Raw genomic sequence first — 71364 nt, forward strand, 5'->3', positions numbered from 1 at the left:
CCCGTACAAAATACAGCTCGATGTATGATAACAATGATAGTAACAGTTAATCAGCTACTCTATCGTTGCGTATAACAGGACCAAAAGAGAGACATCAGAATCTGATCAGCGATTACCATGTCGTTAACAATAACAAATTCCGGTAATAGCTTTGCGCACTTTTGGCTCCTTTTGAACAGGAACGTGTACGCTGATCGAGTCTCAATCTAAACAAATACTCCGTAACAAGGGTTAGTTCTTCCAATACGAACCGTGTCATAATTATTTATTAATTCGGTGTAACAACTCGAAAAAAAATAGATAGAGAAAAAGTTATGCTTTCACATTTGGAAGAACATTGTTATTTCCTTTTTCTTAATTTCTTTTAGCAAATGAAGACCTTGTCAGAATTTCAGACCCTCTGGCAACAATTAGAGAGAGGACACTTTGTTAAACAGCCATCCCGTTGTTTAGTCTCCAAGAGGTGATTACTGCTGGTCCTGATGCTACTTTGGAAGTGTATTCCATCAAATTGGCGACTGGAGCTGTTCCACTTCTTCTCTTTCATGTGGGCTGCACATTCCTCGTCTCACGCATCAGTGTACTTGCACATCATTACCTGATGTTGTATTGCCACCCAATTCACCAGTAGCAAGCAAATCAGTGACCAAACGCTTTCTATTTTCCAGGCAGGAATGTCGATATAAAGCATGTGAACTTTGCAGGATACAAAGTCAAATTGGAGCACGACAAATACCCCAGTTTCACCATCAGTTTCTCCAGCTCTGCTCCACACTAGTTTCTCCAGCTCCGCTCCACAGATCCACGGTGGATTTAGAGCTGTCAATTGATTTCTTCTACGAATTGAACTACTTCGTGTGAAATTCTTAAAATGTTCATGTATTCCAAACGAAATATAACATAGTGTTACCTAACAAACGGTTGCGCATTAACTGGTTACTATTCCGAACGCCCAGGTTTATTAGTATCTCAGATGTAGTTGAGCTCTCATGGTGTAGATCCACAGATCCACCGGGTGCATGCAGCTTTCAGTTTGCAGGACCAGTACTGATGTACTGTGTTTGGTTCATTGATACTTTAAGTCATGCCTTGTTTTTTTTCTTCTACAAGCTGGTTTTTACATAAGCCTGCTTCTAGTGCATGTACATCAAAACTTACTTCTGGCTTATCAGACTTGAGTAAAGACTGCTTTTGCTTCTTAAAAAACACAGCCAGCAGCTAGCAAAATAGGCTGTTTGTTTCAACTTCCATCTGAGAAGCAAAATCCAACAGAAGCTCAAACAAACCAGACCTCAATCTAGTTCATCCTGGCATATGCAGTAACTTTCAAACAGGGCCTCAGTCTAGTTCATCCTGGCATACGCAGTAACTTTATGGAGCAGCAGACCTGCACAGCTGCATTGCATTATAATCTACTCCTATTTGCCTTTGCCTTGTTGGTGGCCTGCATGCATCATGCATGAAAATGCTGTGAAGTCAAACTAACCAATAAGAATTAGGAATGAGAATCTTGAATTTTTTGCGCACACGTGTCCATTTTTTTCCGCTTTCATGTGTTCACATCACTACATCAGGTTCAGACGGCAGCACTTCATCGGCACTGACAGTGGTCGTACGTGTATGTAGTTCTGAAATGCCATCAAGTGGACAGTAGTGCTAGATTCTGTCGAGCGAGAATTAAGCAATCGATTGATCGAATTTGTCTTGCTTTTCATGATGCCGGTCGAGAAAGAACGCCGGCCGTTCATAGCGCATGTGAGTTTCTCAGGATCGATCGGTGTTAGGATTCATGTCCCTGTCCGTAGTATCAAGTAAAAAAGGATGATCTCCCATTCTCGCAAGTGGCGAGCTAGAAGCGTAATGAACGAAAGCATCAGGTGAAGTATCATAGCATAGCAATCCCATTAAAGGAAATAAAAAGGGGCAAAATGGAGTATGTTAGCAATTAACTGCGAGGAATATATCATTTCAGCATCTATGGTTATACATGACAACTGCAAGAGCAGCCGGCCGGTCATACTACGGTTTGAGGCTTGTTTGGTTTTACCCCTCACCATTGTCATACTCATATATTCCTTTTTGTGTTGGATTTAGTCACTCGGAAATTAATGACAGAGGAGCACAACTTAAAAAGTGAAGTCTCTCTCGTCTATTAAGCTATTTTAGGTTGAGTTGGCTCAGGACCTGTATCCTGACTCCGGTTGGGCCTAAACTAGAGACGCTGGCTTATGGGTATAGTGATTTACACCAGACTGCTGCTGAGCACTTAACATATTGTTTTCCCCGGCCCTCTCATTTGGGCGTCACAGCATTGTCCATCATGCCTGTACTGGGGATGATCGAGGCTGGTGCACAGCGTTGAAACGCAACGCTTATGTAACGGCGTTTCTAATCCATGTCCCTAGTTAATCAGTCAGGTCAAGACACCATCTACGTCCAATAATATAATCACTCCACCTAATTAAACAAGCAGCGCGCGCGATGGAGCAATGATTCGGAGCCGAGAAAACACTACGCTGGAGAAGGGAAAGAAACCGCGCGCCCGCTAGCTCCAGCCACTGTCAGGTCACCGATTCGTTTGTTCCACACACCTTTTCTTTTCTTTTTTTTAACAATAGGATCTATTCTACGACTTTCTTTTAAAGGCAGGGTCGAGTGATACTGCTCCGTACGCATCTGCTTCGTGCATGCACGTGCGAGTGCTCAGACTCGAACACGAGCTACCTCGAGAGCTCGCACCGTACGAGCGTCGTCCTTGCCAACCGAGCGAGCTCCCGGATACCACCTTTCCCTTTCTTCTCTTCTGCTCCCTGCCGATCGAGGCAGGCAGGCCTTCCGGCCGGTAATCATATCACCGCGACGTGACACTACTTTCTCCTCGCGAAGCTAGTTGATAGCCGACGGGCAAGCCAAGTGCCAAGTCGCCAACCGCCGTGCGCATGCACGGGCGCGAAGAAGCTCACATTCGCGCATGCGTGCGACGCATCCCTCGGCCGATCGGCCGCCTGTCGCCGACCGGAAAGGAAACCGAAGGATTGGAAGAAGCGTCTTGGCACAAGCCAACCTGTCGCGATGGACGTGCGGTGCTTGATACGTCCGGCCGTTTGCTCTGGCGTCGGGGCGGACGGGGAGCCCCTGGCTTGGCTCGTGCGAGGAAATGGCCATGGCCATGGCCAGTGCGCGAACAGTGGCGGCGGCGGCGGCGACCCGCGGATCGGTGACATGGCAACTACCGGCCACTGGTTGTTCCTACTTGATTACTGCTGGTAGCTAATTACTAGTGTCAGTAGTAGTAGTGCGGCACTGCTTTAACTCGATCGTCATGCTTTAATTTGGTGCAGAATAAGAGAGACGGCTGACAGGTGACGACCAGTGTTACGACATGGATACACGTATCGCAATTCGATTTAGATTCAGTTGTTCAATTTAGCAAAATAAATTAGATATATAAAATGCAATTCAAAATTTGACACTAAGTATCAGAATCCGACGTAAAGAAAATAGACACAGCATCAAGATTACACTGGTGACTCACACCATTGTGTTCTGATCCGTGTTTGGGACCGACGTGGGGTTTCAGGTTTAAGAGAACCGAACCCATTTTTCGTCTTCTTTCCCCTACGGTGTTCAAAAAATCGTCGAAGCAACCGAAATTTCGTGAAATACCACTAAAGAAAGGACCGATGTACATTGATTCTGGGGTACTTCATTAGTTGACGATGACCCCGCAAGGCACAACAGCATAAATTGTAATCACGATCGATATTAAATTGTTGGTTGCTGCTAGAGTATCTAGAGGAGATGATTAGGTCTAGGAATAAGCATGCAGACATGTAGTCCGGCTAATCACGCGACTGGTGCGAACTTTGTTTCCTAACCAACAGTGACACAAGGACGTAATTGTCTAGTCCGGTTAGCGTGTCCAGTTCCGCGCAAAAATGATACTCCTTTTCTCTCAAAATAGATGATATTTTAGAGTTAAACATAAGTGTTAATGTGAAAGAAATAATCATCTTTACTCTCTTTTAATACTATTTATTAAATAGGAAATAGGATTTGTATTAGGAAAAAATTACTTAATAGAGAGTAAGAATAGAAAATTTGACCTAAAGTTACATCGAAATTGTAGAATATCATATATTTTAAACATTATAGAATATGTTAAAATATCATCTATTTTGAGACGAAAAAACTAAAAGAAAGACTCTCACTGCCTAACGGGTAATAGCATTGTGTCTCATTTAGTTGCATTGTTCCGGCTTCCATAGAAAAGGAGGCCTGAACTACATAGGAATGTGATCTTGGATAGGTTTCGGCTTGAGTAGGAATTAGGATCCTACAACATGTATACCTTGAGAATCCTGATTCTGAAGTTTAAATGTTCCTGATTCTGAAGATTAAAAGTTTTAACTTGTTTTTTGTGAGCTTTTAGACAAGGATACGGAGCTATGTGAGGCGCGCGGGCGAGGGAGAAGGCTGTCGAGGAGGTAATCTCTAAATGTTATTTAGACTTGTGTATAAAAACATTGATTTCAATGATCATTTCATTTGGTTTGGATATTGGAGTAGTGTCGGCGTATGAGATATTAAGTACAAAATTTGTTGGATTTGGGGAATAGCCCTTGAGATAGGAGGTGATGTGCTCCTTGTATAAGTGTGGTTTTGTCATAGAGGCAAAATGCATTAGGGCACACTTGCATTGACTCTGTTTTGGTAAAGTTTCTTGTTATAAGTGTGTCATTTGGTGCAATGATTCTATTTTGGTAAAGTTATGATACTGACATGATGCGCACTATAGGAAGGTCAACCAAGTTCTTCATCCAGTTATTTAAGATCACAATTTATTGGAATAAGATTTCCACCAAAACTGGTAGACAAGGTGCTCAGAAACACGGTATGCCATTTTTTATGACATGTCTTTTCTAACATGTATAGTGATGTGAAATAATCAGTCAATCATCAATCTCTTTTGTCCTATTATGTTAGTGCTTTGCCAATTTTATTCTCTAGTTGATGCTGATGATACTGATTTTCTCAGTGTTTAACTTTAACATTAAGTAATCTTACATCTTGGAAATGCTTTTCTTCCATAGCTATGATGCACCTGGTTATATTTTGTTGATCTTTATTATACCCTGTGTTGTTGATTCCTTCCCTGATACTATTTCAGTGTCCATTGTGACCCTCATGGTATGCACTGCTTAGAGTCATGTAAATTGAGATGCTCACTATTTATCCTTCAATTGGCTTACATCGCCATGCCTTCCACTTTTCCACATACGTATACTACAAATATATACGTATATTGCAAATATATCCAGACATTATAGGTAATCATTATGCATACTATAGTGTTCAGTCAATTATCAAAATATGGGTCACAATTTTAGATGTATTGATAACAGTTCATGCTACTTCCCATGGGCATGTGCTATTCTAATCTAATGATCTGACTTTGATAAGATTAAGACTTTACGTATAAAAATAGGAAATTGGGATTCCATTGCCGTCATTTCATATGTATATTGATGTAGAAACCAAGAGAAGTCAAAAGATGGTGGGGCATTATGTTACCGTAGACACTTTTCAAATTGCACACTCTAATTGTATACAAAGAATTCTTTTTCTTTGTAAAAATAGACTTTTGGAGAATGAAAGCCTTGCAGCTATGTCAGTTTCCATGTAGCATGAGCAATTTTTGTTTTTTTAATTTTCTGATAGCATCTTTATGAACTTTTTTACTAAGTAATTGTGTCATTTACTCTTCTTCATGCAGCTCTCTTGTAGATCATCAGGACAGCCACAAGCGCTGGTATATTCTGAGGAGGATGGTTGTTCGCTTATAGATTCTCTTTTAATGTTCAGTAACAGGTTTGATATATGAAGTTCGTCACCTAGAAAAGAGAAGTGTATGGTGCAGTTGGTACTATATGATGTTACCTTCTAATATTGTAACGTGGAGAATTTGTGTTATATAGAGTCCAGATGAAATATAGTGCTAATCTGAGTTGTTCTAGTGGTTGGAAAGTTGTTTCCATAATCACATCTTTACCATTGCTCTTGGGGATCTCATTTTTTATTTTTTGGCATTTTTGTGTTAGTATAGATGGTTCTAAACTAGAACCGTTTATACTAATAATTTATGCAAACGGTTCTGAAATATTAGAACCGTCTGTACAAACCATAATTACAGATGGCTCCTGTAACGAGCCATCTGTACAAATCTTTTGTATAGATGGTTCAAAACTCGTATGTACAAATCTGATTTATACACTCTTTTTCACAAATAATTCGAAAAAGTGTCCCGTACGGGGTTTCTGAACCGTCTATACAAAGTAGTTTTCCATAGAAAATGAGGCCTCAACTACGTAGGAATGTGATCTTGGATAGGTTTTGGCTTGTTTCTAGGCCAATGGCATCGCAGAGCTTTTCTGCTCCAAGTACAATCCGAATATCTGACGCTCAAGTGAGATAGTTGCAGCCATCTGCACTTAGCTCAGTGAATTCCTTGTTCGTTATCCAGCCATCTTCATATTCAAATGATGCAAGTATTACTACTAGTAAAGTTGCATCGTGTTGCTAAATTGGATCGTTGCAAATTTTCTGATATTTTCTATTCTATTATATGAATATTACTGTATTTAAACATATAACATGGAATTTAAATAGTAACAATAATATTGAAATAAATACTGCATAATTACAAAAATAGATGTAAAATTTAAATTCTCGAGCTACTATTCTCACAATTTTCTGCAAAGTCTATGGGTTTATACATAAAATTCTAGGATTTGCGTAATTTCCAAAAACCACAATATCTAATTAGCAAAATCAGGGCCTTTGAAAAAAAATTCAGATCAACCAGGGATCTAAATGCATAAGATAGGGACTATGCTCAATTACCAAAAAACCCAGGGGCTAAATGCAAAAATCAGAATTTTCTTTTCTTCCACCAAAATTTCCTTCTACTGGGCCGGTCTGCTTACCTTTTTGAGTCGGCTTGGCCCATCCAACCCACTCGCCTCTTCCATTAGAGGGGCGGCTAGGGTTTCTAAATCCTAGCTACCATTCAATCTAGCGGCCAGCGACGCTCATGCTGGAGCGGCGGGCTGCAGGGCCACCGGCGGCGTGTGATGTGCTTCGAGCGACGGCGGCGTGCTGCAGTAATGGTGGTGGCGCATGACGTGCTTCGAGCGATGGTGGCATCACGCTGCCGTACCGGAGGCAGCGGGCGGCACGCTTCAAGCAAGGCAGCTGCAAGCGGCCCGTGGAGGCTTCACGACAGCATCTGGCATGCGTGCGGTGCGGGGCGGCGCTGACGTGGCTGCTTTGAGAGGTGCCGGCCTGAGGGTCGTTAGCTTTTATGCTGACGACGATGCTGCTTCGGGCAGCGATTCAGCGGCGTGGCAACTTCAAGGCGCGGTGGTGGCGGCCGAAGCTACAAGGTCACGAGCTTCATGCTAGCGATGTGATTTTCTTCCGTTTTTTTTTCTTTCTTTCAATCTTGCGGTGGTGGCCTTCGAGCCACCATATATAGGGACGGTTTCCCGCTTCCGGTTGACGGCGAGGCCGTCGGCTTCATGCCGACGTTGTGCCATGCAGCCCATTTTTCCTTTTTTTTTCCCATCTGTGCAGGGGTAGTCGCCGGTTTCTAGGCCGGCGGCAAGGTGGAGGAGGTGTCTGTTAGTTCCAGGCCGACGGCGAGATGGCGAATGCGGGTCCCACCATATCTGCTACTCGATGCTATAGATCTATTTTCTACTGTTCATTGATACGGGCTACTTTCATACGTATGCGTGCTATACGATTCACAGATCTATTTAGTTATGAAAAACAGTTACATCGAGAAAACGTACCGAACGATCTCGTACATTTCAATCCTTATGAGCGATCCGTGTCGCGTAGGGCATATAGGTTAGGTCATGACCTACCCGCTTGACGACGATGTCGATTCAATGCAGATCGATTGCAGCAAATTCGTTACGTTAGCTTAATCTCCGACAGAGCTTCATGCTGATAACGTGTTGAGAAACTGCTACTACCGAGTGTAGTTCAGTGATTACCCGAGAAAACGATTGCAAAAGAGAGATACAATGTAAGAAAAAAGATTATCTATTTTTTATTCATCTGTGTTTATAATAACGAGCGATGACCTGTATATATATAATGCTAGAAACTCATAAAAAATCTACAGATCTATTTTTTAAAAAATCAAATCTTTAGAAATCGAGACGAATCCAAATTCTATTATAAAAGTCTATCCTAACATATATATATATATATATATATATATATATATATATATATATATATATATATATATATATATATATATATAAGTTTATTACCACATTGATCCAATGTCTCGGATTCAGAAAATTACCAAGACCACCCGCATCACGCCATCGCGCCATGACCCAACCATAAAAGCCCAACGCAGCTCCACCCTCCAGCCCTCCAATCCAGCAGTCGTCCACACCCAGCCCGCAAACGCAGCAATGCCCAACCCCTCCTCGCCGCCGCCCGCCGCCACACGCCTCCGCCGCCGCCGCCGGCAGCAGCTCCTCCCGCCGTCCTCCTCCCCCACTGGTCCCACCTCCACCTCCGGCGCCTCCGCGTCCTCGTCCTCCTCGTCAACCGCCTCCTCCGGCCTCTCCTTCTCGTTCCCGTCCTTCTCGCCGGCGCCCTCGCCATTCCACCACCGCTTCCTCTCCCCGCTGCGCTCCTCCGCGGTGCCCTTCTCCTGGGAGCACCGCCCGGGCATCCCCAAGACCCCCGCGCGCCAGACCCCGCGCGCTAGCAAGCCCGCGGCCAAGACGGCGCCGCTGCCGCTGCCCCTCCCACCCTCCCTCCTCTCCAGCAAGGTCGGCGCCTTCGAGCACCCCTTCTCCAACGCCGCCGACTACCTCATTGTCCCCGAGAGCGCGAAGGCGAGGCGGCGGCGGCGACCTCCGGCGCTCACCGCCACCCTGACCGACTGGCTCGCCGTGCTGAGCCTGTACCGGTCGTGCACGCGGTCCCGCGACTGCCTCGCCTGGACGCCCCCGCCGCGCGCTCCGGCGAAGTCCAGCGGCTGATCGAGTTAGTAGTGTCAACTATGGAGAGGAATTTGCAGCTTGTGCCAAGAAAGTGTCATCCTCTCTTGTTAACCAATAAACCACTTGATGATGTATTAATTGTTCATCATGTGAATTTGATCTAAGCTTTGTTCTTCACTTGATAAATCTTTCATCAATGTGTCCAATAGTTTCCTTCAATCTGATTACTGTGCTAGTACTCAGCATATTCCAACTAACAACATTGATAGCGTGCTTGGTTCGTTTAGTTTTCTTAATTACCGGTGGCGTAGAAGATAGAGCACCGGCACAAGCAACCGGTGCATGCAGATGCAATGGGAGCGTTGGTTGGGTCACGTCGTCGGTCGTCTTGACCACGGAACAAGTTTTAATTTGCTGCCTGCAGGTACAAAGTGTGTCCGGTGCCCCCGCGGGCTAAAAGCGTCTCCATCGAAATAAAGCTCGCTTTTGCCATATACTCCTTTTATTATTTACTAGCAACCACACATATACTTTATTCACGTGAAATTAATCTAGTATATAATAATTTAAAATAAATATAGAAGATAAATAATAAAAGATCAAGTATATTTTTAAAATATATGTAAGATAAATATTAAATATCTAGATATAAAATTTAAATAATAAGATATTAAATATATTGTTTAAAGTAATTTTGTATGGTGATCATTTGATCAACTCAAATGAACAATGAGTATAGATTATTTAAAAAAATATTTATGTCGATAATAATTAAACAACGTCAGAGCCGGTGTGTGTCAAATCACTTCCCGATCTGGGTAGATGCTGGCCAATTGATTTTTTTTTCATGGTTTTCAGCCGTTCGCTAGTACTAATGTCGCACTAATAAATGCCTCTATATGCTTACGCATGCATAATTATGTACTAAACCATCAGAAGGGGCCCGGCAACCATACTGTACTTAGTAGTAACAAAAGATTCTAGTAGGGGCCAAATTAGTTTCATAAAAGTTTGATTCACGTGACGTTTAGCAGACTATCGGTGGGTTTGTTTGAGTTTTTGTTTATGTCTTTTTAAAAAATGGTGTTTTTGGTTTTTTTAAAGCTATTTTTAGATTTTAGTTGTTAGATATAATTTTTTAACTTATCGGTACACTAGTTTTTAGAAAAGCTATTCTTAGCTAACATCTTAGCTTCTAATTCATTTTCTCAGAAGTAGACTTTTAGCTTATCCAAAAATTACTTTTCAGCAAATCTGTTTATTTGAACTTTGAACTTCTAAACTTCTGACAGAAGCAGAAGATAGAAACAGACTGAAACAAATTGGTCCTGTATACCGATCTTAAGGAAAGATGCATCTAATTGACCGACCTCACTAAGCACCTACTAAATTGTAACTATTCTGCAAGGCTCAATCTTGTTTAAATATATATGGATGAGGCGGTAACTAATTTGGGTGAGTGGGATCGACTGGAAGATGACTTGATGGTAAAGCGTCTACGCCTAGGTATCGAGTTCTCAAGGTTGGCACAGGCGTTTTCTTTTTTACCTTCGTCGATGTCAAGGTAATTTTCCTTGTTTGACGGCGGAAGTTACTACCTTGGAGTTGACGTGAGTGTCAAACTCATCGACACTGGTTTCCAGAAGTTAGCGACACAACTCTCTCTCACACACACACATGGCGATCGACCCGCTTGATTGCTTGTCGTCACGTCTGCTTGTCTAGTTGTCTCCTTGGCTGCAAGAAATTTTCAATAATGGAGTACAATGTAGTACAACTAATGTGATGCTCTGCTCATGGATAAACAGTACAGTACTATCCAATAATTACCAATTATTGGAGAACCTATTCTTTACAAATTATCAAAGTCAGAGATGCTATCAAATCGCGCCACCCCAAGGTTCAAACACACACGTCATGTCGATCCTAGTAGATTTATAGTATCACTGCCATATACGAGCTGTCGTTTTTCTTCGCTTATTTTAATTTCTAGTAATGGAATTTGTTGGTGTGTCGCTGGAGAATATGGATGGGCCACAGTATTTTGTGCATAGGAAGCAACAGAGGAGGTAGATGAAGTGGATAGAGTTTCCGGTCAAACGACGCAATGTGTTTTTCCCTCTATAACTATAGTATAAAAAAACATTCATTTAATCTAAAGAATAATTCCTCTTGTGCCACCACAAGCTAGAAAAATCCTAACTTATGCCTCTAACAATGTGAGTGTAAGCCCACATACCATTAAAATGACCAGAGCTCAAACCAGAGTACGGATTTATCATAATAGGGAGGTTGCTCCTCGCTAATCACATCAAAGTCAAACGAATCTCAATGGACAGCTCCTCATCGTATGATCACGCATGTAACAACACTTCTATCTTCCACCTTCGGATCCTTTGCCACCTCCTAATTTCTGCCCTTCGAGCTTCCAACCAATCTGCCGCTGCCCCTGCCCTCCTTCTAAGCCCGGCCCTTACCCAGCTCCCTGACCCCTGTAACCTTAACCTCCCTGAACCTTTCCGTTGTAACGAGGATCGAGGCTAGTTGGTTGACCGCCCTAATTACAAGCCGTGAATTCCCAACACGCATGCATACACCGGAGGGCAGAGGGCACACGATCCAGTGAACCTTTCGGGAATCACATGACATGCCCCGGTCCCTCGCTGGACGTGCGTGCGTGCGTTCGTACGTGTCCCGAGCTTGGCTTGCGCGCTCTCCGCCGCAAACAAAACGCTACTACCAGGTCGCGAGCCCGTTCGACGGTCGTACATACGTACCGGCCACGTACGTATATACAGAGAAGGCCGGCCACCGGAACCAGCGTCTTCCCCTAGCTGTTCCCCACAGTCCGGCGTGCGCGCGCCGCCGCTAGCTGGCGTCGTTGCCCGTACTCCGTACAGAGCCGGCGAGATATGACACGGCGCGTCAGGTCGAAAAACGGCAAGTGCCTGGCTGTTTACTCGTCGGCCGCCTGCTATCCTTGGACGTACGCGCTGGCCCGTCGCACAATTTAACTGTGGACCGACGCGATTCCTCGTGCTCAGCTAGCGAACGGCCGTCCACCTTTCGTGCCTACCCCGCGCGCGCTGGGTGCTGGCCCCCGCCACGAACACCCCGGCCCTGTATCTCGAATTGCCGTCGGGCCCGGCCGAGAATTATCGATCGGCGTGCGGCCGGCGCCGACCAAACCGCAGCTCTATATATGGCCCCTACTGGCCGGCTGGGGCCTCGCAGCATGCACGTCCGGCGAGGGACTTGCACTCCCACCAACCACGAGCTAGCATTCGGCAGCCGGCCGGCCGAACAGGCGCGCAGGCGGAGATATATGATCCGGCCGTGCGTGCGAGCTCACAGCAGGTCAGGTCCGTCGGTGCGCGCGGCGCTTCGACGTCACATCGTACGTGCTGCTGCGGCGCGGCATGCGGCTGCCTGCCCCCAGCTAAAAGTTGCGGCGCCATTTATCAGCTCGCGTCCGGTGCCCGAAGCGTCGGCAGCAGCGAGTGCCGATCCTGCACGTGCCATGGGCGCGCGGCACATGCATGATGAGCCGGGCGGTCAGTAGTACGTGTGTGGTTGCATGGTACTAGTATGGTACGCCCTGCTCCCTGTCGCCGTTGGTTGTCTGCATGTACCGTACGGTACGGATATATCCCGTAGGATCTGCAGGTTCGTTTTGATCTCGGCTCCACTCTCCCTAACGTCTTCTAACTAACAAACGAAACACATGGGAGCCGTTTCTTACATGCACCGTGATTGGGGGTGCATCCAACGTCTTTGGTTGCGGTCCCACCTCGTGCAGCACTGCATATATAACAGATGTGAGGGGTTTCGGAAGACACGATCTAACTCACGAAGTCAGCCGCCTCTCCTCGTATCTTAACCCTAATCCAATCCTTAGGGTGCTGTCAACGAGGTGAAGACCGCCGCTTCTTCATCTAACTTGTGCTGGTGATCGACTACATCGGCCAAAGCCTCTTCATCACGCCGGCGACCACTTCACCATCATCAGATGGCGTCACCGAACTCAGGTAAACACCTCACGCTTCCGCACTTAGGGTGTTTGATTTAGGGCTAATGTTTCACTTCATTAAGGTTTGCTTAACCTAACAATGGCATCAGAGCCATCTTTAGCCCTAATCAGACCGATTTTAAACCTTAATTAGACTAGATCATGTTCGGTTGATGTCCTTTTTTGATCAAACTGGCCTATTTGTTTTCGGTGTACATCAATTAGTTTTAAATTATGTCCTTTTAAGATCAATTAGGTTCGGCTAATGTTAATTAGGCCCAATTTGATCAAGTTTTAGTACTGTTTTTGTCCATTAAGCATATTTAGTCAATAATTGCTTGTGTTTAAGGCTTAGTTGACGTGTATTAGTCCCAATTAGCATCGGTTTAGACCTACATATTCATGCATTAGTCTCGGATGAGATGTTTTTGTGCACTTTTGTGTTCTTATGTGCTAATTGTTTCGGATTTAGGACCTTAGGCCCCTTTTTGGACCTCGGGTAGCACTTAGAAGGAGGGGAATCGGGGAGATTAAGCAAAACCCTAAGAAATCCCCAATTCCCCCCCAAAATCCGAACCCTAAACCCCAAATTTTCCCTCAATCCCGAACCCTAAGCCCATTTTTTCGGAAATACTAGAGCAATAGAAGTAAAAAGGCGGGGGAAGACTTACGACTCCTTCGCTGTTCATGCCGTCGGAGTTCTCCTCCGGCGGGATCTCCCTCCTGCGCGCGCGGTTCATCCGGGACGGGGGCACCTCCCTTGCCCTCTTCTCTTTCGGGTGGCCGTGGTCGCTGCTTTCTCTCTCTCTCTCTCTCTCTCTCTCTCTCTCTCTCTCTCTCTCTCTCTCTCTCTCTCTCTCTCTCTCTCTCTCGTCCGGCGGCTTCTCGCCGGCGAACTCTCGAGTCGCTGTTTTTCTCTCGCATCGGGCGACATTTTCGGGAGAGAGAGGAAACTGGATTAGGGTTAGGATTTTCGGGCGACGGCATTTTATATCGCGCGTTTTCGCCGGGCAGCCGTCGGATCACGATGAACGGCTGAGATAGTTCGGGCCGACGCGTGCGCGAGGCCGGGCGCGGTGGCTGGGCCGCGCCCCAGGCTGGGCCGCGCCTTCGGCCGGGCCGGTGCGCGCTCGAAAACTCAATTGGGCCGCGCACTGGTTTCTGGGCCAAGCCAGGCCGAGAGGTCTTTTTGGGCCGTTTTCTTTAAAGATTTGGGCTTTTTCATTTATTTGGAATTTTCAGTGATTTCTAACGTTTTTTCTATTTATGCACTGGAATATCTAATGCAAATAGCCCAAAGTTAATGATGATTAATGCATAAAATATTATTGTTAATTCTCTGGTTGAATTGGATCCAACGGGAAGATTTTTCCAGAGAATTTTGCGACCAATTCATATAGGTTCATAATTACTTTTTGACCAAAGTTGACTGTAATTATGGGATATCTTTTCCGTTTTCTGCCCAACGGTGATGCGGATTGGAGTTTTATTTTTGCATGATTTTAATCAGACCAACGTAGGGTTATTTTCATGCAAATTATTTCCTCATGATAAATTTACTAATCAGGCCCAATTCTTCTCTCCAGCTCTTAACGCTTCCTCTATTGCCGCCACTATTGACGGCATAGAGCAACTCACGGGCAATAATTTTCCTGCTTGGAAAGCTAAGGTGACTGTTGTCCTTGGTGTTTTAGACCTGGATTATGCACTCAGGGTTGACGCTCCCACAGCTCCCACCGTTGGCGTGGAAAATTATGATGAACTAAGAAAACTTATGATGCACTTTCTGAGAAGTGGGAGCGGTCCAACCGTATGTCTCTTATGATAATGAGGAACTCAATATCAGATGCTATAAGGGGAGCAATCCCAAATTCAGAAAAAGCTAAGACGTACTTGGCATCTATGGAGGAGCAATTTAAAGGCACCTCCAAGGTTTTATGCCAGTACGCTGATTCAGAAGCTCCTCAACACTAAGTATAATTATGGGTCTAGTGGCATAAGAGAACACATCATGATGATGACAGATATGGCTGCCAAACTCAAGGGCATGGATATGGAAATCTCTGAGAGTTTCCTTGTCCACTTCATTATGACCTCTCTCCCTCATGAGTTTACTCCTTTTAAGATAAATTACAACACTCAGAAAGAGAAGTGGAGCATGAGCGACTTGATCGCAATGTGCGTCCAAGAGGAAGAGAGGGTGAGGGCTGAAAATAAAGATTTTGTGAATCAAATAAGCAGCCCCAAGAATAAAAGAAAATTCCAAGGGGATTTCAAGTCTAAGAAAAAGTTGCATTTCGTCGCTAAACACGACAAGGCAGCACAGAGGGCGCCCAAGACATTTGCTCCTTCTGCTCCTGCCTCTCAAGAATCTAAAGATGACGGATGCCACTTCTGCCACAAGAAGGACCACTACCAAAAGGATTGTGTTGGTTTCCTGAAGTGGCTTGCAAAGAAGGGTAATGATTTCATAACATTCATTGATGAATCACTTTATGCTGATTTTTCCCTTAATTCATGGTGGATTGACTCAGGTGCCACTATGCACGTTACCAACTCCTTACAGGAATTCCTTACCGCGAGAACATTAAGAAAGGGGGAGCGAAGTCTTAGAGTGGACAATGGGAAGGAAGCTCAAGTTGAAGCTATCGGATCCCTTCCATTATTTCTTAATAGTGGCTTCACTCTTAGATTAAATAATGTAGTTTATGTTCCTTCTATGAGGAGGAATCTCATTTCAGTTTCGATGTTAGATGATGATGGTTTTCATTGTAATTTCGGAGACAATAAATGCATTCTTAAATTTAATTCAGAGGATATTGGTCTTGCCATCCGACAAGACAAACTTTATATGCTTCCTCTTAATGAATCCTCTATGACGATGAATGTCTATGATGTAAGCCATAAGAGAAAGAGAAGTACAATTAATGAGACTTCTTCGAAACTGTGGCATTGTCGTTTAGGCCACATTTCGAGGGGGAGAATGGAGCGTCTCATTAAGGAAGAGATTCTCCAACCCTTAAACTTCTCCGGTTCTGACCACTGCATAGATTGCATTAAAGGAAAATACGTTAAGCAAATAAAGAAAGGGGCCACTCAGAGCACAGGATTATTAGAATTAATTCACACGGACATATGTGGTCCTTTTCCTATGACATCAGTTGACAGTTTTGATTCTTTCATTACCTTCACTGATGATTTCTCCCGTTACGGCTATATCTACCCCATTAAAGATCGATCTGAATCTCTCGATAAATTTAAGATATTTAAGGCTGAAGTAGAAAATCAGCACAACCTGAAGATTAAAGTAGTGAGATCGGATCGCGGGGGAGAATATTATGGGAGGCATGCCACATATGGGCAAATCCCTGGTCCTTTTGCCAGATTCCTTCAGGAAAATGGCATAGTAGCCCAATATTCTACACCTGGTGAACCTCAGCAAAACGGGGTAACTGAGCGACGCAACCGCACGCTTATGGACATGGTGCGAAGTATGCTCAGCTATTCTAGTTTACCAGTTGGACTGTGGATGGAGGCACTTAAAACAGCCACACACATTCTTAATCGGGTTCCCAGTAAATCAGTTCCAAAAACACCATATGAATTATGGACTGGGAGAAAACCCTCTTTAAAGTATTTACGTGTGTGGGGCTGTGCAGCTGAAGCTAAAGTCTTTAATCCACACATTGGAAAACTAAATCCTAAGACAGTTAGTTGTCACTTTATCGGGTATCCAGAAAGATCAAAGGGATATCGTTTTTACTGTCCAGATCGGATCACTAAGTTCGTAGAAACAAGACACGCTGTGTTTCTTGAAAACGGGGATATGGAGCCAAGGGAAGTTAATCTTGAAGAAAAACAGGTTTATGTTCCTACTCTACTGATATAAGAGTCACACATCCCTGTGCCTTAGGTGGTTGCACCTTCAGTAGAAACTAACGTTAGTACACCCCCTGTTGAGGTCTCTGAAATTCCTAATGATATACCTAACGATGAGCCTCAGCAGTCCCCTGCAGTACCCAGTCCTTGTCCTGCAGTGCATAATGAACCGATCAGGAGATCACAGCGTGACAGGAGACCTGCCATCTCGAACGATTATGTCGTTTATATGAATGAGGATGTTAATGACATAGGGAAGACAGAAGATCCCAACTCATATAAAGAAGCCATGATGAGTAAGCATTCGTCTGAGTGGCTTAATGCCATGAATGACGAATTAAAATCTATGAGCGATAATGATGTATGGGACCTAGTAGAAATTCCTGACGGAGCCAAAACAGTAGGCTATAAATGGGTCTACAAAACAAAACATGACTCTAATGGGAACATCGAAAGGTTCAAAGCAAGGCTCGTAGCTAAAGACTTCTCGCAAAGAGAAGGAATCGATTATAATGAAACTTTCTCTCCTGTATCAAGTAAAGATTCTTTCAGAATAATTATGGCGCTCACAGCGCATTATGATTTAGAGCTGCATCAGATGGATGTAAAAACGGCATTCCTTAATGGTGACTTGGAAGAAAATGTTTACATGGCTCAGCCAGAAGGTTTTGTCATGAAAGACAACGAACATTTGGGATGTCGCCTTAAGAAATCAATTTATGGTCTAAAACAAGCGTCTAGACAGTGGTATCTCAAGTTCGACAAAGTCATCAGAAATTTTGGTTTTAAAGAAAATGAAGTTGATAACTGCATTTATATAAAGTTTAAAGGGGGAAAATTCACCATCTTAGTTCTTTATGTGGATGACATCTTATTGGCCAACAGTGATAAGGATATGCTATTTGAGACCAAGAGATTTCTTTCCTCTAATTTCGATATGAAGGATCTCGGTGAAGCCTCTTATGTTCTTGGCATTGAAATTCATCGAGATCGGTCCAAAGGAGCATTAGGTTTGTCTCAAAAGGCATACATTGACAGAGTACTAAAGAAATACAATATGCATAAGTGCTCTGTCACGCCTGCTCCTATTGTTAAGGGCGATAAGTTTGGGACATATCAATGTCCAAGGAACCAATATGAAATTGATCAAATGAAGATGGTTCCTTATGCTTCAGCTGTCGGAAGCATTATGTATGCTCAAGTTTGTACACGCCCTGACTTAGCTTTCGTGACGGGGATGCTTGGCAGATATCAATCAAATTCAGGACTGGATCACTGGAAAGCCGTTAAGAAAGTCCTTCGCTATTTGCAAGGCACTAAGAACTACATGCTTATATTTAGAAAATCCAATAACCTTGAAGTCATTGGTTATTCGGATGCAGACTTTGCGGGGTGTGTAGACACTAAGAAATCCACGTCAGGTTATATCTTCACCCTTGCTGGAGGGGCTATCTCGTGGAAAAGCTCTAAGCAGACACTTACAGCATCTTCAACGATGCAAGCTGAGTTTGTGGCATGTTATGAGGCTACCGGGCAGGCTGTATGGCTAAAGAACTTTATCCCGGGACTAAGAGTGCTCGACAGTATTGCAAAACCACTTACATTATACTGCGATAATCAACCCGCAGTTTTCTATACGAGTAACAACAAGTCGAGTGGTGCTGCCAAACACATCGACATTAAGTATCACGTTGTGAAAGATAGAATCCAGGATCAAACAATAAGTGTCAAGCACATAAGCACTAAGTCAATGCTTGCGGATCCACTCACTAAAGGCTTACCACCTCATATTTTTCGTGATCATGTTGCCGGCATGGGGATATTGGAAAGTCTATGATTCTGGATTAAGAGGACCATTAAACAAACCAACTCACATCAAGTATAACGAATTTCCATTTCGAGATGAAATGGTACACTATAGGTATTTGGGTTTCAGTGGCATTTTATTGACCGCTGTAATACTTTGCCTTGGTATGCTGTTTCATTGAGAGTGGGCTTATGATGTTAGCCTTACGATCAAGGGGGAGAATGTTGGTTTTGATCTCGGCTCCACTCTCCCTAACGTCTTCTAACTAATAAACGAAACGCATGGGAGCCATTTCTCACATGCACCGTGATTGGGGGTGCATCCAACGTCTTTGGTTGCGGTCCCACCTCGTGCAGCACTGCATATATAACAGATGTGAGGGGTTTCGGAAGACACGATCTAACTCACGAAGTCAGCCGCCTTTCCTCATATCTTAACCCTAATCCAATCCTTAGGGTGCTGTCGACGAGGTGAAGACCGCCGCTTCTTCATCTAACTCGTGCTGGTGATCGACTACATCGGCCAAAGCCTCTTCATCACGTCGGCGACCACTTCACCATCATCAGATGGCGTCACCGAACTCAGGTAAACACCTCACACTTCCGCACTTAGGGTGTTTGATTTAGGGCTAATGTTTCACTTCATTAAGGTTTGCTTAACCTAACACTGCAGTGTCCGTGTGCCTCCTCTGGCGCAAGGGCCGGACGGGCAGGCACATGGCAGCTCGCAATTATATACGCATGCAGCACAGAGTAGCCGCTGCATCCTGCAGCTCGCAGCCTCGCACATCCAACATCCAGGTTTTCCTTGTTAGCTAGATTTCTATCGGGATCCATGAGTTCTGAGATTTCTGACCGGCCGGAACCAAGCCAGAACCACGGGGCTGGGGGCTCCAGCCCAGCTACTGCTTCATAACCAATAAAAGCCTTTACGAGCCGTATCAATATTTTTTTCTATGAATAAGGAAGAGGAAATAGAAAAGATAGAAGGAATAAAAGAGGAAGAGAAATATGGAAAGAGAGGCTGATACTTAGCTCGTCTATATCCGCCATGGCCAGAACTATTTGCAAACTTGTAGCTATGATTCATCCGAGAGAGAAAAATAGCGTAGGGTACATATGAGTAATATGCAACTGAATCCAGCCCCTACTGTACATATGAGTAATATGCAACTGAATCCAGCCCCTACTGCACATATGAGTCCATCCTGTGTAGTATGGCATCCATAACAAGAGAGAGCAGCAGCAGGAGGTGAGGGCCGAATAGGGCACTTCAGCAGCCCATCATCAAGAATCGTCAATCCAATTTTTTTTGTTTTATATTTTTTGTTTCATATTTTGAAGAATACATACCCGTTTAGAAAAATTGCATGTGTAGTGTTTGGGGATTGTCATTAAAGACCTCCGATGCCCCTGGTCTTGCTAGCCTACAACCTTCAGGTCATGGATCCCCGAAGGCCGTTTAGGTCTTTAGGCTCCAAGGCTCTCCGGATCAAGGTTCACGTTACCGATCGGAACTCGGTTACCGAGCTCTGGCGGTAACCGAAAAAGCGTGATTACCGTGGTAACCACTCGAATTTTCAAAAAAAATTGGATAAAATTCATTTGAGTAAATTTGAAATTTAGAGGAAAAATCGCGATTTCAGCCGATCGGTAACCGGTCGAATTGGACCGGTTACCGAGCGATTTTCTCGATTTATCGAGCGGTTTTCTTTTCCGCATTATCGGTAACGGCTCGGTTTTGTCGGTAACTACTCGGTTTTCTTGATTTATCGAGCGGTTTTCTCGATTTACAGTGAAGTTCAACAAAAAAACCCTAAAATTATCTCAATCTTGTAAAATCAATAACTAATTCATTTGAGCTTCAAATCAAGTGAAACAAATTTTTTTGTTTCCTTGTAACATGATATACATGATAAAAGTATTTATACTCATAAAAAAGTTCAAATTTTTCTGTGAGAAAATGTATTTGTTAAACCAAGTTAAATGCATAGTTTACTCTTTGCTAATCCAAAAATCATGAAACTAATTTTGTTAGTCTTCTTACATGATCCTATGTCTTTTAAAAATACATGAACTCATGATTAGTTATTGTAATATGCAGGATTGTGTAAATGTGTTGTGACTAGATTAATTCATAACTGACCCATCACACCTGAAAAATTAGTGAAACCACTTTTATTAGTTTATTTATACTATGATTTACGTAGGAAAAATAATAGTAGACATGAAAAAGTTAATTACAATGATGTTTCTTAACATATTCACTTTATGCTTGTGAACTTTGTAAAAATCATAGAGAAATTAATAAAACTCTAAATAAAGTGAAATCAATTTTAAAGATCCTCTTAAGATATGTTCTACACAAGGAAAATATATGTTTGCATGTTAAATTTTTCCTTAACATGAGTTAATAACTGAGCCGCACGCTTCAACTTTTTTCATTTTTTTTTCAAACTTCCTCCCTATAGAATATGATGCAAATGACATTATTTTTGAAACAAAATTTCACAAAAGGTCTTAGAATTGTGTCTAGTTTTTAAAGATTTTTTTCTGAATTTTTTTTTATTTTTTTGAATTTTTTGAATTCAAATTTGGTTATCGTTCGGTTTCTGAAACCGAGGAGGACCGAGATGACCGGTTATCGTAATTTTTGCTCGGTTATTGTCGAATTTTTCAAACCCTGCTCTAGATCCCTTATCATCCGAAGGACAGAGCAGCCTCCCTGGAGTTCAGAGGGTGAGCCATCAGGTCTTGGCAAAAGATCAGCTAGGGATCCCGGGCAAACATCCTCCGCCTGCAAGAAAGTAATCGACATTTAATACTCATACAAGTAGAGGCCATTTCGACATCCCAGCGCAAGTGGTGGCCGACCTGACACCTTTAAACAGTGCGGCGCTTTAATACGCGATCAGCCCAGTACATCGTCATTAAGACCATTTGCACCATTGAATTTACCGTAGTAGATAATATCTTCTAGGTAAGAGTAAAAGTATGCTGCCTAGATCCAAGCTATGTGATTCAACCGGCCCTAAGTCCATGTGGTATAGCGATGACTAGTATCGTTATCTCTGTAAGGGTAAACTTGTATACTTACACTCTAATGGCACTATAAGTACAGACTTATGGCTATCAGATCAAAAGGGAGATATATTTCTTATCAATATCAATAACACATTTAGTATTCCTTCCTTTCTACTATTTCTCCAAGCTTGAGTCTTTTCTCTAGAAGAGTCTCTCGCCGCACTTGTTCGTAAAAGAATTTTGCATTAAAAAATAGAGTGTCGTTCGTGAGGATCGAACGTAGAAGTACTAGAGAGGTAGGATATCACCCAAAAGAAGATCAAAGCCGTAGCACAAGCGACCGACTCCCTAGCCACGCATGTACGAAGGTCCACACGACCACTGCAACTAAGCTTGCGATCGCCAACAATAGCCCCCAACTAGCTAGGGGAAATTAGGGCCCTAGGACCATCACCGGCCCGGCCACAACTCTGGTTGTGCCTGACACCAAGGGGCCAGCCGCCCCCAACTTTTTTTTTTTCAAAACAACTAGGAGATCTGTTGATTTTATTAAAGAAGGAAAGAGAAGTTTAGGTGATGAGATAAAACGAGCGGAAGAAAAGACACCTAACAACGCCCCTTCTCCCTAAAAGAGAGGGGTTTCACCTAGTTACACGAATGTGATCACAGACTACAGATAACAACAGAGGGAAAAGAAATTAGATCAAGGAGAAAGCTTCTCGCGTTGATAAACCTCCTTCTTGATTTTAAAGGACACCTGGAGCCCTCCTGATGCCCGCCCGGTATAGAAGCCCCACCGCCCCTTCTTCCTTTCGCGCGCTCGGCGACTGTGCAACACAAGTCTTCTACCTCTCACCCTCCCAACAACTGCCAACTCCTCCCCACAGGGTATTCCCGCGCGGGGCAGGAAATAGTGGCGGTGTGGTGCTCCTTGTGATGGAGCCAATGAAGTTGTCCACTTGAGTGACAGGAGTATGTTGGAGTTGAATCTTGGCCATCAGTGCAGTGTTGCTGGTCTCAGTGTCAGACGCCTGCAGTGGGTCGTGGCATTTATCCTTCGGGGCCAAGGAGCTGGGTTGCGGGTAGATAGGCATGATGTGCGCCGCCACAGCACCCCGCCTATTGAAGCACGAAGGGGAACCAACGGGGGAGCCCGATGGAGATGATGCCGACTGGGGCGACGAAGCCTGGCACGTCAGCTCGGTGGAGACGTTCCATTGTGGTGGTGAGGAGTTTGCCCGGACTCCGGGATGAAGCCAAACCTGCCAGGGCGATTTCGCGGTGAAGGGGTACATGGAGGATTCCAGCGTGTTAGGTGCCGGAGCATGTGTTCCGCAGTCGAGCGTGAAAGGCGTAGTGTCAGCGGCAGGGGCCTTTTCTGTGCGTTGGGGCAAATAGTCACACGGCTATGGGAGCGCTCCCTGCAAGCGGCCTCCGAGCTTATGTTGCAGTTGGTGCGGTGACGGCTGTTGTTTGACAGGCAGCTGGCGGCGGCGCGAGTGGCGGTGCCTACGCTGGGAGCGATCACGCTCGCGCTGGCGCAACGCGTCACCCCTGATCTGGAGGCGCTCTGGAAGAGGCTGCAGAGCCAGGGGATGGAGAGCCTGTCGTTGCAGCCTCTGTCGTCGTCCTCATCCTCGTCATCATCATCGCAACGGTGTTGGTCGTGGCGATGCTCGTAAGCTCCATGGTGTGGGTCGGTGACCTCATTTTTATCGTCGACCACGCCAAGTGCCAGGAGAACGGCGGGGACACCCGCGGCCTGGAAGTGCAGCCCGCCATGGAGGAGGCACCCGTGTAGTCCTCCAGAACATCAAGGTGCACGATGACACGAAAAGGTGAGTCCGTTGCGCGAAATCTCCGGAGGATTGACGCGGTTGGAGCCTGATGAAGGAGTGCCCGTCGCCGTGTCTGTGAGGGTGATGCGTGTTGGGATCTTCGGTCCACACCCACACGTTGAGTGTGGAGGTGTCGACACGATTGATGGAGTCTTCCTCCATGTAGTCATGGAGGGTGCTGAATTTACTAACAATTTTGTCGATGTTTGTCCAGTGATAAAGACTCTTTTTTTGCATATCACGTGTCTACTTCTTTTCTTTCAGTTACACATATTAACTGTTAGATAAGAAATAACGATAGATCAAAATTTTGTAGGAATATTTCGATGAAGAGTTTTAAAGAATTTTCTTTCGCTAAGAGAGACCTGACACCCCAACATGCTGTCACTCTGGTGACCGGCCCGGTATATTTCCGCTGGCTGTGCGTGGACACATGTTGTTAATCGATGGATATTCAACTCGTACGTCTTGCTGAAAGTTAGCAGGCAGAAATTCTATGTTGTTGTGTATGTGACAAGATGAGTGATCCACTTGTCTGCCATTAGGCCAGATCAGCAGAGAGCGAGGATCTTGTACTTGATGAGCTAGCTATATAGATGCTACCAACCTACCACAGTGTACTTTTCTGTGCCGTATCATTTCATTTCTTTAGTTTGTTCGTCGTCAAGAGAGACGGTCGATGGAGGATCAATCCGCCGGTTATTAGTCCACGAATTCCATTGATGCCACACGCATGCACATTGCACATCGAGGGGCTGCCACTGCGCACACATGATTCAAGGAATCAAGGGAACCTAGCTGTTCAGGGCGCACGTGCCTCTTCCTTCTCACACGGACCAAGTCAAACCTGCAGGAATCACCTCATCTTCTCTATCTTAATATTCAAATGTCACATTTTATCATTAATTTTTTCAGCATTATATGAATGCCGAGTAACAATGATGTTTCTTGTTTCATTTCATACCAAATTGCTAATTATTGAACTATGAGTTAATTACAATAGAGAATTACTCCTATATCAATTGATATAAGCAATATCTTTTGCATATAATTGATGTTATCTTGTGTAATTTTTATTTCTGGTGTTATATATATATAATATACATACACAATAAATCTATTATGTGTCTACGCAATGTGGTTGCGCCACCCTCAGTTGCTGCAAGCACATTCATACCACTCCAGTTACGACTAAGAAACTAATCAATTACAATGACACATATAGGTGAATTACGATTATATGATAAAAAGTGTATAATTACGAGAAGTATTGTAATTTACTACTACGTCACCTTCAGTTACGACTAAGAAAATAGTTAGTTACGACAACACGGATAGTTGAGTTACGGTTAAATAACAAAAAAATTATTTACGTCATATTGGCACCCCTTATATCTAATTCCAGGCTTCGATCCTGCGCCTTTCTTTGTGAAAGCATGCACCAGAACATCGTCGAGGAAGAGCTGGGCATGAAACCGTTGCACGTGTGACCTGTAGGTCTGCAGATGCCATGGACGAAGCTTGACCCGCACGTTATTAGGTAGATAGCCCGGCGTTCGACGACAAGGTAACCTTGATGGTTGCATGAGTAGATTATGTAATGATTAATAGCTAGATTTTCTCTCTCTCTTCATTCGTTTCTCTTCGCAAAAATCAGATATGGTCTTATTACAGCTAGCTGACATTAATCGTTGATGATGTCCTAAAATGATCTCCAGAAGAACCAGTAGGTTAAAGTATAACCTATTTTCCCACATGTAAATGATTTACGGCTTTTTTGCACTATAAATTCGTTTTGAAATGATGGAATTTCTGGAGATAAAAAAAAAGAGAGATAGTACAGCAGAAGAACAAACAGGCCACAACTACGAAATTACGCTGTCACCGGCCGTCGCCGCACAGCTACCTCTCTTTCGGCGGGCCACGGCGCCGTCGGGATGTGGGGGTCGCGATGGGGATCGGTGAGCGATGGGGAGAGCCAGCGAGGCAGATGAGATTTTGGACCGGCGGCCACCATTCGCCTCGGTGAACAGTGCAGGGAAGGAGGGAGCAACGAGCCCTCCTGATACGAAGCAAAGAGACAACGCGAAGGACACGACGAGGACGAGAACGCCGACGAGCTCGTCAGGATGATGATGCGCTCGCCGTACCCGACGAGGACGAGGAAACGACGCCGGCGTAGGTCGCCATCGTGACGGGTGGAGGCAGCAATCTCCCCGTGAAATGTTCAGCCCAGCCCAGTAACTAAGCTTACGATTCAACCAAGCAGATATTTTAAGCCCAGCCCAGTAAAATTTTAGGGCCAGTATTTTACACTTATTTTGCAAGTCCCGCAACATATAAATCCTGTGATATGCGATGTCGGCGTGTGCCGATATGGCAGTCCCCCCCCCCCCCCCCCTTCTTCTTCAACCTGATTTTTTTTTTGCCGGGTCCAACGTCGTCTGCTTGGTCCGATTGGAACATCAGCGATTGAAATCGAGCGTGCAATTTTACAATTTTACAGATTTTATTGCCGTCTCAGCAAATCGCTCACCGATGCGATCATCTGTGCGTCATCTCGCCCATTGTTTCTCAACTGAATAGAAACTTAAGGGTGTTGAGCTGCTACATGCATGTGTGCTGCAATACTCCTTACTACTGAGCAGTGAGGCCCTTCCTCTGCAGCTGCCCGGTTTTATGACGCGTTTCTTCGAGAATTCCGACCTGCTCGTCCAGTCCTTCTCCCTTTTCTTCCTCTACTGGTTCTCTGTCTTCTCATAGTTGTCTCTACTGGCGCTGGAGCTCGGCGCCAGGCTGCGGTCCCTCGCCGAGCTGCTGCGGTGCATGGACAACATCTTCGCATCATCTGGTTGCAGCAGCCGCCTACCACGGCCGTAGCAGCGGACGTGTCCACTTACTTAGTACTGGGTGTACTTTCTCCAGTTTTAAATACTTGATATTAAAATCTGATTAAATTTTTAAAATTTTAACTATCAATAGTTTTCAAAATATAGTTATAATATTTAATAAAAATATAATATTATGAAAATATTTTTAAGATAAATCTACACATATGATTTTTATATTTTTAAACTAAATATTTTAGAAGTTATTGACCGTCAAAATTTTAAAATTTTGATCTTATCTTGATCAAAGCATCGAGTACTCCATTAGATACCATCCTTAATTTTTGAGTGAGTTACACTAAACTACAAATATTGTATCATTTGTAACATAAAACTAAAAGTATTATGTCTAGTAACACAAAACTAGAGGTATTGTACACTAATTTCAAAAAATCTAATTTTAATAAGATTCACCAAAAAATAGTCTTATGTTTCTCAAAAAATTCTAGAACTTTTTTATATGTTCCATAATTTATGTGCAACCCATTTTAATTAGATTTGTCAAAAATTCTGTGTAGAATTTAAACTAAAATTATCCAAAAATGCTATTTTATAACTCCTAACGATTATTAAGGCCTCAAAAAAATTCCAAAAATATGGAAGAATTCATTAATATTCTTATTATATGATGAACTAATTTCTAAAAATTATTTACAGCTCTAGCTTATATGGTGAAAAAATGAGTTCCTTTTAGTGCTATGTAGCAATTAGTCTATCATATAACCTAGGTTATACTTATAAAGGAACTCATTTTTTCACCATATAACCTAAGGATAAAAATAATTTTAAAAATTATTCTATCATATAATAAAAATATTAGTGAATTTTATCATATTTTTGGTATTTTATTTGAGACCCTAACAATTATTAGGACTTATAAAAGTAGCATTTTAAGAGAATTTTAGTTTAAATTCTACATTAGTTTTTAGTAAATCCAATTAAAATGTGTTGCACATGGATTATGAAACACGTACAATAAAGAAATATAAGATCATTTTTTTGGTAAATATAATTAAAATAAGATTTTATGTAAAATTAATGCACAATACTTATAGTTTTGTGTTACTAAGAATGATACTTGTAGTTTTATGTTATAAATGACATAATACTTATAGTTTTATACAATTCACTCTTAATTTTTTAAGCACATTCTCAAGCTATACCGAAAACTAGACAGCAATTGCCAATGAGTCGCCAACCCCCTAAGAATAGGTAGACAAACACGTAGGTAGGCTCAACTACACATGCTTGTCCGAATATGAAAAATTAGGTCTAAAATTTATAGTCACTTTTTGGGTACTTAACAGTTTTAAATGAAAAATGTTCAACTATAAAGTTATAGGTATTATCGATAGATATATTTTTTATATAAATATTATCTTTATCTGAGATCATATAAAAAATTATGATTTTTTAAATCGTCTACGAAACATAAGACCATACTGACAAGTCTCTTTTTGGCACACCAAGTACCGATAGATTATTCAATTGCCGACAAAGTACTAGTCGGCATTTGGAATACCGACTAACAGATATACCTGTAATTTCCTATTTTAAATTATATATTTGCAATTTTCTAATAAAATATTATTATTTTAAAAAAATCGTTGCTTAGTCGCACTAGACCACGCTTAATCCTCACTGTGCGCCATGCGATAGATCTCGGGGCCACGCTTAATCCTCACTGTGCGTTATGCTATCGCAAGAGCGCCGCCTTGCCTGTTCAAGAGGGAGGCAAGTTTTAGTACCGTACCGTGGAGCTAGGCAGACGTACAGCTTCTTAAGGGAGCCAGGACACACAGCACACGAGGAAACTCGTGCTGTGCTGTGGAACCGTTTGCGGCATGCACACTTCAACGACTCATATTTGTGTCGTAACTTTTTTTTTTCTCGTTCTCAACGGGACAGCAAACAAGATTACTACGCGTAGCACAGACGAAGGCTGGGGAAACACGAACACATCACCCAACATTTTGCTGCTTCTGCACATACATGTGCGAGCAGAGATTCATATTTGGTTCTTATGCCCTGCGTTAATTGATATGCTGTACGTTTCCTTTCGTACAATGTGATTATCATCACACAACTGCACTTATAGAATAACCTTCAGAATACCCAACAGATCAAAGTAAAAGCTATTCTTATACTAGACCTACTTAACTGATGTACCAAATCACAAGCATGCCCGATTGTGTCAGGACACAAAAAGAAAAACGCACGTCCGCCATGCCAAGAACAACTCTAGTTTCCATCTACAACCTAGCAAAGACGAAACCAACCAATGAAATGGATCAGAAGAGATCGGTGTTTGCTCTTTCCGGATAACAGCTGATGGCTTGATCATTTTGGTTAGATAGATTGGTCATTGGTCTTTGCATTATTGCGTTTGCCGGCCGGTTACTCTGGCTGACAAGGTGATGAAGCCAGACAACCAACTCCAGAATGTAATCCTCAGTTCTTGCCTTGTCGGCATGGTAGAGCGTTTCGATGGGAACTGCTTGGCCTGGTCGTCTCCCAACTCTCTCAGTCCTGAATGACATAGTAAATAAAACGCAACAGGAATGTCAAATCTTAGAAGAATTTTCCCTGGCAAAATGCATGGGTAGAGCATTGGAAAGTAGTCGGCCTTACCCTGCTTTTGCCCATTCGCTAAACCTCAAGAAGCCTCGGGCACTGAAGTAAGCATAAAAGACAGTAGAGACAATTATGATACATAAATCTCAACATAACTGAATTCAATCCTAAAGCATTGGTTTGATGTAAACTAAGTACAGTACCAGGTGGTATTGATGGCCATGGGAACAAGCCATTTCAAAGTTTTCTCCATCGTAGCCCTTATTTGATCAATAGTGAGCTACATAAGAATTCAGGGATCAGAATGTGAAAAGTTTGCTGATGTGGTTCGCTTCTTCTCTAGCTGCATTACCTCCCGAGGCACCGAAGAAGTCCTTAATCTATTTGGTAGAGCCGACCTGACCCTTGGTGGCAGTCCCTGGTAGAGGGCATCTCTTGTACTTGCCGGTACATATCCTGATCGAGAAACCTAAAACAAACAAAGTTCTATTATATCTTGCCTTGCCTTCAAATAGCAGCTAGTGAACATTGCTGAAAATCATTTACACTCTTCTGTATTCAGCCATTCTTATGTTCAGAAGATTTTCTCCTTTGTTTTTGGATAAGATCCATTTATGAAAGCTGTATATACAGGTAATGAACTAGAAGTCCTGAACATAATACCCATAATGATGAGAAGGTGCTGATGGAGAATAATAATTTTTCCACATGATATATGATACAGTGACAAAATCAAGCAAATAACTCAGAATCTTGAGTTGGCTCAACATAAACAATGTGAAGGAACTTACAATGCTGTATATCTGAATGATGATGTTTGCATAGTGTAATGCAAGCCCGGCAGGTCCTAGCCTTTGACAGTTCACCATTGATTTGGCACTCAATGCATCTCCATCTATCAATACATTACGAGGATCAGCTGGCACTATGTTTGACTGGTCCAACAGGAGACATTGGGCCATGGAAGTACCAGACGATCCAAAAGTATTATTGATCTCAACATGTATGTAGTGCACAATGTCTACAAGCTTCTCAACTACCTGTCACGAGAAATTTATGTTACAAACAAAAATAGGACAGGCTGACATAGTATACAAAGTGAATTATACAGTAAAAGCTACTGACTTCTTCCAATGTCTTGGACCAGAGAGATCTTTTCTTCAAGCTCTTCACATAACTCCTTTGGGTCTTCAACTCTAGTCTCACAATTTGAATATTATCTCCTGCAAAGTTATCTGATTATAGTGTCAATTTTTTTGATGAAATAGTGCCAAAATTTCAAAGAACTGCAGCTACATTGACATAATGAGATGGGATTGGGTTCAGATAATGAAGTAACGAAACAAAAATATATTTGCCTCAGCTTCCACAATCCCATTTCTTTCAGTTAATGGACACGGTGCACAATCGTAATTTGTTTAGGTTACGACATGAAACAGGTGACACAAAGGCTCCACAATTTTTCATGAATAGACATACAATGTTATAAATAGCATCATACCTTTCTCAAATCTAACTGAATTCTCCTTCCCCTTTAGCTTCAAACTGTATTCTTGCTCAAATCTATCTAATGCATGCAGCTCGTGGTACAAATCCTAGAAAAAGAAAGCAAAAATTAATTAAAACAAGAAGACAAGAATTCGTCCCTCAAAAGATATCTTTAGAGAACAACACAGTGCTCACAGTTGTACGTTGAACAAGAGTCATCAACTTTTGCACCTCTGCTATTGCTGTTTCTTTCAGTTGCTTCTGAGGTGCATTTTCTGATTCTAATCTAGACACCAAAGTAACAAACGAAATTAAAAAACACTCATGTCCATTTGTATAATTCATTGTTGCATGTCAAAATATGAACAATGCTTACTTGACAAAATAGCGGTCCAGGTTATGCCACTGGGGGTCTTTACAACGGTTGCCAAACCTGACAATCTCTTGGGAAAATATTTTCAACTCCTCCCTGCAAATATTAGCCAGAGTTCACAAAACAATTATAGGTCAAGGGGGGTCAGAAAGTCACCATGGTAACTGACGACAATCATCCAGTCTACCTTTTGTCATTAGCTGCGATTCGCATCAACTCACTCATGTCATCGGAAATCAAACTCTGTACGCCTTCAGAAGGAAGCACCACTTGTTTGAAGTATGTGACAGTTTCTTCCGAGAGAGATTGCATGACACTGGCACCTTTAAGTATTGTGTTGGCAACCTCAAAAGCAAGAATTGATATCTTGCACCCTTTGGTCTTCGCCCTAGAAATAAAGCCACCATCTGGGCTCAAGGTCGTCATCAAGCAGCCTAATGTGTCTAAAATCTCCACTGCTTTGCCAAATCCAGACATGCTGGCTGCCCCAAGCATCGAACCCAGTCTAGGAACCTGCTAAGAAAGGTCAAGGATTTCAGGGGATAACACATTTCACTAATGCAGCAAAGCTAAAATCATGCAACATTGGCCAAGTCATTCGTCTGAATCAGGACACAAATCAGCACAAAACTAATTTGAAACATAGCTTAAGAGTTACAAAAACCGGTAGCCTATCATTAATTCAGCTAACAATAACTGTATACGAAACGAAAATCCATTAACTTTTTGTCTACCACTTGCCTTGCTCGTTCCATTGCTTGGCCTGTCTGTCCTCGACTCAGACAACCCCATTTTGCCAGATAAAGCTGACCCTTCCGATGTTGAAGCGTGCAGCTTACTAGCCTCGGGAAGAAGGAAATCATCATCCATGGAATGGAGCATGCTGGATTTCCAACTCAAATCCTGCTTTTCCATCTCCATGGATTCCTCGACACCCTTAGTCTTCTGTTTATGTTTGTGTGGAAGACTCATCGTGTCACCGAGTTCGCTGAGGCCATCCGCAGCATCCTCGAACCCCGCATCGGCGATGCCAACGAACCTTCTTGATCTCAACACTGTCAAAGGTAATATATATCACCATGAGAAAACAAAAATCTCTAACTACTCCAGCTAGTCCTACCTTGTGACAGTTCAAATTACCAAGAACCGATAAAAAGATATACCGGTACACATACCGTAGCAGCCGTTGCAATCCATCCGCGAGAAGCCTGCTTCCGCAACACAGGCATCAAGGAACGCTCCCGAGAAACCAAGAATCGCCTCCCGGTTACAGAACAAAACATCCGCAGATGCCCCACGCCACCCGACGGCGCACGGTAGGTGCTCGACGGAATGCCCGCCCGAGTCAACGGGGCAGGAAAGATGGCGCCCTCGAGCCAAGGACGGAAGAGAAGTTGCGGGAAAAAGACCAGCCAACCGAACCAACAGAAAAACCCCGCGCACAGGAGACGCGCCAAGAATTAAGAGAAAAAAGATCGGATTTTTGCAAACTTTTCAAGAGCGACGATCCGCAATCGGGTGGGGAGAGGACGGCCTCGGTGCTGGACCTGGAGAAGTGGGATCTAGAGATCTAGAGGGGGGTGGGATCGCTCGCCGCTTGCGGAGGGAGATGGGCAGAAGGGAGGGGAGGCAGTTTCTTCAGGTATTTGTTTGTTCCTTTGCTTGGGCACCAACCGGACACGACAGGCGACAGGCAGGCAGGTAGGCTGTCGATTCGATCCGGATGGCCGAGTCCACGCGCTGACCCTGCATTTTTTTATGCGCGCGCGCGTGCGATCGCCTGGCCTCGAGGTCTTTGCTGTTGCACAGCCAGCTTCGAGTTGCCATTTGCATTTGGTCGCCGGACTTGGCCGGCATGAGGATGATGGTTTCTGGTTGGCCAGCCATTGCTTGTTGCAGATGAATATTGCTCACTTTTCAGCTCACCTGCTGATAACTACAAAGTGGGGGTCACGTTCTTGGCACTTGGCCCACACCTGCTGACTTAAAAATTTGGGTTGGAAGACTCAAGGCCAAGGGTATTAGTACCCAATTCTTGGCCCCAGAATGATCATTTCCATTTCTCATGTCATGTCAGGACACAGGAGTATTGTATTATAGTCTAGTCATCACATCCTCTTTTTCTTCCACTCATACCGGATCTTGCCGAATGATACTGTTGGTGCGTGCATTCTGATCTTCCCCACCTTAGAAAGCAGTGGAAACTAGAAAGAGTGGACACTGACGACCATTGTAAAAATAAATCTGCACTTCAATGTCTATGGCTTGTTGTTTCTGGTCTTGCGTCAGGGAACCCTTGTAAAAATAAGCTCTGCCATTGGGTATGCGGTCCTGGACTGCGGTATGGCTTGCTGTTTCTGGTCTTTCGTTAGCGAATCAGGTCTCTTGCGCACCGGTATAATAAAGTTCGCAATGGACACAAGAGGGGTGTTTCACATGTCATCACAGGTCCGAAGTTCGCGTATCAGTTGACTTCGACAATGTGAAAGGGACTGATCACATATATACATTACTTGGGACCCCATTTAAATAGCTCAAAATAAATCGCGAAACACATATATTTGTACATCTACGATGTCCCTGCAGAGGAGAACGCAGAGAAAAGGTATTTTATCACCGACAAAGTTGGTGATATACCTAGGATAATCACTATTTTGGATTGGATCTGTACATGGTCTTTACGAGTAATCATCCATGAGGTATAAGAACCCTAATATGCCTCCAACTTGGCAATCTATTAACGAGATCTATAAGTGAAGGCGTGGAGGTTGTGGACAAGACTAATTCCACCATCCCAAAATCCTAACCGCCACCTCCATGCAACCTCCTCACCTATTCCTAGCCGGTGCGCGGCACACTGACACATGATGTTCCACCTTTAGACGAATGGATACCGGTGCTGATCAACGATAAGGACGCGAGGAGATGTTCAGTTCGTGTAGAGATCAACTACTTTGTTTACACTGGCACACATAACATTGAACCAACTCTTCTGCTGCTGCGCTACGCGTCTAATGGTAAGCAACGTCCACAAAATTTCATGTCTAAGTCTATTCTCTGGTAGAGAAATGCACGGCAGCATCGTGTCAACATTATGCCTTCAAGGTTGAAATTTCAGTCCAGGGGGTGAACCCTGGGCATAACTGGCTCTAACACAGTCTAGTTTTTAGTTTTCTCATACAAGTTCGGCCTCGGTCCGTCGAAGGCCGCCGTTAACATCCCTGGGATTCTCGTCGACAGTACCATGATTTACAGAATTCTCCTTACAGTTACATTTGCTAGGGCTACCAGCTGAGGGAGGGTCTCTGCACAGGGTGAAGTGATCTTCAGAACTCCTGGTTTGTCAATGAGGTTTTCCATTGCGCAAACCAGCGTGGAAACTTCAGATGTCTGACGTTGCTCGGTCTCGACAACAGGAGTCCCTGCTTGATGGTCCGCTGCTATCACCAACGACTGATCACGACATGAGGGGCACTCCATGCTGTCCACTGTGTCATCTTATCGGCACACTATTCAAACCGGTGCGGTTTCTTGGCATGCGTGAGTAAACTTTGAAGGGTTTAGGGTTCGGCAGCTCAACATTATCATTACCTGAACATCCATACAGGTTCTTCTTCAGCAGAACAGTTCCTGGAATTGAGGCCAGCCTGACCTTACTTAGCTTCTTCTTGTCCGAATCATCTATTTCTCTGAACCCAAATGCCGATGTCCATCTATCCACGAGGTGCGGAATTGCTGAGAGAAGCAGCATCTCCACCTTCAGAGATTTGAGCATCTGTCCAGAAAGAAATCGTCCAGGTGCAAGTTTAGAGGAGCAATGTAACTGCTATGTAGTAGTGAAGAATACAAATAATATCTCTTGCTGTTCGATAAATAATTAAAATGTTCTGAATCTCGTAAATGAGTAATGCACACTTTCCCCTCATAATTACGTGACATCTTTTATCGGTTGTGATCGTCCAAAGACTTCAGATAGACTAAGGAAACGAAATGCTCTAGACAGTAAATCATTCGGCAGATGGTAGACATACAAACATACAGGCCAACACTCAGCTAATTAAAAGGATAAGTGGTGGAATAAGTTTGACATGATACTTTTGCACGACAGTTTTAAGAAAGAATCCAGACAGACAACTAAAATATCAGCATCTACTGCTCTACTTGTGACATACCTCCTCAATGTAATCTATGAGGCGCCTGCACATTCCCTGTTGACGATTCTCTGTACAAGTAGCTATTAGAGGCATCTCTGCAACAATTGTACCATGTAACCTGCATCAACATCTACGTTAACCCCTAATGTTCGCTCCCCGTAGTCTATTAATTTAAGGTTGGATTCTGTACTCATAAAAAGGTCGTTAAAATGTCAGACTTCTTTTCACATGATACCTGATGGATGCGACAGATATGATGCTGTCATCATTTTCCAAGACTACAGTATAGAATCCCTTGTGATCCAAATGTACAAAGTCAGACCTAGCAAAGGAATATAACAGTGCAAATAGAGATATTAGGTGAATACGTAAAATTTCAGAGAACTAAGATAACAAAATCAAGTGACCACACAGTTAGCAACCAAGCATGTCAGTCAACTACTAATTGATCTAGAAGAGAGAGAAGAAAGGCTGTCTCACCTCCAGTTATATACTATAGAGGGAATTATGTCTATCCCTGTCCTCGGATCTAAGATAGGCAAGAAGCATTCTTCCATAATACTCAAAGCAATCATTAATTTCATGTTGCATTCTGCCATGAGAGCTATCTCCGCAGGTGCACAAACCTTCTGATCACCATTGTTACGAAGAATGGTGCAAGAGAGACCATCATCAATGTGGTCAGGCACTCCAATATGAGAACGGAAGCGCGTACAAATCTGACAGTATCAGAACAAGACCAGTCTCATTCAAGTAAACATTTCTGCCATCGTTGACAAATACACTGCAGATCTTGATAGTTAAAGAACAGGTAAAGTTCTTTTGAAACATACCTGCTGGCATCTTCTTCCACAAAACCAGGCACAAGGTCCACCTTCTTCATTGCACAAAACCTTACCAGATACGCATTTTACGTGATCTGGAGGAAATGAATCGGTTAATGAAGAAGCAGGAAACAGGTTGCATTTATCTTTTAACACAGTTGTGTCTACTAGGTCATGTACGGGTACCATCTTGTTCCAGGCTTGGTTATTATAAGGAGTAACTGTATTGCCATAAAAATGAACTACTCAAGTTAAATTATTGTTGCCATATTATATAAGCAGACCATCATAAGTTTTGTGCCTATGTATGCTAAAATTCTAATTCAGCAATGCATGAATACTGTGCTAATAAAAACAAACAATAATGCATGGATAATGATACAATATGGATGGTCTGAGAACAATCTTAGTGACAAGACAGATATTTAAGATGGCAATGAAGATGCAGAGTGCGACATTACATTGGCGTTCACACTGCGAGCATTCTAAAGCTGGTAGGGAAGTTCTGAGCTCCTCTGGATTGGCCACTTCCCCACAAATATCGCAAAGGCAGCTAGAACAGTACCAACTGCCATCTGGAATATCCTGCAGGAAAAATATAATACAGTAGGAATGATTCAGTAGCAGTAATAAAAATCTGCGCCTTACTTTGTTAAAGATGGTAAGGTAGACAATTTGTAGTGATTTTGTTAGTACAGATAATTATGCAAAACTAAATGAGTGCTATATCAATAAAGTGAGATCTTATATGTAAGCTGTGATGGTAATGCAAAATATTAATACCAGAATGCTACAGAAGCTCTGTCATACACAGGATGGAACTAGTACATCTTTGACCCAATCAGTATAATTCAGATCCATTCCAAAGCAAATGTAGTAGTGAGTAGTGACTTGCTTTTTGCAATGGCATTACACTGCGATTAGCCGATTAGCATGGTAATAAGCAAACATGTGTAGGATGAGTAGAAGTGTTATGACATCCTTTGTTTTGCTAGATTACAGCAATGACGTAGCAATTTCTGAAACCAACATTTCAACTGTATGCAGGGATCAAGAGTACATATAATTCGATCCCGACTAGTCATTAGTTATTTTTTATTTTCCCAAACAATACGTCTGGATAATTATATATTTTATTAAAAGAGTGGCATCAGGATAACAAACCTGACAAGGCAAGCAGGCTTGATGGTAACTAGCAGGACAACTGTCACAGCATATCAGTTCACCACCATCGCCACATAATCCACAGGTATCATCGTTTCGATCTGCTTGGAGTGACATAGTATCTTTTGCACGCTCTTTCCTCACCTTATGCTCAATAGACCATGCTTGAAGCTGACAAAGACTGTATGATTTACCCGAACCCAAGAAAAGATTCAGAGATGGAATTTCTAGCTTGAGACCTGCATGACACTTAAATTTGGACATTGTAAATGTGGAGCCACAGCACCGGCAACGAATGCCGTTCTTAGTTATATTTCCATCCTTTAACACAATTTTGCCTCCTGGCCCTCGATATTGAAGAATATTTACTCGAGCAACAATGCCCATTTCAAGTAACTTGTTCAGCACCGTTCTTGATCCTCCAGAAAACTTCTTCCTGTCACCTTTCTCTTCCCTCTCCCAGCGAGAGCTTGGAAGACACCTGAAACCACGTTTCTTTGTGATCCTTCGATTAAACTGATTCCTGTAACGTGCAGTCAGCTTATGTATTACAGCTGTCATCAGAAGATCATCATCATCAAACTTGCATTTGCGAGACCATGCATTCCTTTGCCTTTTGACATCCGTTTTGAATGGTTCTTCCGACACGTACTGCTTTGAAGGTTCACTGCTTTGTTCTCCTTGATCCTTGCCATCCTTATTCTCGGGTAGTAGATTCAAAGGAACCTGCTCAATGATTTCTGTACCTGTCTGTTCTTCTTCATTGACAACTACAGGACCAGTAGGGTTATCAGTTATATTGTCCATATACTGACCCACACAATTACTTAAAGGAGCATCATTCACTTTCTGTTTCTTTCTATTGACATTGTCTTGGATATCTGCAATCTTTTGGGGCCTTTTTTGCCCCCTCTTACTTGAGCCAGATTCTGATATTTTCTTGTATTCAGATGTTGATGCCTCGTTCTCTATGTTCATTTCACCATAGCGTTCTGACATCTTTGACTTTGGTTCCAAATCAGCGGCGTAGATCAACTGCCTTGGAGGCTCTGGGTTCATTACCGTCCAACAAATTGGAGAACCCTCACTGTCAAGGTATAAGAAACCCTGTATCAAGCTTGCCTCATAAACCGATGTGTCAATGTCCACCTGCATGTTAGTGCCCATGGTGTCATGGGAAACATTCAGGAAACTCAACATCTCTTGGCTGCATGTACTGTTGTTCATGAAAGATAGAGTCCCGTCTTGAGGGGACACAAACAGTACTTGTGGTTCTGAGATCACCAATGCACTACCGGTGGCTTCAGATGTTAACCGTCCTGCTGTTGTTGGGTCTTCCAGTCTCATCTTATTAGCTTCCAAGTCTGTACACTTTTCTGATAGGAGGGATAATGCACCAGAGGGTTCATTCCCTGGATCTTTATTTGCCGTTTGGAGCTCACGGACAACCGCAGCATCATAATGTTCATTATCAATTTCATCTTTAATAGCTCCCAAGTATGCATCCTTTTCTGGTGGTAGTGATGCACCAGAAGGTCCATCTCCGGCATCTTTATTTGCCGCTTGGGGCTCGGAGACAACTGCAGCATCATGTTGTTCATTGTTGATATAATCTGTTATGCCAATTAGCATCTCGTCAACCTCCTGAGAAAACAGTATGTTCTCTCCGAGGAGCATCTCATCAAGAGGATTATCTGCAGAATTGTCCACATCGGGAATTGCCGTGGTTTCATAGCCATGACAACTCGGATCTTTTGTTTGAACATTTTCAACCAGGTGACCTGAAGCTGAAGAATAATTGGGTGGGAAGTATAATGGGCCATACTTGTCTTCAGCTTGCAGATCCACTATAGACTTGATGCACGGAAGTTCCTTTTTCCTGCTCAAACAAGTTTGCCTTGAGCTGAGAAGAGCTGTTGCATCATGGAGGCCCATGACTATACGATGAGCTGTGCTTCTTATGCTTCTTTCATTTATTTCTGACATGCACAATGACTGTTGATTGGCTTCATCTTCGCTAGGGTTGTTTGTACCAAAAATAGAAGATTGTTCGTTACACAAAGAATTTCCTTCCTTGTCAGGGTGACCACCAGTTTTAGAGAGAAGCAGAGGCAGAAGACTTTTTTTGCATGACCTGAGATATGTATCGTTGTAGTTACTTGTGTAGTTGACCCCAAGTTGCCTGCTTGCATTCTTGGCACTCAACATCTTACACTCACTGCGACTAAGGAATGTAACGGTGCTGTTCATAGCTTTCAGTGCCACTCCATTTTTCAGAGCTGCAACCTTCTTATCAATGCAAACCACTGCCATGAAAGGATCAAGGAGCTGCCACTGGTGGAGGAAAGACAGAGATTGCTTCGGCCGCTGGACCTCATACTGTAAGCATAGCAGTGTGTTCTTCAAATCATACAGAAAGTCATGCATGTTGAGCCATTCCTTTCCATAGTCATTTGACTCGTTCCCATCAAAGCTGGAGGAATTCATAAGCAACCACTGACCAAAGCATTTCCATGCCCTGGGAAGAGAAAACAGGCGCATTACATTGTCAGGTGCCTCATAGACGTGATCAACCTTACTCTTGTTCCCTCTTTCCTTGCCCTCGATTTTCCATCCGGCATCCATCATCAGAAGATGTGCGTGAAGGCGGAGATGATTCCAAAGCACTCCATGGCCGTATCCATCCCTTCGCCGTCCAACACTGCTAATGTCAACCCTCTCCAAATCCAGAGTGCTGCAAAGTCTTGCTCTCTCGCTCCTGCGAGTCACCACCCTTCGCGTGTACACCCTATCAATGGAAGGAGGTGTCAACTTCACCACAAGCTCAGAAGGGCCGGCATCAATAGAAGGCATTGCTTTGTGCGCCTGCTGATCGGGACTAGAACAGAATGCATGGTAGCTTGATAAGTTGCCAGCAGTGAAGGACTCGACTATGCGACAACGCCCCGTTTTATGATTGGAGGTAGAGGTTGATGGTGTGCTAGATCTTGTCACTGCCTTGCCTGCATCTGCAGTCTGTCCACTGCCATTGACATGATGATCGATTACTCCATCTGTGCTTGTTAGACAGAAGACACCCTCAAAGATCTGTCTTTCTTCCCTGGAACCATCAAATGCGTCTTCTGTCAGCTCCGCGACTCTCTTCCCGAACAGCATTGTCGCGATATCCTCCTCCTTCATGCCTATTTCCACAAACAAGTCTTTCCCATCCATCCTGCTGATTACCAGCCAGCTCGGTTGCTCTGAACAGGCACTTGTTACTCTGCAAGGAAGTAAGCATCACAAATTACAGCGTGGTAGATGCAGCGTTGGTAAAGTATGGTACAACCAAAACTAGAAAAGCAATCATACTGCTTTTAAGGAATAAACATTGGGACATACATCAGTTTACAAGGCTGACTGAAAATTGGAAAAACTAAAGCACAATCAAAGCACATAGATTTGCAATTTCATACTGAACAGTGCAGCGTGAAACCGTTGAAACAATACTAAAGCAAATAAATAGGCACAATCAAAGCTTGACTAGCAAACTCCGACACACATTGAGCCACTATCAATGTCTTGCAACATACCATGCCACTATGCCATCATGACTGGTCATCTGGAAATCCAAAGTTTTGCAATTCCGAAAATAGGAACCCGTACCAAATCTGTCAACCTATGGAAGCATGACCAAAAAAGAAACTTAAGAAGTACTAAACTACAGAACCCAGTAATCATAGCATAGCAGCTGCATTGGTCTCCTCGCAAGGATATCAAAAAAACACTGAAGACAGTAGCACTGAAACCACATAACACCAGAGAGTCGTAGACCCTGAGATAATCTTACTGAACATCAAATCCATTCAATGCTGAGCAGTAACTTTTATCTGAAATTACCTTAACTAACACAGAGGGTCCATTCTACCACTGCGTTTTGGGCGGCAGGGGACATAAACCATGAATGAATCGGGAGGTAAAAATGGATTTCAAAGGCGCAAATCACTACCACTGAGAGCTAAAAAATCCACTGGAACCTACATCCACATGCAGCAAGAACTCGACCCAACATTCCACCGCCCAAAGTTCTTGATGAACATTCCACTGGCCCAGATTCTTAGAGAGAGAAAAGAAACGAAAACATTTCACCCGCCCACTGTTCGCACCAACAGATCAATCCTCCATCTCACGCCCTGTATGAACCACGACACTACAGCGTCTCCCCAATCCAAGAACCCACCCGCATCCACCAACAGAGATCAAGACGAGATTGTCCAGGGAGAATCGCGTTGCCAGGTGAGGATGGAAATGGAATGGAGCACTAACCGAGAAGAGAGAGAAACGGCGTTGCCACCGGCATCCCTCCCCTATCCCCGCCCCATTGGAGGTGTCGCCAGGCAGCCTTTTCTCTGCATCTCACTCACTCACTCACTCGACACCCACACCGCACTCGACAGTAATGGCACTCCCTCTGGCTCTGCTCCGGGGCGCGCGCACAAATCTCTTTTACCTCCTCGCGGAGGGGAGCGGCAGAACCGGGCAGAGCGCGCAGACGGAGGCTGCTGCGTGTCCGTCCGTTACGTGCCTGCGCCCCATGCAGACCCGCGCGGCTCCGGCTCCGACTCGTACCGTCTCGCTGGCAGCCTGGGCCCCGCGCTGAGCCTCAGGGTGCCATGGCTTGATGCGATGGGACTCGCGGGGGTTCCATTAAGCCGTGTACTTGTGTGTCCGCCGGTTGAGCTGGAGATCAGGAGGAGATGGACACTTGGATGCATGCTGGGTTGGGCGCCTGGCTGCTCAATTGGATGGATCATGGATGCGACCAGGGGCGAAACTAGAGCTGAAACAGGGGTGCATCACTTTAGCATCGTGTTGCCCTGTTAAGTCATACGGATATATCGATACTTATATGATAATATAGTATTTTCTAAAAATATACATAGGTAAGGGGATCAACTCATTGCATAGGTCAGGGTGATATGAGGTTACCTAGACATGAAACTATATATTTATTAACTCATTGCATATTTAAGGTTGTAATGGTCCAGCAAGAAGCTCATATATGGTTTTTTTTCAACTCCTAGTACACCTCTATACGTGCAAATTAATGATGTACATGCCAAGATGACACGCCACATCTTGTAAAACATGCAATTTCTATCAATAGTAAACATAAAAGAGGTAATTTACCAAACAAAATTTGACGTCAACAAATTTGAAACATTAAATCTAACTGAACCCTGCAATAATTCATCAAATTGGAACACTGGAGCACAACGTTATTCTCTTTACTTGATTCAATTAAGTGAGATGTAGAACGAAGAAATTGAACGAATTAGGAGACTTGCCCTGGACAGCCTGCTCCATGTTCCCTGCTGGCTGCAACGATGCTCGGCTTGGGTGCTCCAGCGGTCCAACGACCGGGACCGGTGCCTAGCTACAGAATTGAAACATTGTATCTTGCTAAATTAAGAGCGTTGCTTGAAAGAAATAGAGATAATTAGAATTTTGTAAGCAAACAATGGTTGAGAACTTGAGATTTTTGCGTTGCAATCTATGGACAAACCGATGAAGACTGAAGCAGCGGCGGCCCAGGGCCGGTCGAGCCGCGCTAAGTAGCAAGGGCGATGACCCTGGCCGTGGCTAGTCATCCTCCGGACCCTGGTGATGGGTGATGCAGCGCGGACAGCAAGTAGGAGGAGTCGAGCGACAAGTGGGAGCGGCGAGGTGGAGAGCGATAGAGGTGGATCGTGGGGATCAGTAGATGCTCGATTCTGAGATGGCACATGTAGAGTCACAACATCGGACAACATCGGGCCTTGTTGCCTCACGCATCATGCACATCTAGGCATGAGCTGCTTTGTTACGCACAACCCTTTTGGGCTAGGTTGTACGCTAACTGGTTTTTGGGCTACTGAGACTTGGTTTGCTGGCTTCGTAGGTGCATGACCTTAAGCCGAGGGGGTTACACATGTGATGAATATAGAATATTTAGCACTATTTTTTCTTTGGGCCTAGGTGCATCTGCGCCCCCTCGGATCCACTGGGCTCCGGCCCTGGATGGGGGAGTAAGGCTTTGGTGCTTTTCATGTGGGCTGACCGGATCCCATTTCAGCATGCAGTATATTGTCTGTTGTGTGTGTTATGAGTGTGCTCGAAGCATGGTTTCCATTTTAGCAAGTTTTTCTGTCTAACTTTGAGTACTTCTAGCAAATTTTGTTAGGTCTGGTTCGATGCCAAAATTTGGTATATTTTTAATATTACTTTTTTATGCGGCAAAATTTGGTATATTTTTAATATTACTTTTTTTATGCGGCAATTTCAAAAATATTGCACAAATTCAAAAAATTACAAAAATAACCCAACATCGCACATTCATTCAACGAAATCTAGTTTTCGCACAATGAATGTGCAAAAATTAGATTTTCCCTCTTCTGATCGTTGAAAAATTGAATTTTCGCTCATTGAAATATAGAAAATATTTTCTATTATTGTAAGTGCAAAAATTCAAATTTTCCCAGTTCCAGTATGCGAAAATTCTATTTTCGCAGATTGGTTGTGCGGAAATATTTTCGCACAATGAAAACAGAAAATTTTAATTTTTCGCTGATTGGTGAGGCGAAAATATGTTTTTTCGTTGATTTTTAGCTTAGTACGGAAAATACGAAAATTAGTTCGGTGAAAAATATTTGTTGTGCAAATAGTTGTCCAATCGGTATCACAAAGTAGTTCATTTTTTCCTTAATTTTTGGTTCGATGTAATTTTATCTATATTTCTTTATTCAGTTGATGTGGAATTGTGTGAGCAATTTTTCGAATGAAGTACGTTGGGAGGATAAAAAAATCAAAATTTTCAAACAATAGTAGTTGTGAAGCATAATTATCATAGAATCTGGCATAGAGGTTACATACACTTATGAATATTACATGGAACCTGTGGTTTTTCGTTATTGTGTGAATGAACCACAACCATAAAGAGATGATGACAACAAACGTTAGTATGTACAATACGCCTAAAGACTAACCTAATAGTGTGTCATTGCTAAACCTAACATACCTTAGAAAATGAAAATAGACCGGGTTACAATAGATGTTCTACTGAGTGCACCTAAGATACTTGTCTTTCATAAAGGTATCGGGGCCTACCGCCTTAGCGCGACGGGCCCTCTCTCGCTTCATTTCCCTCTCAGTTTCGCGTGCTTCAACCGCGGCACAGTTTCGCGTGCTTCAACCGCGGCACACTCCTTCGCTACCTTCCTCTTGCGCTCCTCCTCCCGACGCTTCAGCCGTAAATCCTCCTGTTGTTACTCATACTCCTGACGTTCGTAAACTTGCCTCCTTCACCGTATGCTCATGTTGACCCACTACTTCTGATCCTCATTTTGCTCCATGTACATCCATCCCATGAAATCACAGATAGGTGGAAGAGACTACAAATAAAACAAGAGGGAAGATGAGTAAAACAGTGCATGAAATCGTATGAAAACTGCCACAGGAGTGATCTATGTCGTTATACCGGTGGGTAGTCATACGGTCCATGTTGAGGCGGGTCGTACTGGTAGTTGGTACACATAAAGAAGTGTCTATCATAGGTGTAGGTGATATCTTGGGACTCATGAAGCCTACAAGGATCGCCACAGAAGCACATTAGCGGTTGGACCCTCTAGGGGATAGAAGTCGTCCAATGTTTCTTAGGTGGGCTTGGTGGAGTTGAGGAAGATATTGCAGTTGAGAGAGGTGAGGAAGGAGTGGTGTACCTGTGGTTCAGGCTGGGGTTATTTATGGTGGCGGGGGTCGGTGCATGGATTGAGTGTATGTGCATGGCCGGGGGCCAGAGCATGTGAATATTGTGTACAAGGACAAATGACCAGGGATTTTCTGTGAAAGCTGGAAAAATTGTGCCACTGATGCTTGACAGAGATTCCCTATGAAAGTTGTTGCTTGGTGTAGTCATGTTATTCTACAAAAGTTCAACAAGGAGTTATTGTTGCCTCTGCATGGAAGACATGGAATCCTACGAAAGCATTAGACGTAGACAAGATGTATTGGTATAATGATAAATCTCGGCCATTTCATGGATGAAAGTAAAGTATATAACATATAAGGTTCATCGTAAGATTCGTTTCTTGTATATAGCTACAGTACATAAGTGTAGCATCTAGGCCCCTAGGTAAGTGGTAAGTGTTTCGGTGATTAATGACAACCATATTACTGTGACTAACAATTTGTTTTGAAGGGAATCAAAAATTCAGTATACAATGACATTTGGTTAATCTTGGTCCCTAAAGTGCTTATATGGACAATCAAAGGACATATGCTTTAAGACTAAGGATCTTCTTGTTCTAAGTGTCACAAAGGAGATGGAGGATACTTAGAGTAGTATAGGTCTCCTTTTCTTTTTGTTTTTTGACCGTACTATAAAGGGGGGCTAAAAGTAGTAGCTTGACTTAGTGAGTCTAGACGTAGATGATGCACACTTGTTAAATTCTAGCACTAGGTAGAGCATACAAGTCCATGGTGAAGCTGTCAAGGAATTAGAGCTCAAAGAGAGTTGAATTGGACAAGCTCACAAAACATTTATTCACCGGATTATCCTCTGATGGATGTCTAATACTCACCGGATAAACACTAATTGAGGCATCCGAATTATATGAAAAATTTCAGAAGTGTTACACCGGAATATCCGGTGATGAAAGTCCGGTGACCACCGGAGCTTTTCCAGCAGAGAAAATTTTCGGAGAAAAATAATTTTGTACCCACCGGATTATCCGGTGAATGCATAATATGAACACCGGACTATTTCTTGCAGAGAGCATTGCTTCGGGCCACAGTGAAAAATTACGTTCACAGGATTATCCGGTGACTTAGCTGGCAGACCACCGGAGAAATGTTGTGAAGAAACTCAGACAAATTGAACTCACCGGATTATCCGGTGCTAGCAAAAATATCACCGGAGTATTCCTTGCAGAAGGTTCTGAAATTCGAAGGGTCGGGTGAGTTGTACTCACCGGATTATCCGGTGTTGACTGTTGTTCACCGGAGTTTATCACCGGACAAATGTTGCCGTGCAACGGCTAGTGACAGCTGGCTCTGGGTTTGAACCCACCGGACTATCCGGTGATCTTAAGGATATAGCCAGAGGATTATCCGGTGATTACAGTAAAATGAGAGTGGTTAGCCAACGGCTAATTTTTGATCTCTAGGCTATAAATACCCACTCAGTTGGTTTCAACAGTCGCTCTTGCGACCCTGTAGCAGCTCATACACTTGGTGTGTCATTTAGAGGCAAGAGAGGGAGCACTTGTGTCCATTTTAAGTTCTTAGTTGAGGATTAAGGACTTCTTTGAATGCTTGGAGAGTAACAAGTGTGCATCTAGCTGTTGTCTAGGCTTGGTCTTTGTCAAGTGAAGCTTGAGGCTTGTTACTCTTGGTGGTTGGCAACACCTAGACGGTCTTGGTGATCGGAGGATTTCTCGGTGAGCTCTTGGAGTAATTGTGGGAGCCCCGGAAAAAAAGGATGTACTTGGTTTGATACCCGCCAATCCGGAGATGAAGAAGGGGTAATCAAGAGGGAGCACTTGAGCCTTGGTGACTCAAGGGGGAGCGACATCCTTGGTGGATGCTCCAACGAGGACTAGGGGGAAATGCCAACTTCTCGAAACCTCGGGAAAAAAATCGGTGTTGTCTTCTCCAACTCTTTACTTTCTTGCATCTTATTTTGAGCTTTGTTATTGCAAGTTCTTCTTAGGAATTGTCTTTCTTAGTTAATTCTTGCGTGGTTAGCTATCTTGTGCTAGTTAAAATTCCTTACTTGCGTTTCTTATAAGTTTTATTTTGTCAAGCAGTAGTTAATTAAAAAAAAATTAATATCCCAATTCACCCCCCCCCCTCTTGGGCTATTCGATCCTTTCAATAAGGCAACATGCACCGACTCTTACTCTATCACTAGATAATGTACGACAAGTTATAATGATATGTAGTACCTCTATCGCTAAATGAAGCATGCCTTATGGAAAGAAAGATTGTCTGGTGTAAGAAAACTTCTACTGAGTTGATGGAAAAGATGAAGGCTTCTCATCTAGATATTCCCAGCGAATCTGTTGCAAGTTGCATCTATAGGGGTAGGGTTTGCTGCACACATACTATTGTGCCAGTCTACGTGCCACAGGCCCGGGCACAGTCGGTAGGCCGTGCACGCATTGTGGAGGAACCTGCATGTTACCGCATGTAGTGAGGTACTTATCCTACCACTCTTTTTGAGCTCTTGCAGCCTCATCTTTGGCTGTTCAACATCCGTGTGTCTCATTACCTCAGCCTCCTCGTAGTCGTGGTTGATGTTCGCGTACCATTCGTACTTGCATCTAGCCTTGTAGTACTGTTAGAAGGAAGCAAGTGAATAATATGAAATTCGTAGAATGGTAGGATGTCATGTACACTTACCTCACATTGATACCGAGCAACCGTGGCAAGCGGGAACGGTTTCTGATGTGCTATTTTATCGCAGTCGCATCATGGATGCGTGCCTCGTGCGTTTCTATCTGTAGCTCCATCTCCCTCTTCTTCTGTTTTGGGTCTTCATTTCTCTTTTGCTCTTCGTCATCACGCATGAGCCTATCAAGGATGTCGCGTCATAGCTCGTAAGGGCCCATCTTGCCCTTCCCCTTGTTGGACCCAGACCCGAGCCCGGAAGCCATGGATGGGATTGTGGTGGAGATGAAGTAGTCGGTCTGTATGCACTAAGCGTATTTTTCATTAGGATTACCCTTATATAGGGTAAGTGGTGGTGACTTGTGTTAGAGATCTCAAGGAATCAAACCATGTGTTGGAATCGAGTCACAGGCGCATAGTTTCTAGTCACGGGCGCGCAATTTCCGAGTGGCTGTGCACGGACCGAGTGACTGGTCATTGCGCATGCCATTAAAACCATGATTTGCGCGCTATAGTTTTAGGCCCGTTGTAGCGTCCAGTACTACAGATTTGATGAATCACGCGCTTTAGCATCTTCTCTTACTGATCCGCTGATTATTGGCAACACAGATTGGTTCATTTTTCATCATGCAAGCACTGTCTGAAGTAATGAAATGGAAAGCTAAACAAAATAAATAGTCATATAACAGTCTGAAAAAATACATTGACTAAGTATACAAATAAAACAGACTATGCCTGACCCCTATCCTGGGTCCTACCTCTGGCACGCTTTGGCTTACGTGTTGACCCTTACCCTGATCTTGCGTCTGGGCAACTAGAGACGGAAGACATGTACGGTCTCTAGTTGCCCAGACGTGAGCGCCGTGAGCTTGATTGGTACACACTGTCCACATACGACCATCCTCGTATATAGATGGTGTGTACCAATCAGGCTTACGGCGCTCGCGTCTAGGCAACTGGAGACCGCACATGTCTTTTGTCTCCTGCTGAGTGGGCGGAGGTGCACTGTAGAACTAGGATAGGCCCATCACTTCGGAGGCCCCTCTGTAGTCAAGCCACAGGTCCCAACTGGAGTGCGGTGAACTTCTGGAAACATGTGTGGTAGTCTCAATACGGAATACACCTGCATTATATCGTGTACAAACAAGTGAGTATTGCCATATATTATGTACTAAGTCAAAGATTATGGAACAAAGAGGCATGAACGAACACAGGCACGACCCAACCAAAGTCTCCTGCCTGGTCAGAGCGCGGAGGCTAAGAACTAGCGTACACATGCGCGACCTAACCAGAGCCTCCTTTCTGGTCATAGCGCTGAGGTTGAGGGGTAGCGTAGAACGGCTCTGGGCTCGAGGTGTAGGTACGTCGTGGGGGCCTCTGTGTGGTACGCGCGTTGACGGGTGACGTACAACGGCATCGGGCTGCTAGCTTGAGACTTTGGTTTTGACCGCATAGCCTTTTAAACATATCTATCAATGTCTTGCTCTTAAATTTCTTGTAGAAATTTGTTCCCATGTGACACATGCAATACATGTTCTGCAGGTCAGGCTATGGGAACGAATCATTTGAATCCCCTTGTAGTGTCTTCATAGCATATAATATCCCAGCATACTGGTATAATGCAAACGTTTGGTCGCTCATGGACAATCCTAACCTTAAGATGCCTAAAAAACTAGAGCCAGCTCAACCTGCTTTCACCCTCCACAAAAGCAAATGCCATAGGAAGTATCTGGTTATTCGCATTAACTCCAATTACAGTGAGAATCTGACCTTCGTACTTTCTATTGAAGAATGTACGATCCACACAAAGCAAAGGAGAATCTGACCTTCGTATGCTGGAAGGACGGCATACACTGACCCAAAGAATAGAAAGCACGTCGGAAAATCCTATGCTGGTTTTCATCGATCTTAGTCTCCTTGAAAGCGGTGTATGTGCCAGGGTTTCTTTTCTTAAGAATATCAAGCACACAAGGTAGGTTGCAATAAGAAGCCTCATAGGTGCCTCACCCCTTTTTTAAGGCTTTCTGCTTCGCACGTCAAGCCTTTTGATATATAATCTCATATTTGAACTGCCATAATATTGCTTATCGGATAAACTAACATTCCATGTCTCACTTTTGAATAATCTCTATGAACAATTTATTTACAACTAGTGTAGTAGTGAGATAGTGGTGCTTTCAACCTACGTTTTGCAATGTACAACCGTGTTGAACCACTTTAAAGGCTACCCAAGGAGTTGAATGCTTCGGCTTGTATGCATGAACATAAATACTGCATCCAACATGCATTGTACCGTAACAGAATAAATATCAGGGTCTAACTGAAAATATCGGGTGAACCATATTATCATCTCCTTCAACCTTGTACTCTCAGGGTTTGGATACTCAAGAATGGTAAACGAAAAATTACTCAAATCAACATCATATGGACTATTTCGGATTTGATCATTTCCATAGAAAATTTTAAGATTTATAGGATTTGACATAACTGCAACATAATAAAAAAATATCAAAACAAATTATTAACTTATTTTTCCGTTAATTACAAATAAAATTCTTCAGAACCTAATTTTTATACCATAATTACATATTCATAACCTAAAATGTAACCACCAATTAATCTTTCTAATCCATAATCTTATATACATAATGAACCAACATAACCTAATTTTTTTCTAATATCTAATTAAAGCTGACATAGATGTATAAAAAGAAATATTATATCTGTGACAAATAAATTTTACTTAAAAACTGTTTACTCTAAGGCTTATAGCACTTCACGTATCCGTGACATGACATAATTTACAATGAACTACAAAAATATTCTTAGACTAAATCAACAATTATATCAACTAAGACTATATCAGTACAAATATTATAAAAAAATACATAATTCAATATGTATAACCTAGAACAAATATCACAAGTTAAAGTGTACATCTACATGATAACAGAACTGAATCTATAATTTCTTTCCCTACTCATTTATCCTAAATTAAATATTGCATCTTACATACATCCAAATTATTTCTAATATAAGTTATTTCTACAAACATCTAAAACTAACATATATTTCTACATACATCTAAATTTATTCTCATACATACATCTAAACTGACATTTATCCTAATATAAATTATTCCTACATATATATAAATTAACAAATATTTATACATACATCTAAAACTAACAAATATCTAATTAAAATTACATAACTAAAAAAACGAAAATAAAAAAACATACTATTTTTTTTACCTCCCACCTTCCTTCTCCTTCCTCTCCCTCACCCTTCTCCCTTCTTCCTCCTCCTTCCTTCTCTTCTTCTTTCTCTTCTTTCCTCTTCTTCTTCTCTCCGAATGCGCACTAGTGAGGGTGAGCGCGACCAACGGACGGAGTTAAAGGCTAGGCACGCGCACAGGTAGTGCGCAATTTTCGTACGACAATCCAGCAAAAATAGCTTTTTGTGATCGGTCCCTGAAAAACTGTTTTGGCTCAATGAAAATGTGAAATCTCCAGTTTTTGCATAACGGTCGTGCGAAAATTTCAAATTTCGCTCTTTCATTAATAGAAAATGTTTTCTATATTTCAATTAGCGAAATTTCAAGTTTTCGCTATTCCAATTTGGAAAAACTAGATTTCGCACAACCATCTCACGACAGTAGGTTATTTTTGTAATTTTTCGAATTTGTGCAATATTATTCGAAACTGCCGTACAAAATAATAAAATTTAAAAAATGGTAAGGTGGCCAACTTATTTCGGCCACGTATTTCATCTTAGAGGTCAAAATTGGCGAAAAACCTGGGCAGCCGAATTGGGTGACTCTGAAATCTGAATGTGTCGTATTTTGGCTCGGCTTCCATGCGACATATTATATGCATACTGAACAGGCCATAGTCTTATACAACGTTGGAAGAAAACGTACTCGGTGTTAGCTCCTTGGCCGACTCAAGTCCAAGCCCCTTGACTACTGCATAAGGAAAATTTCGCAAGCGCCCCTGTCAGCCAATCATAACTTCTGCACGTTCTTCTTTGCTACGTTACTGGAGTTGGAATATTGGGACCTTGTGGATGGATGGATGGATCATGAATGTCGCATACACTCCCTGATCGGTTGGGTGATATGGGTGCTGCTACACTTCCTGAGTTACTGGAGCAAGAAACTAGTGCGTACATGTGAAGCATCGCAGTACCCCGCACCAAGCATTCGGGGGGGGGGGGGGGGGGGGGGCAACGCGGGATCCCACCACTGACCAAAGCAGCAGGGCCGAAAGCAGAAACTCGCAAAAAGCCGCGCGCAGATTCTCGATTCCATCTGCTCCACTCCACGGGTGCCCTCTTTCCGTTCTCGGAGAAGCGGGCGGCGCCCTCCGAGTGCGAGCCGTGCCCCCGGGGTGGCCGACACCCGCGCGTCGACGTCGAGCTCCCGCGCCGATGCGAATACATGGAGCACGGTGGCAAGGCACAAGGGTGCGGCCAAGCTCACGGGGTTCGATCTCCTGTGTCGCAGGCCTAAAAAATAGCCTTTAATAAAAACTACGGGTAAAAGGTCCGGTTCTATATAAAAAAAGCTCCCGCGCCACCGACAAGTGCGGTGCCGTGTTGGGCTGCCTGCCGCTGGTACGTACGTCTACTCGCACTCCAACGTGGGGCACACGCGGACCCGGAACAACGCCTCGGTAACAGAGCTGGAGTGGATAGACTGGCGGCAGCACTGCTCCATTTACCTTTGTTCGTGCCGGCCGGGCCGCGGTAAAACTACTGCCCGATTCGGATAGGGGCTGCCGACGAGTTCCAACTCCAGGCTGCGTGCGCTCGGGTGACGGCCGGGTGGTGGGTGCGCGCACGCCATCGCCGGAATGAGATCTTCTGACTTAGATAACTTCAATAAGCTGCTAACAAGCTGCTAACCGTTGATTTGAGATGGATAGATCAGATTCAATGGAACAGTGCTGTAACCAGTAACAGGGTGAAGTTAGAGGAATCGGATCCGTCGTCGCAAACCTGCAGCGCCATGCATGCGAGCGCGCGGCCACAAAGCGATCGACCTTGGCGTGGTGACAATTCCGCCAGTCTCCTCCAAACACGCGTTCAGTGGAGCCAGGATTTCTAGCTTGTGGGTGTACGTACGGCCTACGACTACGGTAACGCATTCGTGTTCAGGTGCGCCGAGTCGACGGTGCCGTCGAAGCTGGTGGCGCCGCCAGGCGCGCACCACGCAGTGAGGCTGCCCGGTGCGAGGAGGCCAAGGCGCGCATCGGCGACAGCTGCGTCCGCGGTGATCGACCTCGTTGAGGATCGGCGAGCCTGGTGATCACGGCGCGCACACGGCTGGCTAGAGGACCTACATATCGGGGGCGAGCAGGCCGAACCACGTGGTACCGCTGGCCAGCGAGATATACTGCCTATTCCTCCCAGGTGGTCCACGACCCCCATGGCGTCTTCGCTCTCGTGTCAGTGCCGACATCGACGGCCGCCGCCGAGAGGTTCGAGAGTTGCTGCCTCGAGAGCTTGGATGCTCTGTTCAAAGAAAAAAAAAAGCTTGGATGCCTTGGAGACGGAGGACAGGAACATGCATGCGTAGCAATAGCACATACCTTTCTTAACCTTTCTGATTTTAACACAGTCATTTGTTTCTAGCCGTATACTTAAATAAATATGATATCTGGTTGGCGCAGTATAAACCGTACATCAGAGTGGCGCAGCGGAAGCGTGGTGGGCCCATAACCCACAGGTCCCAGGATCGAAACCTGGCTCTGATACACTTGTTTTAGATTTTAGTTTTTTTTTTGGGGGGTGGGGCGGGGGCAGTTTTTTTGGGGGGTTGTAAACATTTTTTTTGTCCCCGCTAATATTGAAAGCACCCATCAAGGTTCATATGAAGTTCACAAAGTAGAAACTAAACTGGTAGTTATCAGCATAATCCACACTGCAAAAGAAAAACACACTAAAAACTATAATTCAGGAAACGGCCATGGATGCACGTATGCAATCTCAAAATATATAGCAGCAAAGTGGCATGTTGTTCACTTCCAACACACCAGGTTGTTCCGTGTTGGGGCATCAGACGATCAGAGCACAGGGCTACGACAAAAACTTTTTTGCAACCAGGTATTGTAGTGCCACAACTTTGCAACAACAAAACGGATCGATAAAGGAAATTTTGCCAAAATGATCAGTAACACACCACTCAGGAACAATTACAACTTTCAAGCACAGGACTGGGACGATGTTGAAGAGATCTTGTAGCTAAGCAGTACAAGCAGGGCTACCGTTACCGTTGCCGCAAAGCTCACAGCAAAAACGCACCGCAGGATCGTGTCAATATTTACTGCTCTACTAGTTGCTACATTCACTTGCTGTTCCTTTCCTACCGGTTTTCCTGCATTGCTCTCACTTGCTACGTTTCTCCTCGCAAGTGTAGACTGACTTGGCTCCTGATGAGCAACATTGGCCTCTCAGCATTTGCACTAGGAATAAGATAGCAACCCAAAAACCATGCAGCACTTCATATCAGCAAACCAACTAGTTTGCAAGCTTGCACGAACGAAGTTAGCAGTAAGTAGTGAGGAGGAAGCTTGCCTGATTATGTGAGCACCCGAACGTCTTCACGTATATCATCTAAAAAAATGATCCACTTCCTCTGACTTTACACGGTTAAAGGCATAGGCGAACAGTATTCTGCGAGGGAAGCTACAGCAATGTGAAGTTAGATAGTGTAGCTCGGGGGTACTGTTCATAGAATTACTGTATTGAACTAACTGTAGCATAGGTACTGTATCACTACTGTATTACTAAATCTTGTTAGTCTATTTTCAATCCAGCTGCTCATAACAAACCAAAGTCACAAGTACTGTGCTCCTCTGACTTTACTTTAAAAAACAGCGCAACAGATATTCAGATCACAGCAACACACGTGGAGCATGTCTAAGTCCAATAGAGCATCTCCAATAAACTAGCCAAATTACATCTTTCATATCTCTATATGGAGGGTCATTAAAAAGATTCCTTCTCTATATCTCTTTTCACTCCAACAGACTATGTTTGTTTCACCATATTCTCATCTAGAATCGACAGACGCAGTAGCCGTCGCCGTACACGATGTGTAAGTACTCGACGGGCTTCACGCTGGGGTGCCTGGGCAGGAAGGCGACGTTGAAGTGACGAGCGCGCGCACCCGGTCCGGCTGCAGCAGGCATAGGAATCAACAAATCTCACGAAATCTAAGGGGATGCGAAGGGGAATCAAGCCGCGTGCCGCTCACATGGGTACCTGCTGGAGGGCGTGGAGGAGGGCGACAAGGTCCCCAACGATGTGGAAGACGGTGTAGGAGGACAGGCACGATAGTGCCCCCATAGCCGCGGAGGTCGGGTGCGACGCAGTGGTAGCCCCACGCCGCCAGGTACCCCATCTGGTGACGCCACGAGTACCACAACTCCGAGAAGCCGTGCACGAACAGCACCACAGAGGCGGTGGTGCTCCGCCTCTCCTCCCAGGCTGACGTCGTTGCCCACTGACTCGCCTCCAAGCATCCCCGCCCACGCGCCGCCGTCGACCGGATCTGGGAGGACAGGGAGGGAAGACAAGATCGACGAGAGGAAAATGGATCGGGAAGTCGGGGCGCTGCAGCTCCGTCCTGGTCTTGGATGGTCACCGTGGTGGCGGGAGTGCACGGGACGAAGCGGTAGTTGAGGATGGCGTGGGGGAGGCACTCGCCAAATGTGGTGTGCGTGAGAACGACGCTAGAGCGTGCGTCAAAATAGGGAGGGTGATAGGAGATGGGTTTTTTTTTGGCTGAACTAGCTAAAAACCAGATATAGTGAGTGATAGCTGTTTTATTGGAGATGCTCTAAGGGGCTGTTTGGTTGTCTCTAGTTTTATGGTCGGGCTCTCCGCATGTAGAATCCTTTGGTTGCTCTTTTTTGTTTGGTTGCATGTACCATCCCCGCAGTCTGGTTTATCCGATGCAAAATCACTGTTATAGTCTGGCTCCTTAGAAACAAATTTCTTTCATATTTCTCCCGAGCCAGACTACGATAATGATGATATTAATGTATAATTAGTGAGTATTAACTTATATTAGTATATTTTAAATTAGATTAAAACTTAATATGATAAATTAAGTACTATAGAGTGTATTTATGTAAAATAAACATCATGATAACACTTGCTTTTTATTTCAATCTCATACAATATATACTCCTACAAGTAACTAAATACAATATTTTCTCAATCAAATTGTTCGCATACAACAATAAAACAAATAGCATTACATGAACACAGTGTGACTTAAATGAGCTTACCTCACTGGATACGAGCAAGACTATCAAACGAGCAACTAAACGGCCCTAAGTGAACTCGACCTGCGCTTGGGCGGCGTCTGCGCGACCCTGGAGGCCTGGACGACCTGCGCTTGGGCTTGACCGCCACAGCAGCGAGGGGAGGCGGAGAGTCCGGCCGGTCCCAGCACGTCCTCGGTGTCCTCCATCTCCGGCGGCGGCGGAATGCGCAGCCAGTGCCACGCGAGGTTGCGAACTGCCGCGGCGCGTGACAACTGGGCTTCAAGTGCTGGGCTGAGATTGCTGGGTCATGGGCTTTGGATGGAGCACAGCGCCGCGCAACCCGAGTTGATTGGGCTGGCGTTGGGTCGTAACCCAAACGTAATTTTGGGCCGGTCTTTCACGTATCCGCGCCGTTCTCCGCAGCGGTTGCTCGCTCCGTCGGCACTCCCGCAGCGCCAGAGAGGTCCCAAGCGCGCGAGAACCCAACCCAAACGACGCGGCGCGGCGCGGCGCGCGTCCACGTGCACCCACGCGTGTCGCTCCTGCCCGTGCCCATGCGTGCCGTGGCATATCTCGTCGTTCCTCCACGTGTAAAAGGCACACCACGGCTTCACCTTCCGGCCTTCTACAAGCATCGGCGGCGGCGGATTTAAGCCGTTAGGCACGGCGGGTCACAGTACACGGTGTACTCTGCTCGTTCGCTAGCTTCTTGTTCCCAGCTGATGCGAACTCATCCGATGCGACAACGCGCCGCCGCCATGATGAACGTCATGGCCATCGGGCTCGTCCTCTCCACCTTGGCCGCCGCGGGCGTCTGGTCGCCCGCGCCGCCACCCTCAGCCCAGCAGCACGGGGACCACGTCGTCCGGGAGGGCCGACGCGTGGTCATCGTCGAGTACGAGCGGGAGCGCCCGCTCTCGCCCGGCGTCAAGGAGGTGCGCGTCCTGTCAGACCATGGCCCCCTCGTCGGCGGCGAGGGCGGCGACAAGGTATTCCACGAGGCCGGAGGCGTGGTCTCTGACGCGGCCGGCAAGGTAGCTGGCGCGGCGGAGGAGGGCGAGGAGAAGATGTCCGATGCCAAGGTGAGCGCCAAGGGCGGTGACCTCGGCGCGGTCAAGCGGTGCAAGGACAGGCTCTGCGGCGCGGGCAGGAAAGTAGAAGAGGGCGCTAAAGACGCGACGTCGCGTGTCGAGCATGGCGCGGAGGACGCGGTCCGAGGCGCCAAGGAGATGATCTCGGATGCCAAGGACAGCGCTGAGAACAAGGCGTACGACGCCGCGTCGCAGGGGAAGGAGACCGTGAAGAGCGCCAGGGACAAGATCTTCGAAGCAGCCGGTAAAGCCAAGGAGAAGGAGTCGGACATCATGCACGGAGCAGCTGAAGCCGCGAAGAGTGCGAAAGATAGGGTGTCTGAGGCGGCCAAGAACGCCAAGGACAGCGCCGAGGATACTGTCAAGAGCGCCAAGGACAGGGTCGCCGACATCGCCGAGAGAGCCGAGGAGTACGCGGAAGACGCCGCCGAGCGCGCGGCGGACAAGGCCGCGGAAGCCGAGGAGGCCGTGAAGGCGAAGGCCGGCGAGGTGACCAAGAACCTGACCGACATCGCGCGTAGGGCGTGGGACGTGGCGTCCGACGCCGCCGCGTACCTCCTCGGTGGGCCAAGGGAGGCCGTGCGCACCGCGACGGCCGTGATGCACCTCCTGGGCTTCGCCACGGCCTATGGCACCTGCGTCTGGGTGACGTTCGTGTCCAGCTACGTGCTCGCTTCGGAGCTGCCAAGGCAGCAGCTCGGCATGCTGCAGAGCAAGCTGTTCCCGTTGTACTTCCGCGCCATGGCCTACGGCGTCGGCCTGGTGCTCGCCGCGCACCTGCTCGGGCGAGAGCGGAGCTCCCTCGCGTCGCGCGCCCAGAGCTTCAACGTGCTCGCCGCGCTCTCCCTGATCCTCGCCAACATGCTGCTTCTGGAGCCAAAGGCCACCAAAGTAAGTTCTTTTCAAAGTTCTTTCGCATGGATGTCTGCAGACACGCGTTCCATAGTCCCTCAAATTGCGCCATCCAATTGTAGGTGATGTTTGAAAGGATGAAAGTGGAGAAGGAAGAAGGCAGGGGACGGGACATGGCGGATATCGACGACCCACCGGCCGGCAGCATTGCGACGACGGCCACCAACACCGCCACTGCCGCCCGCGCAGAAGCGGCAGCAGCACGTACTGCCGTCGACGGCGTGGCGACGACGGGCGACGCGGAGATGTCCAAGAGCAGGATGGCGAGGCTGAACAAGCGGCACAAGAAGCTCAACAGCTACTCGTCCCTGTGCAACGTGCTGTCGCTGATGGCCCTCACCTGGCACCTCGTGCACCTCGCCCGCCGCCTCCAGACGGGCACTGCCTGCTAGGCTGGTCTGCGCTCATCTTTGGCTCCCCCGTGCTCTGCAGCTCTTCGTCGTCTCGTTGTACTTTTCAGTTAGCATTCAGTTTATGCTTCAGATGTCTGCGAGTGACTAGTGATGTTAGTGCTCCAGTTTCAGTTGTTTGGGAAGTTCGTAGACGTATCGTGGGTGTAACTGAGAATCAAGTTTTATATGCGTTTGATGGAAGTCGTGTCGTGTAGGGCGTGTTGTGTGGCGACGCCGTCGCTGGTGTTGCTGTGCAGTCTACGCGGCCGTGTTTAATTTACTTGCTCAGCACACTTTGTAGATCGTAACTCCAGATTACCACTGGGCAGAGGTGCAAACCTAATGCGGTTACACGGCAGCGGAGGGTCGCCTTCTCTGCGAGCTGGGTAGCCATAGACAGACTAAAAAACATGTGCCTGTTCTTCGATTTCGATGCGGTTAGCTAGTTGTGTACGATCAAATGACGAATGATCTGCTTGTTTTAGGTTGTTTATTTTGAGCCCCATGCTCTATTTTAAAGCCTGTTAGGTGCTAGCTGTGAATTAGAGTACATAGCTTTGTTAGCCCGTAAATATTGAAATTGCCTATCTTGTGAATCTCTTTTGCTCTTATTAATAGTGTGTGGCTAGTCTTGCTATAATATTTTGTTACGATAATATTTGATTAAGTTTATTTTATATTGACTCTTTATTTAGGTATTTGATTTTTATAATAATTTGATTTTTTCTAAGACTTGATATGAATCTTTCTTTTTTTTTTTATTTTAACCCTAATTTCAATTATTACTTATTTTATTTTATTTATACTTTTTATTTAGATATTTTGCTTTCCAAACCGTATGGAATCGAACTACTAACTTTTCATAATTTTTAATTTCGGATTTAGCTAGTTCTTTCAAAATTCATAAACTTTTGTTAGTGACCTTTGGAACTTAATCAGTTTATCAAAAAGGAATTTCATCAGTAGCTTTTGGAACTTTTGCAAGCAATTACAGGAGTTTTCGTCATTTTTGGAAATGACTTACGGAACTTTTGTCAATAATAATTAAAAATAATTCAACAAAATACAGGAACTTTCCTCGAGTAATCTCTGGATTTATTCGACCGCTAGCAATTGGACACGTGAAATCAATCTAGAATATAACAATTCAAAGAAATAAAAAAATAGCATAAAAAAGAGATTCGTATACATGAAATTCACAACATGATCATGTAATTTCAGTACTGAGGAGAATAGCGAGTACCTGAATATAAGGGTCGAGAGAACCATATCGTTCAGAGTAGCCGTCTATAGTAACGCTATGAAGAGAATCAAGATAGTGACTAATTTGTGAAGGGATGGAAAGAATTCTTGCATAGTACCTTAGTGTAAAGGTAGTACGATGGAGGTGACATTCGTGGTAGACGGTGATGGAGGCAACGGGTGGGCGGCGATACATCCTTTCCAGAATGCCAACGTTGTAAGTGAAGTGTTGTATGTAACGCACCCTCTGGAGAAACCTGACACGGTGGGCGAAGTACGGGAGGCGGCGCACCCTTTAGAGAAGCCCGACGGTGAATATTTGGATGATAAATATTGAGCGTCTAGGTATGAAGGTAAATAATAGAATATTGAATATATTTTTGAAACGTATGAAAGATAAATATTTGACCTATAGGTATGGAAGATAAATAATAGTAGATTGAATGTATGTTTTGAAAGAGGAATACGATTCAATTTTACACGGTGACTGTTTGATCAACTTGAGTAAATAATAAAGAATGGTGAGATTTGCTAACTGATACATTTTTTAAAGTATAGATACATGAAATTTTTTATAATAACTTAGGATTGATTAGCACTAATGGAATAATATTAATTACGCAACTTGAACAATGACCATCCTCGGTGTAATTACATGACACATACACGTTACATATATTATCAATGTACAAGTGAAATAAAAAACACGATTTTTATTTTTTAAATAAAAAAATATAAATATATTCGTCAGTTTTGAAAAATTGCAAATATACTTATGTCACATGTTGAAAGGACGACACGAGAGTCCGCATGGTAGCTCAGTTTCAACCAGACCCTACTAGCTATATTGGTGGATAGGTGGAGGTCAGAGACGCGCACAATCAATCTCTTATGTAGGGAGATGATGCCTACACTTGAGGATGTCTTGCTCTTGGTTGGCCTATCATGCGCGAGCCAAGTGGTGGGCCCAAGGGACATAGGTTTCTCCTGATGCAACGACATCCTGGCACAACTCGGTGTTGTTGTCCGGAGGGACGACACCCCTCTTATAGGATGATACCCGAGACCGAAACGTACCAACCTATCAAGAGGTTTATACTTCAGTTCGTGGTACGTTACTTATCTGACATTTCTTCACATGTTTAATGGTCCACCTCTACATGCTTAATATTTTTCATTTTATAACTTACAGGCAGATTACAAACCTCTCAGCAAAGTTCACGGCTATGGTTCTCCTGCCACTACATTCGTCACACGCTAAGCACAATGGTGGTAGCTCCTCTGGACCGTCTCACACTTGAGCCGGTGAGCACTATAGCAACAAACTCCTCCAGACCGTCTACAGTTGGGTCGATGAGCACCTTGATCCTAGCTCCTTCAGACCTTCTTACACTGATGCCGTAGAGCTAGGTATCTCTATCAAGAATACATTATGTACTTCGTTCCTTACACATTCGCAATTCGTGCTAACATGTTTTGCTCCGTAAACCACATGCATAGATCGTGGAATATGATGACATACACACGACAACGAAATACCTAGAGCAGGTCATCGGGGAGGGTACCACAGACATTTCGATTGGCTTTGATACCTTCCTCGGCTCGGGTCTTACATAGGATGAGATCAGACCCTCCCAGTTAGGCGGCGCACGTTCTGTAGGCTAGCAGCAAACCCAGGAGGACTAAGCGGCGTCAGCTCCCAATGGCCGGCCTTCATGGATAGTTATCCCGCCCGACCCGCTCACGTACTCAGTGTACCACGTAAGAGCATGAGGTCGTAGGATGCCGAGAACTTATGAGCATAAGGAGTACTTTACGAACTATATTGCATGTATCATATACTATGTACGTATTATTTTACTATATTATTATTCTACACCCAGTTTATTCTTTAGCTTCAGCATCACGACATAAGACACCAAGCAACCGGTCCATCAGTATTGCGTTGTCAAATATATAAAAAACAATCAATTCTAAAAAACAAAATTTCTTTTTTAAAATCAATCCTAATTTTATTGGAAAAAAATTACAACGAGCAACAGGTAACTATGTCTGTCCACGCTGGCACGCGATGCCACCCTTTTTCCTCTTCAACGGATGACATGAGTCTAGATTTATAATTTTTCAAAATAGACGTATATATATATACAATTTTTTCATTTAAAGGAAATATAAAAATAAAAAAATCAGGAAAACATGCCCTAAAAGGTACATGAGAATGAGCCAGCCCACCTACGGATGAAAATGCTGACGAGTGACGAGGCCCAGTTTCCAAGCCGAAGCGGCGCGGTCGGCCAGGTGCGCGGAGATTTGGTAGGGCCGCGCGCGGGTTGTCTATTTAGCCCTCTTGTTTTCTGATGAAAGACCTGGAGTCCCGAATTCCCTATGCATCCATTAAGTGCAGAGCAAGTATAAAATTTGCTAATAGTATAATATAAAAATATTCAAAATTATCAACATAGTATATTTAACAAATAAGTTTGAAATTTACAAAAAAATATAATATAAACAGTTCAAATATGAAATAAAGTCTTACATAGATATAAAAATACAATAATACAATACTTACTCTAAAAGTACTTTATGCTTTCTCATGGCCATAAAAATCTCGATTATAGAATCATCATTTACCTTACAGAAAACATCACGTTCAATAAATATGACTAAAAAATTGTTTAATAACTTGTCGCTAATATTTTTTTCTCAACTTATTCTACCAGACTCAATACTGAAAATACTCTTTCACTACTTATTGTTGCCATCGATAGAATCAATAATAATTACAATCATGATAGCTTCATGCTTCTTGCATTGAGACAATGCGTATAATAGTTGGAGTTCTAAAAGAAGTTCATCCAGAGTGTTGCAAGAAACTCAGTATAACAAACGGGTACAATATGCTACGTTTAACGTAGCTTCAGATCCGAGATCCATATTGGATTTGTAGTTTGTATAATAAAATAAAATTGCTATACATTTTATTTTTTATCTAAAATAAAAATCAGATGACTCAACCAAATATCTTCAATTCACCTACAGTTACAGATCTTGGATTTTTTAAAATTAGATATGACTAGCTTCAAAAAAAATCCAAGATTTGAATCTGTGCCAAACGGTTCCATAGTCTATTTTTCCTTGTATTGTAGCATACAAATGTGCAGAAGAAACATACCAAGCTACCTAAATGCAAACAAGAGCTGCATCAGGACAACAATTGAAACGTTTGGTTGTTACACTATCCGTATCAAGATTCTTCAGATCAAGTTGGCAGTAGTACATCTCCCAACAGAACAGCATGAAAAGCACGAACTCAATTGCAAACTGATTTTCAGCAACAAATGTTCAAAATTTACCCCTACTCTCATCAGTTACGCAATTCCTAATCAGTTCGGTTATCCAAAACTGAATAAACACTACTACCTCCATTTATTTTTACTTGTCATCACCTTTTACTGTAATGAATTTGACCACCCGTTTTTTCTAAAAGGTTTATCAATAATTAAAACTTTTATATTATTAAATTCATCCTGAAACAAATTTTATTAGTACTATGTATTTTCAAATATCTATAAATCTTGGAGGCGCAGACGGGCGGAGCGCGATCGATGTGCGCCGCGCACGGGGTTTGCCGAACGAACCCAACTGGCGCCGGGTTTCGGAAAGTTTGGCCCCCTCTCGCGCCGAGTGGCAGCCGAGACGCCCTAGTTTAACCTGGCTTGAACCCAGCCCGTGATCACTGATCACATGGGCACGGCCGCACGGGAGCCTGCACGGCTGCTACCGCGTTCTGCCGTGCGCCGTCACCCGGCCGCACAAAACCATTCGATCCGAGGCGCGGGGGGACCGAAGGCTGGGACCTGACTTCGGTATCACCGGTGTGTACGCTAACTTGGCAGGCCCGTAAGCTCAACTGAAGCGAAGCTCGATCAAAACCTCAGACTCGGCTGTCTAGCTTGTGCCTAGTCTAAAATAGCATAGATCATAGCCAAAAGCAATTAAGCAACCACCCTAATCGTACAAGAACGACCGGTCTCCTACCATGTAAACTCAAGGCCTAGCTCGTCGCATCATCCGGGACTGCAGAGAGGATCTTGCCGGATCCTGCCCCGCACCGAAAGCCCCAGCTCGTGCCGGCCTAACAGCCATCGTTATCCGCCGGTCCGCCCCCATCCCATCCCAAAACACCAGCATACCCAGCCGGACGAGCGACACAGGAACGCCGAAAAGACAACCCGCATCTCCAGCCCCACGACGGCAGAAAAGGCAGGGAGAGGAGGGACGCGTCGAACAGCGGCAGCACAAGCACAAGTACCTGAACAGGCCACCAACAAAGGCCAGGGCCAGGGGCTAGAGGATGGGCGAGGGGCTGAGGTCCGGCACCACCACCGCCGCAGGGCCGAAACGTGGTCCGCGGCCGGGACGTGGGGCGCAAATGACAACAAAACATCAGGCCAGCGCACCACCCCCTTTCTGGGAAACTTCCACCCACCGATCCCAAACGCACCCGTTCTTGCAGCCACCGGGACAAAGCAGATCATGGCAACATGCCACAAAGAACGATGCAGCTGGTAGCAGCAGGAGTACTATCAACACATGTCATAAAGCAGATCATAGCAAAACCCCAGACCCTTCCCTCGGAGATTTCCATGCACGAATTCAGAAGTGTTAGCGACTAGCGTCCTAGTGCACCACAGAACCACACATGATCTCTACGATCGTTATGCACGTTGTATAGACGCCCGATCGAGTCTCACGCCTAGACTCCATGTTTGTAGTTCCGTTGATTAGTTCATACGGTTACGACTTGTACATGTATAAATCTCTTGAAGATCAATGAATCAATCAATATGAGCTAAATCATATTCCAGTCTTCTACATGGTATTAGTTACCGCGTTCTACTCCTAGATCCGCACTCTATGCTCTTGCAACCTCGTCCTTTCCCTGGCAAGTCCAAGCTCTGCATCCTCATTCTCCATCCCATTTCTCTCGATATTGCTCTGGTTACAATTTCTCTATCCACCATACAACTCGTCAACAGCCGAACTCATGTTCCTATCACCTGGACCTGCAAAAGTCCAACTATTCAGCATGGGATGAATACCCTCTTCATGGTGGCTTTTCGCAAGTTTGGCTTGTGCGATCACATCGATGGCACCACCAACGCTCGCCTCTGGCTCGACGACGCTGATTGGACCTAGAACAACTACAACATCGTTTATGGCTCCACACCACCATCTCTAAGGAGATCTTCGACATTGTCCTACAGCCAAACGACTTAGCTCACGCTATCTGGTTGGCTATCGTCGTCATCTTCCTTGATAACCACATGCAACGTGTCGTTTACGCCTAACAAGAATTACATAGCCTCTTTCAAGACGACATGAGGATCGATCCAAGACTATTGTAACCGTCTCAAAACACTCGCAGACGCGCTGCGTGATGTCAGCTCCCTGGTCTACGATTGTCATCTCGTCATCAATACTCTACGCGGCCTCATCTCCAAGTTTAACCATGCCATTTCTCGCACCCCTGGAAACAAGAGTGGCACTCCGTCCTTTGTGTTCGACCCTACCTCCTTGAGGAGGAAAAGGGGCAAGCACACACTGCTGCCATGGAGGGCGCAACTGCACTATTTGCTGACAAATCGTCTGCTGCGTAGGCCTAAGCCACACCACATGCTCCCTCTAATGGCTACGGTGGAAAGAGGTCGAAGGCGAAGCAGAAAAAGGGCATGGGGGTGGCTCCTCCACCTTCAGCCATGCCTCGCAACCACCAACTTCACCATCCTTCGCTTGGTCCTCTGGAATCAACCCATGGGCTGGCATGTTTCAAGCATGGCCGCTCCCTCCGCATGGGCCTCCTCTCGCCTCGAGCACGGGTGTTCTCGGTCCCTATCCAGACACACCATCACCAAGTGCCTTCCACGCCACTGGTTCCCGATGCCAATTCGACCCTGACCGTGCCAAACTAACCAATTATATTGTGCTCATAAGAGGATTCTGCATTACATCCGCTGCTCCACATCCTTCAATCTGCAACTGCACATACAAATCTTACTGTCTACTCGAATATAGACTAGGCATGCTATCTAGACACGCACCGTTCTATCTCAAGATATTGCATGTCTCAAGATTATCTAGACATGCACTGTTCTACCTCAAGATATTGTATGTCTCATGCAACGATATTCAGACTGTAATGGGATGTTAAAATATCTTTAAGTGATTCCTACTGGGGACTAAAATTACTTCATAAAGAGATTTGCGTCACTTTCAACGCTCCAATGATTTCACTTCATTTTAGAACGAGATTCTCTCTCCTTTCATTTAAAAAGGAGCAGACCTTTCACTTAAAAACGAGCAGATAAATCAGAAAGAAAACAAGATAAAAAAAGAATATAGTTAGAGATAATGTTAGCGATAGTGTCCCTACGATCGTTATGCGCGTAGTATAGACACCCGAGTGACCGAATCTCAGGCGTCGACTCCTTGTTTGTAGCTCCGTTGGTTAGCTCAAACGATTGACTTGTACATGTACAAATCTCCCACACATCAATGAATCAATCAGTGTAAGCCAAATCATATTCCAGTCTTCTACATGAAGCATTAAAACTACTCAACTGAGGTACTTCACGATCATTAGCCACTGATGACTGACACGATTAAAAGGAGACGGCGCAACTGGGATAGAGTAGAATTACGCAGTGGAGGAAATGACAGATATGCCCTCCGTGGCACGGAAGGCAGGAGGTTAAGGACTAATTAGCGTGCGGGAGAGTGGGAGAGCGCCCTCGGCTGGCTGGGTTGCTAGACGCTGATCGGGGAGGGGGAGGAGACGGCGGCGCGGGGCGGGGAGTCATCGGTGTCGTCGTCGTCATCGTCGTTGCCGGCGCCGGCGCCGGAGCCGGGGTTGATTCCAGCGGCTGCGGCTGCGGCGGCGGCGGTGGTGGTGGGGGAGGCGAGGTGGTTCTTGTGGTTGTGCATCCAGACCTTGAGGACCTGGCGCTTGACGCCGATCTCGTGGCAGAAGCGCTCGAGGGCGCCGTCGTCGTTGCGCTGGATGCGCCACCCCTGCTTCTCCGCGAACTCGCGCATCCGCTCCTTCTGCTCGGGGGTGAACTTGGTCCGGAGCCGCTTCCGCCCCCCGAAGCTCCCGCTCCCTCCGCCGAGGCAGTCCTCCTGCCGCGGGGGCGTCTCCGACCCGGCGCGGGCATGCCATGCGCCGGGGGGCACGGCGTGGTACGGCAGCGCGAGGTGCGGCGGAGCCACGGACGGGAGGAACGCCTGCAGTGCGGCGGTGTGGTGGTGGTGCGGCGCCGGCGGGGGTGGCGGGCGGAAGAACGCGGGCGCGCACGACCCCACGGCGGCCGCGGCCGGCGCCGACGCCGCTCGGCGGTGGAAGCTGCGGTGGCACCCGCATGCGGCGCACTTGAGCGAGTCCGGCGAGGCCGGCATGTACTCGCCGCAGCCGTCGAACGCCTGCCCGCCCATGGCCGCCGCGTGGTTGCGCATGCACTCCTTGTACTTGCCGCTGCCGCTCCCATCGCTGCCCCCCTCGTAGGGCACCAGGCTCAGGTGATCCATCATGTCCCAACCAACGATCTCCCCCCGCACACTCCCTCGCAGGCGGCGGCGGCGGTGGCCTCGCCCGCGTGTGCCCGTCCGTGTGCTGCCTTCCTTCCAGGCCTGCGCTCTGCCTGGCTATCGCTTTCGCTTTAACCGTCGCTGCGACCCGGACAGGCAGGAGGGTGGCGAGGTTTTTATCCGCGCGTGGCGTCGCTGTCAGTAGCCTGCCAGGCACGAGTACGGTGATTAACAGCCACGGTTAAACCTGCGACAGTGTGATTAGCGGTCACGCGAGGCGGCGAGGACGACGTCCCGGCGCGCCGCGTTCGGGGAGGGGCGCGAGGGCGGGTAACAGCGGGGCACGTGTCGAGCCGGCACTGGAGGCCGGTAACAGTGACGTCCACCGCGAGGGCCCCGCCACGTGGGTGTGGTGGTGTGCCGTGCGGCGTCAGATGAGGCTGGGCGACGGCCGGACGGCTCCGATGCGATCGGACGGGGCGGTGAGACGGTGAGGTATGGGCTAACTGCCAGGCGGCCTCAGGATCTTCTGCGCCACGCAACGATGAACAGTCGACGAGCTCCCGATCTGCGAGCCGAGCAGCCTGTGACCAAATGCTCTCATGCGTGGATGCTGACCAGCCAGCGAGAGCAAGTTCTGTCACAAGATTGAGAGAAAAGGTTACACAGGATTACAGTGGCAGCATAGTTAATACTCGGCCCAGTCCATTCATAGTGATCACAAGACGCTTACATCTGCCTCAACCGCCCATCCCCACCGTCAACACGCAGTGCAGAGTACTCCTCTGGGCTTAGCGAGGGCGGGGGCAGGCTGAGCGCAGTAAAGGCAAACTGATATTGCCGCACCCGTGACATGGTACGTACACACAGAGAGAGAGAGATGGCCGCTGCCCGGTGCAGTAGTGTAGCACGCGCGCTCCTCCCAGAGTTAGTAATGCACTGAGCATGCGTTTGGATAGGTCTCGTCGTCTCGGTCCAGCCGTAGAGCCTGGCTGGTCGGATCGAAGGACTCTCTCTCTCTCTCTCGGTTGAGTAGGTGGTAGCAAATGCGATGCTTATCTCGCACGTATATTTGCCGCTCACGGGTCATGGATCCTGTCATCCTGATCCCTCTCCGGCTACTGGACGGTGCGCGTGGTGTCAGTGACAGTCGATGGGATCGGGCCGGCAGTTAATGGCTTGCCGATCGATGCCGTTCTCTCCGTCGTCCTTTCCGTTTCCTCAGAGGCTGGGCAAGGGTCGCATTGCTGCGGTACTTAGCTTGGACGACGTACACACCCCAGAATTAGGATGGCGGTTGCAGATCGATCAGATGGCGTGAGACTTCCGCGTGTTCAATCCAGCTGAATCGTCAGATACAATGCACCTGTTCGAAAATGCCTCCAGACAGACAGCAAAGAGAATCGCAGCGATAGTAGTGTCACTGTTAAGTGTTAACAGTGGGCTCGCTCTGGAACAGAGACAAGAGCACGGCAGCGAGCACGCGGGCCATCACGCCGATCAACAGGCGGATGGAGACGACAGAAGGCAGGCAGCCCCTTGCCCTGCTTGCCTGCTGCGGCAGCAGCCCCTGCCTCCCTCTCGCGTCTCGTCGTCTCGGCTCCCGTCTTGTCCTCCTCCCTTTCCGCTGCCGCGCGTCTTTAGCTTTCGGTTTTGTTTGCTTGTTGCGATCAAAAGGCTGCCGCAAGTACCATTTCGCCGGAACCGGCTCATCCGATTTGGCGAGAACATCTCTATCTCTAACGGATACTATTACATATACTTAAAAATTTATCATTTATAATATTATTATAGTAATACTATTATAATATTTCTTATATTTTAATCTCTAACAGTTAACCTATTTTCTAACTTCTATTACTATCATCTTCTTTTCGGCCCTATAATCATACTCTACGAACAGCATTGAGAATCACTATAGTAGTCGGCAAATTTGAAACACGCTCCCTCCGATCGTATCCCTGTAACATGTGATATGCCACATGTTGAAAACAGATACGGAAGACAAGGATCGGTAAAAGGATTGTACAGTACTATAGTAGTCGGCAAATTTGAATCACACTCCCTCCGATCGTATCCCTGTAACACGTGATATGCCACATGTTGAAAACAGATACGGAAGACAAGGATCGGTAAAAGGATTGTTCAGTACTGAGTACAGTCATACGAGAATGAATACCGATCCCGACGAAGATGCCTGAATAATATAGGTGACTTTGCCGTTGCATTATTCTTTAGATGGAAAATGGAGTGGAAAGATTTAGTACTACAGTATCATTACAGTATTTATGTACAAGACATTTAGTACAATATTCTTATAAACAGTATATATCTATAATATTCATATAGTTACTGTTCATACTCTAAAAAAATACTGTCCTACCATTATTCGTCCAACCGTTTTTTCTTTCGGGGACGAAAATCTCATCGTAAAGGAATTTTCGTTTGCTTCAGCGCTCCAACTGTATATTTTTATAGTTTTCATCATGAAGGAATTTCTAAGGTCATTCTATTTAGGACGGATTTTTTTTCTTTCTCTGTGTGATTCTTATCGAAGGAAAACTGTTGAAGATGAGAAAAAAATAAAAAGAATGAGAAAAAAAAATAAAAGAAAAAAATAAAATAAAAAATATATAATTAGAGATGATCGTAACACCGTCGGAGCCGATTCCCATTTCGCCACTGCTCCCGCCAGCGTAATTGCTTCCAACACTGACAGACAGGTCGATAGAACATGAGCCTTTGCCCGGTTGCCCCCTGCTTCCTCCTTTCCCCACGCAAATGGACCTAGTAGCAAGTTGAAGCTGCACTCACTGCACATGTCTTGGAACTTGGGGCGACCATCGAATACATGCGCTCTACTGCCATGTGCTTTCACATCTGCTAACCTCTACTTGCAGGTGTTACCGCACTCCACTAGTTTTAAGTTCATCTTCAAGAGAGTCCTCAAATCTTTCTTTTTCAGTGCTAAAGTGTTTTGTGGTCTACTGTAGCATTGAAAATTCATCTCTAGCAGATTCCCTATCTAGTGCTACAGTGCTGCTACAGTAAAAAAGGATGCTGTAACAGTGATAGGGGATGCTGTAATAGTGTTTTGAGGATGAAAATTTGAGGTAGCTGTTAGAGATGATTTAAACAATATAATCTCTTATTTTTTAAAAGGACAATAGTTTGAGAAAATAAGTGCAGCTGTTTGTAACACATAATCCTCAAAACAAAGCAATAGATAAATGGGATTCCACAGTCAATAACTTTCATGTTACTTATACGTCATACTGTGTCAATGCCATACTATTCTTACATTAGATGGTATATTAGAGATTAAGTAGTTATTCAGAGTCATATCATAAATTTATCTAAAAACATTTGCGATCAAAATTCTTTGGCTTTTAGGTCTACAAGATATCATAACCCAAGAAAGTTCAAAAGGTAGTTTGATGTATAGAAAGTCCGAAAACAAATAGTTTGATGCAATACGGCAAAAACTAAAAAAAAATCTAAAACACAGGGAAGAAAACCGTGAGGCTGAACCTCATGTTTAGTTTTCCTCCAGCATTTATTTGGAATAACCCATCCCATTGGAATTTTGAAGGAGGTTAGGTAGGGTTCCTCCAATTCAAATGGCCTCATATTAAAAGTTTCTTACGTCATCTCTAACGGATACTTGAAAATTTATTTATTAAAATATTATTATAATATCTCTAATACTACTATAATATATCTATTTTTTCTATCTCGAACCGTTACCCTATTTTTTACCTTCTATTACTCTACTTCTTCATTCAAATACACCATCATTCTCTATAAACAGTGTTAATTTGAGAGAGAATACAACAAATTTGAGATATTCTAGTGCTACAGTGCAGCTAGACGCAATATAGCACTGAAAGCCACTTGAGGCAAATGTCGTCTCTGTTGGAGCTAACCTTAAGCAATTTGCATATCTAGTGTCGTTTGTTTGTCTTGCACGTCTGCCATTAAAAAAAGGCACAATGTTTGTTCGCCACTGAAATCATCTGTATTCTATCAAACTTGCCGTGGAAATGATGGAATTGGCCGAACCCCATATGTATTGGAGTTTAGGAAGGACCCCTAATGCCCTCATCCCGTTCAAGTCGCCGGCTGCAATAGCTCCTCCACGCCGCCGCAGTTAGTCCGCCGCCGTCAGGCTCGCCTAAACACTGTCGCAGTTAGTCCACCGCCGTTGGGCTCGCCTAAATGCCGCCGCAGTTAGTCCGCCGTCGATGGGCTCGCCTAAACACCGTCACAGTTAGTCCATTGCCATCGACCGCAGCTCCACCCTTCCGTGGCATGCTCTGTTGCTTTCTCTTCCTTGCACGAATCTAGGTGGGACAAGTGACATGCTACTTTGGGAATCAGTTGGGGAAGGAAGGGGTG

The 71364-nt window shown here is 44.8% G+C and overlaps 5 protein-coding genes and 1 non-coding gene across 9 annotated transcripts; 3 read left to right on the forward strand and 3 right to left on the reverse strand.

Moving 5' to 3' along the window:
* Positions 1-8387: 8387 nt before the first annotated feature.
* Positions 8388-9215, forward strand: LOC133889025 (early nodulin-like protein 1). The gene has a single exon (XM_062329457.1). The coding sequence runs from the start codon at positions 8499-8501 to the stop codon at positions 9075-9077; it is 579 nt and encodes a 192-aa protein (XP_062185441.1). The 5' UTR covers positions 8388-8498; the 3' UTR covers positions 9078-9215.
* A 19225-nt stretch (positions 9216-28440) lies between these two features.
* On the reverse strand, positions 28441-32779 carry LOC133888675 (protein PSK SIMULATOR 1-like). 4 transcript variants are annotated; one of them, XM_062329005.1, is made up of 13 exons: positions 32093-32779; positions 31659-31972; positions 31105-31430; positions 30921-31013; positions 30740-30830; positions 30558-30651; positions 30182-30279; positions 30027-30096; positions 29848-29951; positions 29409-29525; positions 29260-29336; positions 29114-29155; positions 28441-29011 (listed from the first exon to the last, which is right to left on the reverse strand). In XM_062329005.1, exons 1-13 carry the CDS (start codon positions 32112-32114, stop codon positions 28774-28776), a joined length of 1686 nt encoding a protein of 561 aa, XP_062184989.1. In that variant the 5' UTR covers positions 32115-32779; the 3' UTR covers positions 28441-28773. The 4 variants fall into 4 exon arrangements, with proteins under 4 accessions (XP_062184989.1, XP_062184988.1, XP_062184987.1 ...); XM_062329004.1 differs by having other exon boundaries at positions 30182-30291; XM_062329003.1 differs by having other exon boundaries at positions 29848-30096; positions 32093-32778.
* Positions 32780-34067: 1288 nt separating this feature from the next.
* Positions 34068-41757, reverse strand: LOC133887705 (uncharacterized). The gene is made up of 8 exons (XM_062327675.1): positions 41365-41757; positions 37060-40321; positions 36357-36480; positions 35905-35990; positions 35552-35790; positions 35307-35393; positions 35090-35189; positions 34068-34692 (listed from the first exon to the last, which is right to left on the reverse strand). Exons 2-8 carry the CDS (start codon positions 40270-40272, stop codon positions 34411-34413), a joined length of 4131 nt encoding a protein of 1376 aa, XP_062183659.1. The 5' UTR covers positions 40273-40321; positions 41365-41757; the 3' UTR covers positions 34068-34410.
* Positions 41758-53153: 11396 nt separating this feature from the next.
* Positions 53154-53225, forward strand: TRNAM-CAU (transfer RNA methionine (anticodon CAU)). Its single transcript has one exon. It is a non-coding gene; the product is annotated as a tRNA-Met (tRNA).
* Positions 53226-56482: 3257 nt separating this feature from the next.
* On the forward strand, positions 56483-58321 carry LOC133888865 (uncharacterized). The gene is made up of 2 exons (XM_062329239.1): positions 56483-57727; positions 57811-58321. The coding sequence occupies exons 1-2, from the start codon at positions 56483-56485 to the stop codon at positions 58138-58140; spliced, it is 1575 nt and encodes a 524-aa protein (XP_062185223.1). The 3' UTR covers positions 58141-58321.
* Positions 58322-65938: 7617 nt separating this feature from the next.
* Positions 65939-67104, reverse strand: LOC133888866 (zinc-finger homeodomain protein 8-like). Its single transcript, XM_062329240.1, has one exon. The coding sequence runs from the start codon at positions 66967-66969 to the stop codon at positions 66190-66192; it is 780 nt and encodes a 259-aa protein (XP_062185224.1). The 5' UTR covers positions 66970-67104; the 3' UTR covers positions 65939-66189.
* Positions 67105-71364: the final 4260 nt, after the last annotated feature.

The sequence above is a fragment of the Phragmites australis genome, chromosome 13 (genome assembly GCF_958298935.1).
Source record: "Phragmites australis chromosome 13, lpPhrAust1.1, whole genome shotgun sequence".
NCBI lineage: Eukaryota > Viridiplantae > Streptophyta > Magnoliopsida > Poales > Poaceae > Phragmites > Phragmites australis.

Coding starts and splice junctions, on each gene's coding strand:
- LOC133889025 (XM_062329457.1), top strand. CDS start 8,499: ATGCCCAACCCCTCCTCGCCGCCGCCCGCCGCCACACGCCTCCGCCGC.
- LOC133888675 (XM_062329002.1), bottom strand. CDS start 32,114: ATGGATTGCAACGGCTGCTACG. Junction 30,652..30,739: donor CTCTTGTTCAACGTACAACT/GTGAGCACTGTG, acceptor TTCTTTTTCTAG/GATTTGTACCACGAGCTGCA. Junction 29,012..29,113: donor AGCGAATGGGCAAAAGCAGG/GTAAGGCCGACT, acceptor TATGTCATTCAG/GACTGAGAGAGTTGGGAGAC.
- LOC133887705 (XM_062327675.1), bottom strand. CDS start 40,272: ATGGATGGGAAAGACTTGTTTGTGGAAATAGGCATGAAGGAGGAGGAT. Junction 35,394..35,551: donor TCTATAGTATATAACTGGAG/GTGAGACAGCCT, acceptor TTCCTTTGCTAG/GTCTGACTTTGTACATTTGG. Junction 34,693..35,089: donor TCATAGATTACATTGAGGAG/GTATGTCACAAG, acceptor CTTTCTGGACAG/ATGCTCAAATCTCTGAAGGT.
- LOC133888865 (XM_062329239.1), top strand. CDS start 56,483: ATGCGACAACGCGCCGCCGCCATGATGAACGTCATGGCCATCGGGCTC. Junction 57,728..57,810: donor TGGAGCCAAAGGCCACCAAA/GTAAGTTCTTTT, acceptor ATCCAATTGTAG/GTGATGTTTGAAAGGATGAA.
- LOC133888866 (XM_062329240.1), bottom strand. CDS start 66,969: ATGATGGATCACCTGAGCCTGGTGCCCTACGAGGGGGGCAGCGATGGG.